This window comes from Castanea sativa, chromosome 4 (genome assembly GCF_040712315.1).
Source record: "Castanea sativa cultivar Marrone di Chiusa Pesio chromosome 4, ASM4071231v1".
Taxonomy (NCBI): domain Eukaryota; kingdom Viridiplantae; phylum Streptophyta; class Magnoliopsida; order Fagales; family Fagaceae; genus Castanea; species Castanea sativa.
Genome location: NC_134016.1, coordinates 31,010,824 through 31,082,912, shown reverse-complemented (window position 1 = coordinate 31,082,912; position 72,089 = coordinate 31,010,824). Strand labels below are relative to the sequence as shown.

Below are 72,089 nucleotides of genomic sequence, written 5' to 3'. Positions count from 1 at the left end.
GCTAGATGAAATGCTGAATTTCCAAAAGGTTGCGCCTGATAAAACTGGCCTCGGGTATGATCACTCTCTCTTCTCTTGTACTAATTCCTCTAATGCATTGAATAATGCTGTGTTTGTCTCTCCTACTTCTAATGTTAAAACTGAGATAACTAAACCCAAAACTACAAATGTAAGCAAGGTTAAAAATGATAAGGGAAAATCCATTCTGGGAGTACCACCTAAGGTTGTTAAAGAGACTAAGCAGAATACTCATCACTCCACTAATAAGAAATCTCAACCATAGAAACCACATTTTTTTCATCACTATGGAGCATCAAGACACACTTCTCCAAATTGCTATAAGTGGCTTGTCACTCAACAAAGCAATAGTGTGTTATCTTTTAGAGACCAAAATCAATTTCAAAATTCTTTGGCTCCTCTTAGGGAACTCTTAAAGGCTGTAATGTTCTTGACAAACTTCAATGGGTTTAATATTTCTTCTTATTCTCCTCATCAAAGGTCTCAAAACATGAAAGGTTCATCTCCTCCAAGTCTTCTATTTGGAACAAAAAAGACTCCTTTAAGTAATTTTGTCTCTGTTCTTGCATCTCTTGTGTGTTTGGTTCTTTGTTTTTGAGTCAATCTAGTTTTTTTTTTTTTTTTTTAAATTGTTTGTTTGAGAGTTTTTTTTAAGGGGGGGGGGGGAATATGAAAAATACAAAAATAGTGTGTGTCTGTGTGATAGGCCAAGAATGTATTGACCACTTGTGTTAAATTAACCAATTAATTAGCCTAATTAATTAATTAATCCAATTAACATGCAAAATGCGTGGTAGCACAAAAAAATCACCAAAAAAGTTAATATGCACAGAAAATAAAGTTGACACGGTGATTTTTTTACGAATGGAGAAAACCTCCAAGGCAAAAACCCCACCGGGTGATTTTAAGGTCACCACTCCCGAGAATCCACTATTATCACAACAAGCGGTTACAAGTAAAGGAATCTCAATACCTTATACCTTGTTTTGTAGTGACAATCTCTTATTTTCAATGCACAGCTCCCAGTACGTGACTAACCAATCGATGCGCAGATCCCAGTATGCGGCTTACTCCTTTGCATGAATTCAAGTACGTGACTAACTCACAAACTTGAGAAGGATGTTGGCTGCAAAGTTCTTCAATTCATCAACACGATGAAGATCACGAATCTCCTTGGTTACAAAACCTTACGGCATACAAACATAGCAGTTTCTTCAAGAGAAAGATGAACTAGGGCAAATTCTGCCTCCAGTCATAATTTGCATGAACAAAACTTTGCCTCAAACTTGCGCAACATTTGATGGCCCTTAAAACAATCCTTATATATGTTTAGGGTTGTGAGAAAAGAAAGCCTAAACACATACACATGGATATTGTTAGGACATATGTGTTTCACCTGTTTAGAACATATGTCATTCTTTTATGTAATTGGCTAATCTTTTGAAAAAACGCACTTTACTTGTAATTGTGTATAATTAGGATGTGTTTAATGCTTCAAGAAACTGAGTTTCAAGATTAAGTGTTGAAGTCATCAAGTCTGTCCAAGAATCAAGCTGAATAGTGCAAGTTCATTAAAGCTCGACAGCTAGCTCGACAGCTGGCATGTGTCGAGGTTTAAAGAGCTGTTCCAGTCCCGTGGCTCGACAGCATCTCGATACCTCTATCTGTCGAGGTTTAAGAAAAATAGATTCTGAGTTATATTTTGATTCCAATCAGTGGATGTGTCTTTGGGCCTTCTTTTCTCTTAACCCTAGACATATAAAAGGATTATTTTAAGGGCCATCAAAGTGTGGCAAGTTGAACAAGTATTGAGAAATCCTTGTTCATGCAAATTGTGACTTGAGACAAAGTTCTTGCCCTAGTTCATATCTCTTGTGAAGAAGTTGCTGTGTCTTTGCACCGTAGGGTTTTGTAACCAAGCATCTTCTTGATCTTCATCGTATGGATGAATTGAAGAACTTTACAGCCAACAATCTTCTCTAGTTGGTGATTGAAGTCATGTACTGGGATCCGCACAATTAGTTAGTCACGTACTTGGGAGCTATGCATTGAAAGGAGAAATTGTCACTATAGAACAAGTCCAATTGGGTATCGGGGTAAGGGTTCAACTGTAGGTTGGTAAGGTACTTGGGATTCCTTTACTTGTAATCGTTTGTTGTGATAATAGTAGAATTTCGGGAGTGGTGACCTTAAAATCACTCGGTGAGGTTTTTGTCATGTAGGTTTTTCCCATTCGTAAACAAATCACCGTGTCATTTAATTTCCGCTGCATACTTTAGTTTATTGGTGATTTGTTTGTGCTACCACGCGTTTGCATGCTAATTTAATTAATTAATAAACTTGGCTAATTAATCAACTTAATCCATCACAAGGGGTCAATACGTTTTTGGCCTATCAAATGGTATCAGAGCAGGCACACTCTAATTAGGGTTTAATCTTTGTGTGTGATCCATTGACCCCTGTTTGTCATGGATAGAGGTCAGTCTCTTATTATACCTCCATTATTTGATGGTATTAACTATGCATACTGGAAAGTACGCATGAGAGCTTTCTTACAGTCTCTAGATGAGAAGGTGTGGCAAGCTATGGAGATAGGTTGGACCAAGCCTAAAGAAGCGCCGGCCGATTGGGATGAAGCTAAGTTCAAGGCGGCAAACTTCAACAGCAGAGCATTGAATGCCTTATTTAGTGCGGTCACTAATGAGAAGTTCAAGAAGATATCCTCCACTGAAACTGCTAAGGAAGCATGGACCATCCTCCAGACAACCTATAAAGCAACAAAGGCTATCAAAGATTCGAAGCTACAGAGGCTCACTACAAGCTTTGAAGAAATTAAGATGGAGGAGGATGAGTCATTTGATGAGTTCTATGCCAAGCTCAAGGACATAGTGAACTCAGCTTTCAATCTTGGGGAAACCATTCTTGAACCCAAGATTGTGAGAAAAGTGCTCAGATCTCTACCCGAGAGATTCCATGCCAAGATCACGGCAATAGAGGAATCAAAGGATATTGACAAGATTCCTTTGACTGAGCTGGTTGGCAATCTGCAAACCTATGAACTAGGGTTGACAAGAATTGGCAAGTCGGGCAAAGGCAAGAGCATGGCACTGAAGGCCAAGAGCAGTGAAATAGATGAGTCATCAGACGATGAAGACTATAAGATGAAGTCCTACATCACCAGGAAATTCAAGAAATTCATGAAAAATTCCAATGGAAAAGGCTTCGACAAGGACCGTAGGCAATCTAGCTCTTCTCAATTCAAGAGCCAAGATAAAGGGAAGAAGGATGCTAGGGATGGCGGTCAGTACACTATTCTAGCAGGACCTAAGTGTTTCGGGTGTCAAGGCTTCGACCACATGAAACAAGAGTGTCTCACATATCTCAAGAGCATTGGGAAGAGCAAGGCACTAGCTGCTACTTTGAGCGACACTGAGCCTAAGGATGATTCCGACAATGAGGATGAAGGAATTTTGAATGTCTTCACTGCCACTGTCAATCCTATTGAAGGGATTGTTGAAGATGTGGATGAAGAAGAGGAATTTGTGGAATCCAAGTTTGAAAAGATGGATGATTAAGATGACATCCATACAGCCTATGAGAAATTGTACAAGCTTTTTGAGAAGCACGAGAAACTTCATAGGCTAGCCACCAAGAAGCTCAGTGATATGGAACTTGACCGTGAAGAGCTTTCCACTAAGTTTGATGAAGCTAATCAAACTATTGGGGCACTGAGATTCGAGAACAATTTCTTGGCTGAGAAGACCAAGAACTTTAAGCAGAGTTGTTTCAAGTTAGAGCTCAATTGGAGAGGACATCAAGTGCAAAGCTGGATGAGATGCTCAGTATTCAGAAATCTGCTTCTGATCGTACCAGTTTGGGGTATGAATTCTCTTCCTCTAATATTGCTTCTACTAGTACTACTGTTTTTGTTCCTCTTACCAAAAACATTAAAATTGAGAACAATGATGTTAAAACTGAATTAGCAAATGAGAACCTAGACAAGGGTAAATCCATCTTAGGAGCACCACCTAAGCCTGAGAAGAAGGAAACTAAAAACCCTAGGGCCAAGAAGGCTAACTCTCAAAAGCCTAAACAGAAGAAGCATTATCTTTGTCATCATTGTGGTATTGCCGGTCATACTCAACCAAATTTCTATAAGTGGTTAGCCACTCAACAGAGCAATGGCATGATAGCATCTGGGAACCAGAATCAGCTTCAAACCTCTCTTGCTCCTCTTGGAGATCTTCTTAAAGCCCTCATGTTCCTTTCGAACTTGAATGGTTTCAATCCTTCCCCCTCTTCACCGGTTCAAGGGTTTGCAAAAAGGAAAGGTTCTTCTAAGGTGTGGAAGGAAAAGGGTTCCAAGTGATTTATTCATTTTTTTTCTCTCTCTCCCCTTCTTGTTTTTGTGTTTTACATTACTTGTGTATTTTGCTTTACTGTTTTTGAGTCAATCTAGTTTTATGCATTGTTTTGCTTTGATTAACATGTTTTTGTTTGCTTACTTTCAGTTTTTGATTTATTTTGCTTTTCAGATACAAATAAAAAATATATATTGAAAAATCAGAAAAATACAAAAACAGTGTGTGCATGTGTACATCGGTTCTTGTGAACCTTAAAATGGCCATTGAAACAGAGTTTTCTAAACTTTGTATCTCTTGTAACTTAGATGAGCATCTCTATGCACAACTAAGCAAGTGAGCTTTGTGGCTTTTAGTTTGTGATGAGTAAGGTTAAGTGATCTCTTGTACTTAACACACGTATCACTCTTTTTGACGGGTAGGACTAGAAAATCTTAAGAGAAAGGCATAAATAACTATCTCACCACTGTTACCTGCCAATCATGATATGACATCTGTATGTTTCGGCATAGCAAAATTGCAATGTCAAAAGCTTAACATAATTGGGTATTTCTTTTCTCTCTTTCATATACCCATGCATGGTTTGCTTAATAAAAAGAAAATATGCAAAGAAAATAAAAGCAAAAAGATCAAAAATGCTTTAAATATGATTGCAAGCGTATTTTCTAGGAGATGTGGGAGTTATAGGATGTACCTCAAAGGTGATAGTCCCCATCAAACAACTATGATTGTGTGTGAGTTAAAGTGATTTTCTCATATCTCAAATCGTCATATCTCAAAGACACTTATGCAATCTTACGATGTTTTCACACACAATACGTAATATTCTTTGCTATTGATACATGTGCAGGTACAATGTGATTTGGCCATCACAAGGTTTACATGTGTCGATGTATGCTCACTAAACTGTCTTGACTTGTTTTTGAAATATAAAATCGGTTAGACTTGTTTAGTGTGTGAGTGTGTATTTTGAGATCCCTGTGCTTAAAATTGTTGTTGAGAGATGATTTTGAGAGTCTAATATGTTGATTGGATCATTGGTTGAGTTGCATGCGTGATTACATTCATGTTTGTGTTTTTCCCTTCTCGAAAAACTGTTTTGAAAAGTTGGCTCGACACCTCCTCGACACCTGGCTGTCTTTCGAGCTTCTAAGCTTTTTCTTATCGCAATCTCGATAACTTCTCGACACCTCTGGATCGATTGAGAAACCTCATGTCCTCTCGATAGCTTCTTGACACCAGGTGGATCGATCGAGCATCTGTTTTCGTGTCCAGTCTTGTTCCTCGACACCTTCTCGATAGTTGTATCTATCGGCATTGTATTTCTCGACACCTACCTCGACAGATGTCTCGACACCTCTCAATACCTGTATCTATCGGGATTTACTGAACCTCTATTTAAAGGTTCTATGCGATCCGTTTCTCATTTCTCTCGATCTTTCTCTCGATAGATTTGTCTTTTCATCTTCCAAACCTCTCTCTCTCTCACTCAAAATCCTTTTCTCAAGGTTTCTTCAAGCTTCTTCAAGTTTTTCTTCACTTGGTAAACTTATTTTCCCTCATTCTCATGCATTTCATGTTTTGAAACCTAGGTTTTGGGGTTTTTGAAAAATTTTGGGGTTTTTCAAAATTGATGAGTTTTTGTTGAAATTTTTGGGATGGGTTTTGTAGATTTGATCTTAAAAACTCCATGCATTGCATCATATTAGCATTCTATTTTTCTTCTCATGCATTTAGATGTGTGCAATTTGTTTGTGTGCTAATAGGATTGGATTGGGCAGAGCCCATGATGTTTTTCATATTGCATATCCCATGTTCATGCACTCCCCATGCATACGTTCTCTTTTCAATATACTTGTTATATTTGAATTGTTTTTGGGACTTTTTTGAGTGTTTCTTTCTCCCCCCTCTCTATCTGTTTATGTTAGTAGTGTCTATGGCACCAAAACGTAAGTCTATTCCGACCCAGAACCCTCTTCGTTCTAGGGCCTCCTCATCTTCAGATCCTACTCTTCTTTCTGTTCGGTTCCGTGATGAGAAAGCCCATCAGGACTTCTCAGAGAACTTCTTTAAACGAGGTGTTCATTTGGAACGCCAAGTTGTTCTGGCGGACTTCGCCGACACCAACCTTCTCGATGTCTTTCACAAACGAGAATAGGAGTCAGTGTGTGACGTCCCAGTCACTTGTCCTTCCGTGCTGATCCAAGAGTTCTACTCCAACATGCATGGATTTGATTCTTCAGTACCTCTCTTTCACACTCGCGTTCGAGGTACACGCATTGTTGTCACACTGGAGTTGGTATCCGATGTGCTCTAGGCACCGAGGGTTGCGCATCCTGACTACCCCGGTTATGAGCGTCTACAGATTGTGTCCAAAGAAGAGATGATTTTTGCTTTTTGTGAGCGCCCTTCTAATTGGGGTGAGCACCAGTTTACGTCATGTCGACCTTTTGCTAAAGGTCCTCGTTTCTTAAACATGGTGATGACTTTTGTGTTGTATCCTCTCTCTCACTACAACTCTATCACAGAGCCTCGTGCTCGTTTTCTGTTGTCTCTTCTTGAGGATCTCACTATTGACTTTCCTTCACATTTTATCTTTTCTATCATAGATGTGTATAAGGATACGGCTACCCGTGATAAGCTCATCTTTCCTTCCGTTATCACGAGGATTTTACGCCATTTTTCCATTCCTTTTCCTGTCTCCAACCCTTTTCATGTCATGGTTGTCATAGATGCCACTACCGTAAAACGTAGTGAGGCGCAGTTTAGGTCGCGACACACAGGTTCAGCAGCTCCTTCCTCCCGTTTCGCTCCATCTAGATTGCTCGTGTCTCATCCGCTCCCTCCTCTTCGACGAGCGATGTGTCACTAGGAGACATCATGGCGCAGCTTTAGCACATGGATGCTCGCCTGGATACACTCTTTACAGAGTTGTATCAGGTGAATGTTCGTGTTGGTTGCATTGCTCGGCGATAGGCGATCATGGGTGGTTTTCCTCCTGAGGTTTCTCCTCCACCACCTCCTCCACCACCTCCTGTGGCTTCTGTGTCTGAGGATGATGATGGTGATGACGATGATGCTTCGGATGATGATGATGGAGATGCTAGCTCTACCGATGAGATGTCTACTTGACACTCTACCCTTTGTCACTCGTGACAAAAAGGGGGAGTAGTTTTGGGTTATGAGAGTAGTCATACTTAGGGGGAGAGCTTGTATAGGGACATTTTTGATAGGGGGAGTGTTGAGTGTTGAGGGATGTAGCAAAGATTACTTGTATCTTTTTCTTTTCTCCACTTTAGATACATTTTCTTCTTGTACCTAGGTTTTGTGACCATTATTACATACATTGTGCTTATCTTTGTTATATATGTGATGATGTATGTTTCTTTCACCTATCTCTACATGTGTTGTTTCTTTTCTCTCTTTATACACATGATTCTCTATTTGGATGCAATCTATTATTTCTGTTTCACACTAAGATGCCTTGATGAGTTTTGTTTAAAGTGTTTCAGAAATACAGGTTGTCAAAGTCTACTTGTCATAAACTCTCTTCGTACAAAGTTTTTCAAGAGTTTGTGTTAGGATAGATTTTATTATATTCAACAAGTGAGTATGAGTTGACTGATTTATGACTTCTCTCATATGTTCATTTGTTTGTTGTGGTTTTGTCACGGATTGCCAAAGGGGGAGATTGTTAGGACATATGTGTTTCACCTGTTTAGAACATATGTCATTCTTTTATGTAATTGGCTAATCCTTTGACAAAACGCACTTTACTTGTAATTGGGTAGAATTAGGATGCGTATAATGCTTCAAGAAACTGAGTTTCAAGATTAAGTGTTGAAGTCATCAAGTCTGTCCAAGAATCAAACTGAATAGTGCAAGTTCATTAAAGCTCGATAGCTAGCTCGACAGCTAGCATGTGTTAAGGTTTAAAAGAGTTGTTCCAGCCCCGTGGCTCGACAGCTACTCGACAGCATCTCGATACCTCTATCTGTCGAGGTTTAAGAAAAACAGATTCTGAGTTATGTTTTGATTCCAATCCGTGGATGTGTCTTTGGGCCTTCTTTTCTCCTAACCCTAGACATATAAAAAGATTATTTTAAGGACCTTCAAATTGTGGCAAGTTGCACAAGCATTGAGAAATCATTGTTCATGCAAATTGTGACTTGAGACAAAGTTCTTGCCCTAGTTCATATCTCTTGTGAAGAAGTTGTTGTGTCTTTGCACCGTAGGGTTTTATAACCAAGCATCTTCTTGATCTTCATCGTGTGGATGAATTGAAGAACTTTGCAGCCCATAATCTTCTCTAGTTGGTGGTTGAAGTTGCGTACTGGGATCCGCGCAATTAGTTAGTCACGTACTTGGGAGCCGTGCATTGAAAGGAGAAATTGTCACTACAGAACAAGTCCAATTGAGTATTGGGGTAAGGGTTCAACTGTAGGTTGGTAAGGTACTTAGGATTCTTTTACTTGTAACCGCTTGTTGTGATAATAGTGAAATTTCGGGAGTGGTGACTTTAAAATCACCCGGTGAAATTTTTGCTGTGTAGGTTTTTCCCATTCGTAAACAAATCACCGTGTCATTTAATTTTCGCTGCATACTTTAGTTTATTGGTGATTTGTTTGTACTACCATGCGTTTGCATGCTAATTTGATTAATTAATAAACTTGGCTAATTAATCAACTTAATCCATCATAAGGGGTCAATACGTTTTTAGCCTATCAGATATGCATGAAATCAAATTTGAAAAACTGATTTTCGTAAATCTCGATAGATAGGTTATCTATTGAGTAGCTGTCGAGCATCAGGCTGAAGATCTCTTTTCAACCTCGATAGATACTATCTGTCGAGCTAGCTATCGAGCTTTAAAATCCAACACTTCTTCACTTGTTATTTTCTTGGACAGATTTGCATGGTTTCAATACTTGGACTTGAATCTTATTCCTTAAAGTATTAAACACATCTTAGATCTACCCAATTACAAGTAAAGTGCATTTTGTCATAGGATTAGCCAATTATAATGACATATGTTCTTAACATGATTCACATATGTGTGTATACTGGTACTTGTGTACCTTGGATGGCCTTTGAAACAGAGTTTCTTAACTTTGTATCTCTTGTAGCTTAGATGAGCATCTTCATGCACAACTAAGCAATGTGAGCTTTGTGGCTTGTTTATGTGATTTGTATGATTTGGTTAATCTTTTATCATTCATATCTTTATCGCTCTTTTTGATGGGAAAGACTAAAAAATCCTAAGAGAAAGACATAAATAACCATCTCAACACTAAAACTCCTCAATCATAAAACATCTGTGTACAATTTATAAAAGCCGTGCTCGATAAGGTGTAGCACTTGCACAGCAAAAACAAGATGTTTGACTTACATAATTGGATAATTCTTTTCTCTCATATATACCCATGCATGTTATGTCAATTTATACTGTTTTTAAATTAAAAAAATATGCAAAAAACATGAAAAGCAAAAAGAATCAAAAAGCTTTTAAATATGGTTGCAAGCGAGTTTCTAGGAGATGTGGGGGTTATATGATGTACCTTAAAGGTGACGGTCCCCATCAAACATTTATGTTGTGTGTGGATGTATTTGATTCTCTTATAGCATTACTCTTTATATAATAAGGCACTTATGCTTTCTTAGAAAAGTTTCACACAACATGCATACTTTTTGCTACTCTTGATACTATTGTATAGGTATAATGTGATTTGTTTAGCACAAGGAATACATGTGGTAATATAAACTTACTAAATTGTCTTAACTTGTTTTTGAAAATAAAATTGGTTAGACTTGTTTAGTGTGTGTTTTGATCTAGGAATGCTTTGCATCTAGAGTTGTTGATGTGTTTGAGTGCTTAACATGCTTCTTTGTTGCTTAGTTTGGTGTCTATCTTGGTTGCATTCATCTCATGTGGTTTTTCCTCCTTGAAAAACCTTGTTTCTAAATGCTCGATAGCAACTCGATAGAAGCTCGATTGTAGCTCAATACAAGCCTCTTCTATCTAGGTTTTCTGGATTTTTCTCAATACCTCTCGATAGATAGCTCAATCCATCGAGCTTTTTCTCTTGAAGTTTTTTTCTAGCCGATAAAAGCTCGACACCTCCTCGATCTATCAAAGCAGTTATGCCGTCGATACCTCTCGATCTATCAAGATTTTGTTCTCAACACCTCCTCGATACCTTCTCGATCTATCGAGGTGCCTGTTTCTAGATATAGTCAAGGGTCAACCCGGTTTTGTTCTGAAAGCTCAATTAATGTGAAAACACTAATGCTTGTTTAGACCCCCAATTTTAAATTATGACTTAATTGCTTTTACTCTAACTTATCTAAGTACAAAATAAGAGTAAATGAAGCGAAATAAACCAGAACACTACTCTAAGCCATAAGCAAGTACAATAAGCAATAAATGAAAAGCTTAAAGAGTAGGAAAAAGAGATGCAAACACAAGATAACATCGAGATGTGTTATCAAAGAGGAAACAGAAGTACTCAGTGAAAAACCTCACCGCGACCCTCCAAGTCAAAATCGATCTACTAGTGAATAAGTTGGAATACACAATTATCAAAAAGACCCTTCAAGCCTAATCTACCTAATGTACTTGAGCCCTCCTTACTACAGCTATCAATGAACTTCTCAGAGTCTTGTCGTCACTAGTTATCCAGATCCCACAATACCGCCTGATTGCATCCGCCAAGCCTCACCGGATTCTTTTGGCGAATCTTAAATGCTTCCTAAGCTCCAAAATACTCTCTACATTCTGAATAGGTGTAAGTTGTGTTTGAGTACAAATATCCTCTCAATGTATGACAATGGGAGAGGGGAAAGAGAAGAGACTACTAAGGAATTCTTAATCAAGAATGAGTAGCTCTCTCTATAGAAGGTGGATGTGTTGTAGAAACCTCTCTAAGGTTTTCTTCAGAATAGTCTCTTTACAATTTTGTGGGTAATGAAGGTATATATAGTATGGATGAAAGGTATAATACACTTAAAATCCTCCAGGTAGAGAGTTTTGCGAGTCACTTTGTGACTTGGCCTAAGTCATGAAATGACTCGTGAAGTACAGCCTAGCACTTGACTCTTCAGCTTCCAGCATGTGCTTCTCATGTGACTTTCACAATTTGCGCCACTCATGAGCCACAAACTTCTTGAGAAAACTTCACTAACTTAATACTAAACCCAATACAATAAAATCCCACAAAATACAAGAAAATAAATTAATGCAATTACAACACTTTTTGTTATGGAATAAGACAACATAAATGTTATGTGAAAAACCATAACTTAACATGTTCAAACTCAAACATCTCAATACTTCTCTCTTCTCTCTCGATCCAAACCCTTCTTTTTCATCAAAAATCCTTCTCTCTTCAAGATTTTGGCCTAATCCAAGCCCCTATTCTTTGGTAAGAGGTCTAAATCCCTTTTTTTCTTCATTCTTCATGCATTTCATACATTTTAGACCTTGGTTTTTTATTTTGTTGGGAAATTTGGGGTTTGTGGTTTTGCTAAAAATTTTGGGTTAGGTTTCGTGATTTTGTTCTCATATGCTAATGCATTGCATTCTCTAGTATTATAATTATATTTTTATGCATTCTAGGATTGTGTGCTTGATTAATCAATGTGAGTGTTGTAGCTTGGATTAGGTTTTTGCCCATGATGCAATTTGTTTTGCTCATCATATGCACATGCATTCCCATGCATTGCACTTCCCTTTCCTTCTTTCCTGAGAATCTTCTCTGTTGTGTTATCTTTTTTTCTTTTTATTCTCCTTGGTTTCTGACTATGGCACCAAAAAAGTCTGTCCCTTCCAAGAACTCGATCACTCATCACGATTCTTCTTCTTCTTCTTCTTCTTCTTCTTCTTCTTCTTCTTCTTCTTCAAGGGTTTCTTAATAAAGTTAGGTTCTATGATGCGGACTACCAAAAGGATTTCATTGAGAGCTTCTATGACCGGGTGATTCATTCGAAACACCAAGTCATTTTGTCTGATTTTGTAAACACTCCTATTCCCAATGTGTTTAGCTCTTGGGGTTAGGAATCTCTTTGTGGGAAACCCTTGAGGTGCCCCAGCATATTTATATAGGAGTTCTACTCCAACATACATGCCATGGATACCTCTGTTCCTCAGTTTACTATGGTATTCAGAGACACACGTATCGTAGTTCTCCGGAGTTCCTTTTCGGTGTACTATGTGTCCCTAGGGTAGTTCATCCAGACTATCCTAGTCACCCTCGTCTACGTACTATCTCTCGTGACGAGCTGACCTCACTATTCTTTGAGAAAGCCATGGTGTAGGGAGATACTTTTAATTTCTCCACAACCGAGTTTGCTAAGGGTTCAAGGATCCTTAATATGGTGATGACCTTTGTTCTTACACCACAGTCACACTATAACACTATCACTAAGCCTAGTGCTTGTTTTCTTCTTTCTCTCTGGGAGAATCTTTCTATAGATTTTCCTTCACATATGATAGTATTTATGATAGATATCTATCGAGACACTGCCACACGTGATAAGCTAATTTTTCCTTCAGCTATCACACGCATTCTCACACACTTGCATGTCCCCATTCCTTCTTCCCCTCTCTTTTACTCCATGGGTGCTATTAGTAAGGAATCTATACATAGGAGTGGTGCACAGCTGGCTGCTAAGTAGCCTTATGTAGAGCCTACTCCAACTCGACAAGAGGATGCCACTTTTCGTGCTAGAGGATCTTGCCTATGCCTCTCTACCCTCTTCATCTTCTACTCCATCTTCCTTTTCTAGAGTAGAGGAATCTCTTGCTGCCATTTTGGATCAGCTTCAAAACATGTGTGCTAATTTTGGTATTCATCTTGACCATCTTTCTGATAAAAAAAACACCAAAATCGGTTGCATAGCTCACCGACAGTCTCATCTTGGCGGTTTTGCTCATTCTCCCTCTCCCGAGCATGCTGAGGAGTCTTTTGATAGTGGAGATGATAAGAGTAATGATGCTTCTAGATATCCTAGCAATGATGAGGTGACTGATTCTCAATGACTCACCCTTTGTCACTCGTGACAAAAAGGGGGGAGTAATTTTGGTTATGAGAGAGTAGTCATTTTGTTAGGGGTAAAGCTAGTGTAGAGATAGACTAGTTAGGGGAAGAGTGCTTTGTGAGATGTAGTGAGGTTTTGATGTATCTTTCTCATTACATATACCATGGTCTTGTGACCTTTACTTACATTATTGTACTTCTTCTCTCTATTTATATTGTTTGTTTGTTTAGACCCCTTAAAGCAGATTGTTTAACCTAATATATAAGCCAAGTGATTACTTAGGTTAATTATTCAGATCTAAGTTAAATAATAATAAATCATATCATGTACAACAATGGAAAAGTAAATAACACCACGATATGATGACCAAGGAAAATTGATGGAATGAACCGTTACAAGGTAAAAACCTGGGGAGGATTTGACCTAGCAATCCTCAAGGTAAAGCAAATCCACTATAAGAGAATCATATTTTTAACAATCAAATTTAACCTTAAATCTATAGCTACCTCAAGTAATAACTTACTGACATGACCATGTACAAGCTCCGAATCCACGAACTTCTTCTCTTCTTGGATTTATTGCAACACAAGCACCCATGCTTGTGACTTTGAGATCCCACTCAAAGGTTTTAGATCATCAGTAGATGTTGATCTTGTATGCAGCAACTTCTACAACACCAGAACTTGAGATTCTTCAAAGAATATTGTCAGTAGAAGACTTTAGAGAGATTTGGGTACAAGAACCCTAGATCTACAATTGGAGGAACAATATGCACTCTTTTCTCTCTAAAAACCACATTTAAGGTTAGTTTATAATGTCCTTTAAATACTGCAAAAAACGAATCATAATTTGGGCTTCAAACAAACAAGTTATAGTCTTTTTACGTTAGCAAATTTTTGCAAATTTGCAACTTTCAATCGATCAAAAAATTCTCTTAATCGATCAAACCAGTCAAATTTTGACTTTCTGAACTTGCAGCTTGTATGTCCTTTGAATTTTGACTTGCAGCACTTTGAGCATTATCTAATATGACAACATAAACTCTAAGATCTATATCTAGACAAGTTTATGCTCACGGTTTGCCAATTTTTCTAAACTTTTAGAACCTAACAATCTCCCCCTTTGACAATCCGTCACAAAACTTACATACACAATGAAATGCTCAAATACAAGAACAACCCTATTACAATAAAATGATAAAATGCCCAAATACATCACAAATCTCAATCTAAGACTCCTAACCTAGAAGTTACAAGAAGAGACAGAAGGTCATAATTAGAATGTATCTATCTTTCCTGAAACACTCAAAGAAGCACATCACTGCATATGTGGAAATAACGACAGATAAACAATAGATAACTAATATGCAATAACAGCAAATAAAAAACATGTAAACTAACTCTCCCCCTAAGTTAGATACATTAAAAATAATAATAAATATATTATTTTCTTCCCTTTTCAAAAAAATTTCATCTCCCGCTAAATAAAAACAATTAAAAACCTTTTTCCAAATTTCATCTACTTCTCCCCCTTTTTGTCACGATTGACAAAGACAACCCAATCAGAAGGTAGACGGTAAACATACACAACAAAGGATAAGAGAAAATAGAGAATCAAGGGAAAACAAAACAATTCAACTCTATAGAAAATAGAAGCAACTCCCCCTATAAAGAGCAACTACTCCCCCTATGAACATCATAGATTAAAAACAATTTGGGGGAAATTTAGGAGGTGGGGAAAACTAAAAAGACACAAAACCTAACAAAAAAAGTAAGTTGAGGATACACATAAAGAAAAATATTCTCTCTTTCAATATATGCAAACTTAACACTATGTGACCCATAAACAAATCTCAATAGTAGAGAATATTTGCACATTTATTATCCACCAAATCTCAAAAAAAATTCCAATTTTAACAGTTCACACATCAAGAAAAATAGCATATACTAACATGTATAGAACTCAAAAATTAATCAATCAATTTTTAGATCAAGTTGAGTACCCAATTTAGCAAATTGTATGCATATTGTGTGAGAAAACAATGAGAGGCATGACTGCAAACATCAGTCAAACATTGATCATCAATCGAGAGAGGCAGAGAATTTTGAACACAAAAGCTCACATTTTCGATCGGTCAAGGGAGATCTTCGATCAATCAAAACTATTAAAAATTTTAAAACTTTAAAATCTGGAAATTTTATGCAGAAAAACTACTTAAAAAGCAATTTTTAATACTCAATGTATATGAACATGATCCAGTAAAGTTTTAAAAACATGATGCCTCTTAAATGCAAAAATTAAAACCAATCAAGAAGTTAAAATCACAAGAATTTAAACTTCTAAACACATTTTTCTTCAAATTCAACTCAAACCAAAGAAAATGTATCAAATATCACTTTATGAGTAATCAAAGATGGCCATATTAGTTAACACACAATCATATGTACTAAGTTTAGCATAGATTTGCGTGTAGGGTGTGCAACTAGTATGTGTATGAGATACATAAAATGTGATATGTAGATAGAAATTAAACACAATTTCTACATTATCAATTACATAAGTGTGAAAGTGACTATCACCTAAAGAATTACATCATATAACTCCCACATCTCCTATAAAACACACTTGCAACCATGCATTTTTTTTTTATATCTTTTGCTTTTTCTTTTCCTTTTTCTTTTGAAGCATATTCTTCTTTGTTTTTCTTTTTGCTTTTTGATTCTTTTATTTATTTTGAAAGCAACACCTTAAATATCTTGTTGTGCAAGTGCTACACCTTACTGAGCACGGCTTTTATGATTTGCATACAGGTGTTCATGATTGGCGAGTAATAGTGGTGAGATGGTTATTTATGTCTTTCTCCTAGGATATTTTACTCCATACAATCAAAAGAATGTGACTTCAAAATCAAGAGCATGTGTTTAAAAAACCATAAACAACTCACACAATATAAACACTACATAGCACAAATTAGCAAAGTGCAGAAAAATAAAACTTATCAAAGCTAAATAAGGTACACAGTCATGAAATGCAATTTTCATAGGCCAACCTCAATTACACATTTAGTGATGTGTAATACAAAAAAATAAAAATCTTTTTGGATTTTCAAAATTTTTATGACCAAAAAAAAAAAAAACCACACATTATGCTAAATGCAAACAACAATACATGAACAATGCTCAACTAAGCTATAGGGGACACTCAAACAAGAAATATCAATTTCTTAATTAACCCATGAGTACATGTATAATCTAGTATATACTCATTCAAAATCAGAAATAGCTTATGCACTCAATTATGCAACACAACGTTCTATGTTTCTCCATAATATCAAGCTTGTCCTACAGTCAAGAGAGAGATATTATAATTCATGTAATCTTTAAGAAAAATAAAACTAGACACAAAATAAAATATTTTTTTCTTTTGAAATTTTTCAATATTTTTGGATTTTTTTTTGACAAAACAACCCAAGGAAATAAAACAACCAAAAACAGAAATAAAACATGTTCTCAAATAATTGAAAGGATTAAATCAGGGACAAGTAAGCAACACTTACCTTAGAGAATCTTTTCTCACCCACATAGCACACATCTTTGGCTTTGTAGGTGAAAAACCATGAGAAACAAAGTGTAATTGAGGGATTACACAATTCTTCTGAGAAAGACCGAAATCCTAAAATTTCCTTTTACAAGCCAACAATCTTAAATTTTTCAAAAACATATGAAACAATTTATCAAGACTTATGATAGGAGAAATATCATCACAAATATGAGTAGGTAGACACTTAACATTATCCACGATAACAGGGATCTAGGATCAAATATAGGTAAAAAAAATAAAAAAAATAAAAATAAAAATAAAAAAAAAACCTAAAAACAAGAGCTAACCCGCTTTGATACCACTTGTTTGTTTGTTTATTTAGACCCCTTAAAGCAGATTTTTTAACCTAATATATTAGCCAAGTGATTACTTAGGTTAATTATTCAAAACTAGGTTAAACAATAATAAATCATATCATGCATAACAGTGGAAAAGTAAATAACACCACAATATAATGACCTAGGAAAACTAATGAAATGAACCATGTTAGGACATATGTGTTTCATGTTAGAAACATATGTCATCATGTATTGGCTAATCCTTTTGACAAAACATACTTTACTTGTAATTCGGTAGATCTAGGATGTGTTTAATACTTCAAGGAATAAGGTTTCAAGTTCTAGTGTTAAGAATAGACCAAGAAAAAAGTGAAGAAGGGTTGTTCATTAAAGCTGGACATATTCCCGATAGCTCTCAACAAATAGCTATCTATCGAGATTTAATGAGTCTCTACAGCTCTCGACAGATTCCATCTATCGAGGTCTCGACAGCTGCTCGACAATTGTATCTATCGAGAATTACGAAAATCATTTTTTCAGATCTGATATTTGGCCCATGCTTATGTATTTGTGTAAGGTTTCTTTTCTCACAACCCTAGACATATATAAGGCTTATTTTAAAGGCTGTCACATATGAGAATACAAGGAGAATACATGCAAAAGGTGACCGATGCCTTATTCTCTCTGAAAGAAGCTACTACGTCTTTACGCCATAAGGTTTTGTAACCAAGTGCTTCTTGATCTTCATTGTTGATGAAGTGAAGAACTTTGCAACCAAAAATCATCTTCAAGTTGGTGAGTTAGTCACGTACTGGGAGCCGTGCATTATTGGTTAGTCACGTACGGGGATTCGTGCATCAAAAGGGTGGCGTTCATATATTGAAGAGTTCAGAGGTTCCGAAGTGGTAAAAGGTTTATGTTGTAAGTTCATCTACGAGGATTGTAAAGTCTAGGGACAAAGGTTTTGTACTAGATTTGAAACTTCTCTTTATTATAGTGAATTGCTTTTCGAGAAGATTTCTCTCTAGGTTTTTTACTGTGAAACTAGTTTGTTTCATTGGTTTTTCTAGGTCATCATATCTTGTCTTATTTAATTTTCCGTTGTGCATGATATTGACAAGATATTGATGTTTGTTTGTTTTAACAAGTTTTATACATAATAAATCTAATTAACAACTTGAGTTTAAAAACTTGTTAATTCTATCAATCAGGGTCTAAATTTCCTATTAAGTGGTATCAAGGCAGGTACACTCTGATTGGATTATTTTCCTGAGTGTAATCCTTAAACCCCGTTGTCATGGAAACTCTTAATTATTTTAATTTGCATGATCTTATGTTGAATGATGATGATAATGATATTCAAGATGCCTATTGCAAGCTTTATAATTTTTGTATGAAATCTCTTGAATGTTCTACAAAATTAAAAGCTAATTTTAAAAAGGTTAAACTTGAAAGAGATGATTTGATTGCGAAATTGGATGAAGATAAAAATTTGAATGAGAATTTTAAAAATCAAATTTCATCTCAAGTGGACAAAATTAAGAGTTTGAAAGAGCAATTAGTTGAATTTAAATCTGAAGTTGAAAAATTAACTAGTGCCAAACTTGTTGAGCCTAACTCAAAAGAAAAATATTTTTGTATTCCTCCATTTAAAAGGAATAATGAAGAGTTAAAGGCTAATATTGCTAGGATAAACAAATGTAAACAATCTAATGTTAACGCTGAAGTTTCTAAACTTATGTCTAAAACTCCTCTTAGGTTGAATAATAATTTTGAATTTGTCCCCACTTGTCATCATTATCATATTGTTGGTCATATTAGGCCAAATTGTCCTAAGTTGAAGTCTCTATCTACCTCTAAGGTTAGACCTCCTTCTAAGAAGCTGAGTAGTCCTAAGACTGCTCATGTTTGTCACCATTGTGGTGTTTTTGGACATATTCGTCTTAATTGCTTTAAATTTGTTAGGACATATGTGTTTCACTTGTTTAAAACATATGTCATTCATTATTTATGTAATTGGCTAATCCTTTATCAAAACGCACTTTACTTGTAATTGGGTAGATTTAGGATGAGGTTAATGCTTCAAGAAACGAGGTTTCAATATCAAGTGTTAAAGTCATGCAAGTCTTTCCAAGAAACAAGTTTAGAAGTGCTCTTCATTAAAGCTCGACAGCTGCATCTATCGAGCTTTAAGAAGTTGGTCTAGCCCCGAGGCTCGACAGCTACTCGACAGCACCTTGACACCTGTAGCTGTCGAGATTTAAGAAAAACAGATTCCTAGTTCTATTTTGATTCTAATCTGTGGATGTGTCTTTGGGCCTTCTTTTCTCCTAACCCTAGATATATAAAAGGATTATTTTAAGGGCCATCAAAGTGTGTCAAGTTGCACAAGCATTGAGAAATCCATGTTCATGCAAATTGTAACTTGAGACAAAGTTCTTGCCCTAGTTCATCTTTCTTGTGAAGAAGTTGCTGTGTCTTTGCACCGTTGGGTTTTCTAACCAAGCATCTTCTTGATCTTCATCGTGTGGATGAACTGAAGAATTTTGCAGCCAACAAATCTTCTCTAGTTGGTGATTGAAGTCACGTACTGGGATCCGCACAATTGGTTAGTCACGTACTTGGGAGCCGTGCATTGAAAGGAGAAATTGTCATTACAGAACAAGTCCAATTGGGTATTGGGGTAAGGGTTCAACTGTAGGCTGGTAAGGTACTTGAGATTCCTTCACTTGTAACCGCTTGTTGTGATAATAGTGGAGTTTCAGGAGTGGTGACCTTAAAATCACCCGGTGGGGTTTTTGTCGAGTAGGTTTTCCCCATTCGTAAACAAATCACCTTGTCATTTATTTTCCGATGCATACTTAGTTTAATTGGTGATTTGTTTGTGCTATCATGCGTTGGCATATTAATTTGATTAATTAATAAACTTGGCTAATTAATCAATTAATCCATCACAAGGGGTCAATACGTTTTTGGCCTATCAAGTGGTATCAGAGCAGGCACACTCTGATTAGGGTTTATCTTTGTTTGTGATCCATTGACCCCTGTTTGTCATGGATAGAGGTCAGTCTCTTATTATACCTCCATTGTTTGATGGTACTAACTATGCGTACTGGAACGTACGCATGAGAGCTTTCTTGCAATCTCTAGATGAGAAGGTGTGGCAAACTGTGGAGATAGGCTGGACCAAGCCTAAAGAAGCGCCGGCCGATTGGGATGAAGCCAAGATTATGGTGGAAAACTTCAACAGCAGAGCATTGAATGCCTTATTCAGTGCGGTCACTAATGAGGAGTTCAAGAAGATATCCTCCACTGAAACTACTAAGGAAGCATGGACCATCCTTTAGACAACCTATGAAGGAACAAAGGCTGTCAAAGATTCAAAGCTACAAAGGCTCACTACAAGCTTCGAAGAAATTAAGATGGAGGAGGATGAGTCATTTGATGAGTTCTATGCCAAGCTCAAGGACATAGTGAACTCAGCCTTCAATCTTGGGAAAACCATTCCTAAACCCAAGATTGTGAGGAAGGTGCTCAAATCTCTACTCGAGAGATTCCATGCCAAGATCACGGTGATAGAGGAATCAAAGGATATTGACAAGATTCCTCTGACTGAGCTGGTCGGTAATCTGCAAACCTATGAGCTAGGGTTAACAAGAATTGGCAAGACAGGTAAAGGCAAGAGCATGGCACTGAAGACCAAGAGCAGTGAGACAGATGAGTCATCAGATGATGAAGACTCTAAGATGAAGTCCTATATCACAAGGCAATTCAAGAAATTCATGAAAAATGCAAATGGAAAAGGCTTCGACAAGGACCGTAGGCAATCTAGTTCTTCTCAGTTCAAGAGCCAAGATAAAGGGAAGAAGGATGCTAGGGAAGGGGGTCAGTACACTGTTCCCGCAGGACCCAAGTGCTTCGGATGTCAAGGCTTCGGTCACATGAAACAGGAGTGTCCCACATATCTCAAAAGCATTGGGAAGAGCAAGGCACTAGCTGCTACTTTGAGCGACACTGAGCCTGAGGATGATTCCAACAATGAAGATGACGGAATTTTGAGTGCCTTCACTACCACTGTCAATCCTCCTGAAGGGATTGTTGAAGATGTGGATGAAGAAGAGGAATTGGTGGAATCCAAATTTGAAAAGATGGATGATCAAGATGATATCCATACAGCCTATGAGAAACTGTACAAGCTTTCTGAGAAATATGAGAAACTCTATAGGCTAGCCACCAAGAAGTTAAGTGATGTGGAACTTAACCGTGAGGAACTTGCTACAAAGTTTGATGATGCTAATCAAACTATTGGGGCACTGAGATTCGAGAACAATTTCTTGATTGAGAAGATCAAGAAGTTTGAAGCGGAACTGTTTCAAGTTAGAGCTCAATTGGAGAGGACATTAAGTGCGAAGCTGGATGAGATGCTAAGCATTCAGAAATCTGCTTCTGATCGAATAGAATTGGGGTATGAATTCTCTTTTTCTAATATTGCTTCTTCTAGTACTACTGTTTTTGTTCTGCCTGCTAATAATATTAAAATTGATAATAATGATGTTAAAACTGATTTAGCAAGTGAGAACCTAGACAAGGGCAAATCTATCTTAGGAGCACCCCCTAAGCTTGAGAAGAAGGTTACTAAAAACCCTAGGACTAAGAAGGCTAACTCTCAAAAGCCTAAACAGAAGGAGCAGCATCTTTTTCATCATTGTGGTATTGCCAGTCATACTCGACCAAATTGCTATAAGCGGTTAGCCACTCAACAGAGCAATGGCATGATAGCATCTGTGAACCAGAATTAGCTTCAAACCTCTCTTGCTCCTCTTGGAAATCTTCTCAATGCTCTCATGTTCCTTTCGAACTTGAACGGTTTCAATCCTTCCCCCTCATCATCAGTTCAAGGGTTTGCTAAGAGGAAAGGATCTTCCAAGGTATGGAAGGAAAAGGGTTCCAAGTGATTTATTCACTTTTTCTCTTTCTCCCCTTTTTGTTTTTGTTCTTGTTTTTGTTTTTGTTTTTGCATTACTTGTGTGTTTTGCTTTAATATTTTTGAGTCAGTCTAGTTTTATGCATTACTTTGCTTTGTTTAACATGTTTTTGTGTGTGTGTTTTCAATTTTTTTTTTCAAATAAAAAAAAATTGAAAAATTGAAAAATACAAAAACAGTGTGTGTTTGTGTACATCAGTTCTTGTGAACCTTAAAATGGCCTTTGAAACAAAGTTTTCTAAACTTTGTATCTCTTGTAACTTAGATGAGCATTCTTATGCACAACTAAGCAAGTGAGCTTTGTGGCTCTTTGTTTGTGATGAGTAAGGTTAAGTGATTTCTTAAACTTAACCCTCGCATCACTCTTTTTGACGGGTAGGACTGGAAAATCCTAAGAGAAAGGCATAAATAACCATCTCACCACTGTTACTCGCCAATCATGATATGACATCTGTATACTTCGGCATAGCAAAAGTGCAATGTCAATGACATCTGTATGCTTCGACATAGCAAAAGTGCAATGTCAAAAGCTCAACATAATTGGGTATCTCTTCTCTCTCTTTTATATACCCATGCATGATTTGCTTAATAAAAAGAAAATATGCAAAGAAAATAAAGGCAAAAAGATCAAAAATGCTTTAAATATGATTGCAAGTGTGTTTTCTAAGAGATGTGGGAGTTATAGGATGTACCTCAAAGGTGATAGTCCCCATCAAACAGTTATGATTGTGTTTCACTTGTTTAGAACATATGTTATTCATTATTTATGTAATTGGCTAATCCTTTGTCAAAACGCACTTTACTTGTAATTGGGTAGATTAAGGATGAGGTTAATGCTTCAAGAAATAAGGTTTCAAGATCAAGTGTTAAAGCCATGCAAGTCTGTCCAAGAAACAAGTTTAGAAGTGCTCTTCATTAAAGCTTAACAGCTGCATCTATCGAGCTTTAAGAAGTTGGTCTAGCCCCGAGGCTCAATAGCTGCTCGACAGCACCTCGACACCTGTAGTTGTCAAGATTTAAGAAAAACAAATTCCTAATTCTGTTTTGATTCTAATCCGTGGATATGTCTTTGGGCCTTCTTTTCTCCTAACCCTAGACATATAAAAGGATTATTTTAAGGGCCGTCAAAGTGTGGCAAGTTGCACAAGCATTGAGAAATCCTTGTTCATGCAAATTGTGACTTGAGACAAAGTTCTTGCCCTAGTTCATCTCTCTTGTGAAGAAGTTGCTATGTCTTTGCACCGTTGGGTTTTCTAACCAAGCATCTTCTTGATCTTCATCGTGTGGATAAATTGAAGAACTTTGCAGCCAACAAATCTTCTCTAGTTGGTGATTAAAGTCGCGTACTGGGATCCGCACAATTGGTTAGTTACGTACTTGGGAGCCGTGCATTGAAAGGAGAAACTGTCATTATAGAACCAGTCCAATTGGGTATTGGGGTAAGGGTTCAACTATAGGTTGGTAAGGTATTGGGATTCCTTTACTTGTAACCGCTTGTTGTGATAATAGTGGAGTTTCGAGAGTGGTGACCTTAAAATCACCTGGTAGGATTTTTGCCGTGTAAGTTTTCCCCATTCGTAAACAAATCACCGTGTCATTTATTTTCCGTTGCATACTTAGTTTAATTGGTGATTTGTTTGTGCTACCACGCGTTTGCATGTTAATTTGATTAATTAATAAACTTGGCTAATAAATCAATTAATCCATCATAATGAGTCAATACGTTTTTGGCCTATCAAAATTGTATTCTCAAAAGCAAGTGTCCAAATGGTCACAGGTTTCCTCTCAAGGACTTACACCTTTGTTTGGAGAGTTATTAAAAACTTTAAGCTTTTTAATTCAATTTTAGGAGAATTCTAATTCTTCTATGTCCTTTAATAGACATACTAAGACACGTGTCTTTTCATCGTCACAGCCAAAGACTCGTGCTTTGTGGGTGAGAAAGGAGCCTAAGACTTAATTGTCTTTTCTGTTGTCCTCTGCTTTAATTCTTTCTATCTAAAGTATGACTTTCTTGCTTGATTTCTTATCTGCTTTTAGAATCATGCTTTCATGTAGGGGTGCCCATCAGAACCCGAAGACCGACCCACCCACCCAAACTGTCTGGGCCAACCCAAAAACCAGCTGACCTGACGCCGATGACGGTCGAAGACGAGTCTTCTCCACCAAAACCGATTTAGGCAGATCGAATGGTGGGTTTTCTTCTTCAAAACCTGATATACCCGATCCGACCGACGAAACGAAGAAAGAACTCCGGTTTTATCTAGATCCATTCAGATTCATCGATATTCCGGTGAGAAGTTTGAAGTTTTTGGTTAGATTCGGTGAAGATCTTGGTTTTCTTGCTTAGATCCGGTGAAGATCTTGGTTTTCTTGCTTAGATCTGGTAGTGAAATGAAGATTTTGCTCGATTTTTACTTAGATCTGGTTTGATGTGATGCTTTTGCTTCGATTTTGCTCTGATCTGGGCTTGATTTTTGCTTCGAGTCTTGCTTGATGTGGTGCTTTTGCTCAAATCTGGGCTTGATATAGTACTTTTTACTTCAATTTTTGCTTAAATCTTGTGGTTTTCTCTTAAATCTGGGCTTGTGTGGTGGGTTTGAGCTTAAATCCTACGAAGATTCAGTGGTTTACCTAAGTACCAAGGCCGTCCGACCCGACCGTCGTCCACCAGAGATCGATCCAACTTAACCTGAGGTCATCTGTGGTCAGCGGCGGGTCGTCCAATCCTCCACCCGATTTAAGCGGGTCGGTTGCGGGTTGGGCATAAACCCAACCTGGACCGACCCATGGACACCCCTACTTTCATGCATCTGCATATTTCTTTCATTCTTTCATATTGTTCGTCTATTTTTGTTCGATTGTTTAGTTTTTGTTTTGTTTTGTTTTCAAAATAAAAAGAGAAAAATCACAAAAATACAAAAACAGTGTGTGTTTTGTGTACATTGGTACTTGTGTACCTTGGATGGCCATTGAAACAAATTTTTCTAAATTTATATCTCTTGTAACTTAGATGAGCATCTCTATGCACAACTAAGCAAGTGAGCTTTGTGCCTCGTGTTTGTGATGAGTAAAATTAAGTAATCTCTTGTACTTAACACTCGTATCACTCTTTTTTAGGGGAAGGATAGATAGCTATCTATCGAGGTTTAATGTGTCTCGACAACTCTTGACAGATTCTATCTATCAAGGTTTCGACAACAGCTCGACAGCTATATCTATCGAGAATTACGAAAATCAATTTTTCAGATCTAATTTTTGGCCCATGCTTATGTATTTGTGTAGGGTTTCTTTTCTCATAACCCTAGACATATATAAGGCTTATTTTAAAGGCTACCACATATGAGAATACAAGGAGAACACATGCAAAAGGTGACCAATGCCCTATTCTCTCTGAAAGAAGCTACTTCGTCTATGTGCCTTAGGGTTTTGTAACTAAGTACTTCTTGATCTTTATTGTTGATGAAGTGAAGAACTTTGCAGCCAACAATCTTCTTCAAGTTGGTGAGTTAGTCATGTACTGGAAGTCGTGCATCATTGGTTAGTCATGTACTGGGATTTGTGCATCAAAAGGGTGGTGTTCATATATTGAAGAGTTCAGAGATTCTGAAGTGGTAGAAGGTTTCTGCTGTAAGTTCATCTAAGGGGATTGTAGAATCTAGGGATAAGGGTTTTGTACTAGATCTAAAACTTCTCTTTATTATAGTGAATTGCTTTTCGAGAAGGTTTCCCCCTACGTTTTTTACAATGAAACTAGTTTGTTTCATTGATTTTCTTGAGTCATCATATCTTATCTTATTTAATTTTCCATTGTGCATGATATTGACATGATATTGATATTTGTTTGTTTTAACAAGTTTTATACATAATAAATCTAATTAACAACTTAGGTTTAAAAACTTGTTAATTCTATTAACTGGGGTCTAAATTTCCTATCAAACTGTTTCAAGGTAAAAACCTGGAGAGGATTTGACCTAACAATCCTCAAGGTAAAGCAAATCCACTATAAGAGAATCAAAATTTTTACAATCAAATTTAACCCTAAACTATTGCTACCTTAAGTAGTAACTTATTGACACGACCACGTGCAAACTCCAAATCCATAGACTCCTTCTCTTCTTGGATTTGCTGCAACACAAGCACCCAGGCTTGTGACTTTGAGGTCCCACTCAAAATTTTTAAATCATCAGTAGATGTTGATCTTGTATGCAGCAACTTCTACAACACTGGATCTTGAGATTCTTCAAGGAATATTGCCGATAGAAGACTTTAGAGAGCTTTAGGTCCAAAAACCCTAGATCTACAATTGGAGGCACAAGATGCACTCTTTCTCTCTAAAAACTCAATCTAGGGTTAGCTTATAATGTCCTTTAAATACTGCAAAAAACGGATCGCAATTTGTGTTTCAAACGGACAAGTTATGGGCTTTTTACGTTTGCTAATTTTTGTTGATTTGCGAATTTCGATCAATCAAAAAATTCTCCTAATCGATCAAACCAGTCAAATTTCAACTTTCTGAACCTACAGCTTGTATGTTCTTTAAATTTTGACTCGCAGCACTTTGAGCATTGTCTGATATGACATCATAAACTCTAAGATCTATATCTAGACAAGTTTATGCTCACGATTTGCCAATTGTTCTAAACTTTTAGAACCTAACATATGTGATGATGTATGTTGTTTCACCTTTATCTCATATGTGTTGTTTCTTTTCTCTCTTTATACACATGTCTATTCCTTTATATAACTTGCCTATATTTCACACTTAATGCCTTGATGGATCTTGTTTAAGTGTTTCAGCTAAGACAGGTTGCAAGTTTTACATGTCACGATCTCTTTTCTTCAAAATTTTTCAAGAGCTCATTGTATTAGTTAGGCTTATGTAGTTCTTTGTGTAATATTTATGGAGATTGTTGTTTTATGCTTCTCTCATAATTATGCTTGTGGGTTTCTCCCGGATTGCCAAATGGGGAGATTGTTAAGGTCATATTTTCTATGTAATTGGCTAATTCTTTGACAAAACGCACTTTACTTGTAAATTTGGTAGATCTAAGTTGGGTTTGATACATATCAAGTGGTTGTATTAATGATCTGAAGATTGATCCAAGAAACAAGTGAAGAAAAGTTATTTTACTAAAGTTCGACAAATAGCTCGACAAAGAGATGTTATCAAGATTTAATTGGCAACTTAACACGAGCTGTAATACCCAGCCCACTAAGCCCACATCTCTAATGTGTTAAATATAAGGTAGATGAAGAGATAAATTATGGTTTTTCATAGAAAGGGATTCATCATTAAAAAGGTTAGGAGGTGTATTTTTCCCTTGGAGTTTAGAACACATACGATTGAAGAGGCAACTAAATTGTTCAAGGTATGATTGCTCACTATTAGAAACAAAGAATTAAAAGAGTTCGAATTTTATCTTAGGAACATTAGTGATGTTTAGATTTTTCAAAAGGGATATTTCCTAGAATTGTTGTTTACACTTTTAGGTTGGTGTTTACAGACTTCATTCTAGAATAAAACCATGGAATTACAAGTTCTAATCTATGTATATGGCTCACGTTTTTCTATATATATATATATATATATATATATATATATATATATATGAAGTCAATGATATTGCCCTGTCCACCTATTTTCTTTGAGGTTTCAATTGGAGAGCTGGTCGGTTGCTTTGTGATCAGACATATTAAACGCAATGGGAGACACATTTGTGTGTGTGTGTGTATATATATATATATATATATATATATATATATATATATATATATATATATATATATTCTTCTGATTGGCCTCTGTGTATGGCTTGCACATTGCCCGCTATGCATCCCTAGAACAAGTGATTTTTGCCATCAAGTTTTCTTTTGGATATGTATATATTAATAAGTCCTATTAGATTTGTCACGTTTTCTTTGATTATATATTAGGTTGGATTAACATTTTCTTTGGTTATACATATTAGGATGGTTTAACGTTTTCTTTGGAGTTTTATATTAAATCCTAGGTCAATGATATTTTGGCTACTGCCATCCTCATGACAATATGAGTTTCGATTAATGTAAGGGAATATTATTGGTTAGAATATCATTAATTAGAGAAACTTTAATTTAGTGTTTAAAGTGTTATTAGTTCAGTAAAGTATAATCTTAATGAGTTAGTTTGTATAATTCAATAACATTTATATTTTGTGGAGGATATTAAGTAATTTCCATGATTGATTATAGGTCATATTTAGGAGTGCTTTGAGACTACTTGAAGGGTGTTTCAGCGGTGATTCAAGTGTTGTAAGTAATTATGCATAATATGCACAATTTTGTTCATTAGGTTCCTAGAAGTCAAAGTTTTTTTCAAAAGTTATGTTTTTTTTTAAGCATACATTTTCTAAAGTTTATCAAAAGCATTTTTACATCATTGAAAGAGAAACTTCAACTTTTAAATAATGTTTTAAAGAGAAACTTCAAATTATAAATAACATTTTAAAATTTCCGAATCTCATTTAAAAGATGATTTCTAAACTAAACTATTTTCATAAAATAATTGAGTTTCAAAGTAAGTTTTCTAAAAAGGTTCTTGTTCATTAAATTTTATTTAAAACTAGGTGATTTCAAAGTCATATTCCTATTTATCCAAATGGTATTTGAAAACATTTCTTTTAGCAAATTGAGCTTTCAAACTTACTCAAAAATTGTAAAATATTTATATAAACTCCTTAGTTCTTATTCATTCTCTAAGAGAGTCGAGCATCCTTTGATTTATATTCAATTCAATATTGTGATCTTCGATAGGACTCTGTATTTGGAATAATTGTTAATATCAAGTAAATTATTCTATTTGGTATAAACTTTGCTTTTGTGATATGTGACTAAAAATAAGTGTTTTTAGAATTAATCAGATATATGTGTAAGCCCGCTCACAAGGTTGTATGTGAGAATAAGTGTTAATCCCTCACTAGCAGGGATTAGATGTTGGTATCTACTCGCACGATTGTATGTAAAAATATGTGATATGTGTATATATGACACTATGCTTGATCAATTATTTGTATGTGTTTTTGAATGATTTTAAGATTTGATTATTTATGTATTAAGTGGTTCATTATATGTTTGGAAAACTATATTTGATATCATCGAGTGAATTTGTGAAATCAAAATATTCATGTTCTGCTTAACTCTATTCTGTTGTAAATTGTTTATAGTTGCTTACTAGATGTATGGCTCACCCCATAAATTACAATTTTCAGATTAAACTTTAATTGGGAAACATAAACTTTGGATCTCTTCGTAAGGTTTTGTACGCCATAGGGTTTTGTAACCAAAAGATTTCTAATCTTCATCATTTGTGAAGTGAAGAACTTTGCAGCCAACAATAATCATTCAAGTTGCTAGAGTTAGTCATGTACTGAGATCCGTGCAAAGGAGTTAATCACAAATTGGAGATTTGTGCATCAAATGAAAAAAGGCTACTACAAGATCAAATCCAATTGGATATTGGAGCGAAGGTTCAACTGTAAGTTGGTATTTTGGGATAGGCCAGGGTAGTAGTAAGATTCCTTATACTTGTAACCGCTTGATTATTAATTGGTGGATTCTTGGGAGTGATGACTTTAAATTTACCCGGTGGAGTTTTAGCCTTGCAAAAAGTTTTCCCCATTTGTCAACAAATCAGCATGTTAATTTATTTTCCACTATATATTACTTGTTATTTGGTGATTTGTTGGTGTCTCCATGATTTGCATGTAATTTAACCTAATTAATCAACTTAGGTAATTGAATAAATTAACCATGGTCAAACTATCTTAACCCAACAACATTCATACCTCCATACATACATACATATATATGTTGTCAGTAACAAATTTATCAAGAGGTCCCTTTTGAGATTCTATTGATTTTTATATTATTCTTTTTTGAAGTTTTTTTTTATATCCAAATTGATATTTCTAGCAAGTGATGCAAGATGACTAAAAAATGAAATTTAATTTCCAAATTAGATCTTTGTGTTGAGAAAGATATTGTTGGGTATTGGCTATGTGGTGATTGGATGGGCAATATTAACTATTTAAATTCACGAGATACACAAATTGAATCATCTAGCTATTAGGAAAAATTGCTTCTAAATGATAATTTGGCACTCACATCATTTTTTTTTTTTTAAGATAGCTTTTCGATTGGGTTGGATTTGTATTGACTAATCATTTTGAAAACTTTGTGAACAGGTAAGAGTGTAACTCATCTTTTAAAAAATAAATAAATCAACAAATAGGCTATTGACCAAAAATTTGGGCCTTTGCTTATTAGGAAGCCTTGGGCGAAGACCTAAGTAACCTAGGAGTCGAGGTGTCCTTGCCTACTCAACAAAAAAGTCCTAAACTGATTTTTTTTTTTTTTTTAGATTCTAAATTGATTTATATTATTAACCTTTGCGTTGTTCACTTCACTCATCATAGACTAACCTAAATTACAAAATACAGTTTAACAGTATGTGGATGGTTAGGATAGAAATTACCTGTACAATTTGGATTAAAATAATATATTGGATTTGACCCCTAATAAGATAATACATTGTGCCTTGATAATATCTCTAATACCAATTATTCATAGATTGTTTGATTTTTGTTTATAACCCTACTGGAAAGTTATATGTGGCGTACTTTAGCCAAAACTAGAAATGGAGAACTGGCCACGTCTTATAGTTTTAGAGATAGAAAGAAACAGACCAAAACAAAAACATTGCCTGCAAAACTAATACAACACCAAAACCTCTTTACATGTTCCCCCTTACAGCGCGTTACAGCCACTCCCAAGAGCCAATCTAAGGAGAGACCACCCATTCAGAAACAAGAAAATGGAGGGCAATTGCAGGAGTCGGATTAGGCATACCTTTAGAGAAACTAACCTATGTGTTGATGCATTGATTAAATTTGAAATTTCTCTTTTTGCTTCTATTGTATTTTTTTATTACCCACCAACTGTGATGGAGGACTTGATGTCCCTTGATAGGGCAGCTAATATGTGTAATAGACTTGTTTCTATTTCAGCTTAATCTATTTCTATCTCTTTTCCCAAAAAAAAAAAGGGGGAAATATATATATATATACTTTTTTTCCAAACTTAAATCGAACACGTTATTTAGCTTCAAATAAAAACATTACTTGTGGTTAATCAAAGTAACTAATGGAATATATATATATATATTATAACTATTGTGTCATAGTTAACCAAAGTGTACTAGGACTCAATATGTGTAAGTCTTTAAAAATATAAATCTCTTTAATATGTATTAAAAATCTTCTTTCTCTTACAAAAATTTTTATGCATTTAGAGAATTAGAGATTGAGATCCTGTGTTTTCAATTTTTAGCTTTAGAAAAAATGACAGTTATAAATTTTGTGGCTAGGAGTTAAAGATTTGTACTAATAAATTTTTAAGATAATGTTTTCCTTTGTTTTATTACCACTATATTTTTCTTATAGGAATTTTTTGGAATTGTAAAGTTATGTTTTTTTTTCTTTTCCTTTTTTAAAGAAACAAACACATATAGAGAAGAGGGAACTTAGTTCTAACATAAAGATATACCACAAATTATATTCTAAAAGTTATGATGACTTTTAAGGAAAGAGAGATATGTTATGCTACGTAGTACGTACACAACATACTCTTTTATGCGATGAAAAATAATTCCTCCTTTTTATTTAGAAAACAAAAAAAGACATGCATACGAGATAGAGTTGATGGGTAAAGGTAAGTTTATTTCTTTTTTCTTTTTTTGAAAGCAAAGGTAAGTTTATTCTTAAAAATAAATAAATTAACATTATATATGTGTCATAATTGTTAAAATTATATTATACTCTAATTGTGTAATCTTTAATTTATTTAACAAAAAGCTTGATCTAATACATTGGAAGAATATTTATTATTTAACTTTATATATGAAAGATAGTTCACATTTGATGGAAAAAAAAAAGGTCATTTTGAGTTGCATAAAGACTAACTTGATGCAATTTTTTATGTTATATATGAGAAAATAATATATATCAAATCAAGTCAGATTATTTTATGGACTTAAAATTTCCTGATACATTTAACTTAGCCCCTTAAAAAAGGTGTATGGCTTCACCACTAGTTGGACGTTGTAGGGACTATTATTATTAATGCGTAATTTGCAAATTGAGAATTACCTACTTTCTAGGCTAGACACCCACCAATGGGGAATGATTAAAACTTAAAAGCACTCTAACAAAGTAACAATCAAGTCAATAGATAAAATCATGGAATGAACCCATGAACAACGATATGTTAGAGACTAAGAGTGGTGGGATAATGGATTACATACTTCTTTCTTCAGTTGAGAGAGGTTTATAAATGGGAAAGGTTAACCAATGCCTAAGGATATTGGTTTAAGAACTATTTTTAGAGCATGCAGTTTTGGTGTTGGCGTATAAGTGTATTCCCTTATCTCATCCTCATTCCCCTATATATGTGTGTGTAGGGGTGGCAAAATTTGACACGACCCGCGAACCCGACACGACACGACATGAAATTAGCAGGTTATGGGTTGAGGCTTAACGGGTTCGTGTCATATTCAGGTTGACACGACTAACCCGTTTAATAAATGGGTTGGGTTAGTGTTGAACACATAGAACCCGTTTGACCCGTCTGACCCATTTAATTAAATGATATTTTACCAATATACCCTTCAAACTCTAGGTATATAAACTTATTAGTTGTTGTGATTTATTTTCTTTGACAAATTGTGATTGATTATTTGTGATATTGGGATATGCTTTAATTTTGAATGATTATTTGTGATGCAGTTACTCGTTGGTTCTGAATTTTATATTAAAAATATTTATTTGTTTGTTTTTTCATTAATTTTTATTTTTCATTTTGATAAAATCTGATAAACAGGTCAACACGACTGACCCGTTTAATAAACGGGTCGTGTTAGGGTTGAGGAAGCTTGACCCGTTTAATAAACATGTCGGGTTAGTGTTGACCTATGTAGTCGAATACTCATGACTTGACACGACATGAACCCGACACGCGAACACGAATTGCCACCCCTATGTGTGTGCGTGTGTGTTTCTCAAAAAAAAAAAAAAAAAAAAAAAACTATTTTTAGAAACATTTTTTTGAAAGAATAATAAAACAATAAATATTGTTGACAGTTATTTATACTTCTCATAAAAGTTATGTTAAAACTTTCTTATCATGGTTTATTAATAATTATACTAAGGGCATCTATTAATAGGACCCACATAGTATTTCCCTATTGATGGTTGATTGAGATCTTTCCCAAATGGTCAAGAAATGAACCTGACATCATGCCATCTCATGCTATCTCCTTGTGATTCTTTGCCGGACTTTTGCTTGAGGACATCTTTCCCATGGTTGTGTGAGAATGTCGTATTGTATGGCAATTAATGTAAATTGTAGTGTAAATCGTAAGATATGAATTTTAAATGTCTTCATTAGAAATACTAAAAAATGTCAACCAGTTGGACTACAAAACTCATGGCTACTATTCTTTAATTATAGTACTTAAACAACAATTGAATATAGTACTTAAACAACAATTGAATTAATTATAGTACTTAAACAACAATTGAATTGTTTTAAACTGGTGACATAATTCAAATTGAGGGTTAAAATCTTTCCTATCTGATATAACTATCAAATTATATAAAAGATATACACAATTATGATCCGAAAGACTTCAATCGTGTCTTTGTTACAATGATTAGGAATTCATGATGGAATTTCACAAGCGCGTAAGTCAAAATCGGATTGTAAAGGAGCGTGGTTGTGACCACATGTGATGATGGTAATTTGAAAGATTCTTTGGGCCTCCTCTCTCCAATTTACATACTCCATGATTGCAAATGTCTCACTAGCAAGTGAAAAAAGATATTAGTCACAAGAATTTTCTTTTTCTTTTTTCTTTTTTCTTTTTTCTTTTTTTTAAAGAAGGAAATGAATGAACATGACAAAGAACCCATCCATTTTGATTCCAAAGGTGGTCCTCTAAAAATTGATTGTTATGACAACCACCTCACTCCTTATCCTACACACATATTCTGTCGCACTCCCCCCCTATCCTACGCACCTCCCTTTCTATTCCATTTTCTTTTCTCTCTTTTTTTTTTTCCCAATATAACTAATAAATGAATTGAACCCATTAACAATTTCAACATTTTTCATACTCAACTTGTCCAATTGCATACCTACACCATGTCAAGTGGAATAATTTGGAGCAAAGAAGAAGAGAAAACTTTTGAAAATGCCATTGCTACGCATTGGGTGGATGAGGACTGTAAAGAGCAATGGGAGAAGATTGCTTCAATGGTCCCTAGCAAAACTATGGATGAGTTAAAGCAACACTACCAGTTGCTAGTGGAGGATGTAAGTGCAATAGAGGCTGGACATATACCACTTCCTAACTATGTGGGAGAGGAAGCATCATCTTCAAACAAAGACTGTCATGGCTTTTCTGGTGCCATGGCTTCGGATAAGAGATCAAATTGTGGTTTTGGAGGTGGGTTTTCAGGGTTGGGACATGACTCAACCGGGCATGGTGGGAAAGGAGGGTCCAGGTCAGAGCAAGAACGAAGAAAAGGGATTCCATGGACAGAAGATGAACATAGGTATTTGTTCCATGACTTTGAATTTATGTTTATTTAAAGCCAGATTTTAGTGACAAGCTTCATCACTACTCTTTAGTTATGAAGTTAATGGTATCGAGTGACGTAACACTTTGTACATTACTAGATTTAGAAAATAAATCTAGACTGTGAAATAGATTTTCTCTATTTCAAATGAAATGGATAGCATCATATTATGTAAAGTGGGGCTTAGTGCATTTACTCTAATTATATTAATTAGATTTGAGAGTATAAACAAAGTTTAAATACCATTGCTTTCATAGGGTATTTTATTAATTTATATATAATACCATCAACAAACTTATGTATTGTGAGGGCTAGTGAATACTTTAATCTGATTATTATCATTGAGTTCTTAATAATTGGAAATGATATTATTGTTCTTCGGGGAATTATATGTGAATTATAAAGAAGCTATGATTATATTAGTATATAGTAGTCTTTGACACTAGCCTGCTATTGGTTTTTTAGGTTGTTTCTACTTGGACTTGACAAGTTTGGGAAGGGGGATTGGAGAAGCATTTCAAGAAACTTTGTCATTTCCAGGACTCCCACACAAGTGGCTAGCCATGCCCAAAAGTACTTCATTCGCTTGAACTCAATGAATAGAGATAGGAGGAGATCAAGTATCCATGACATTACTAGTGTGAATAATGGAGATGTTGCTTCTCATCAAGCACCAATTACTGGCCAACAAACCAACATGAACCCATCAAGTGTAGCCACTATAGGACCACCAGTGAAGCACAGGACTCAGCCACATATGCCTGGTTTAGGCATGTATGGAACGTCTGTTGGACACCCGATTGCTGCTCCTCCGGTGCATATGGCATCAGCTGTTGGGACTCCTGTCATGCTTCCTCCAGGACATCATCCCCATTCACATCCTCCCTATGTTATGCCAGTTGCTTACCCAATGGCACCTCCGCCAATGCACCAATAACATTCCCTCTAAGCAAAATTTTAGGTTATCCTTCAAAGGAAGTGGGTTGTGAAAGGGGAAAACACATTTGCATAGGAATTTTTTTTTTTTTTTTTAATAATAAGCAGGGAGGAGAGATTTGAACCTAAGTTCTTCTTCATGAGAGAATTAAGTAATACTATTAAACTACAAGACTTTTGACGCATAGGAGACTAGTTCACTAAGAACACAAAACTACTTTGTTGTACTAAATTCTAATCAAATTAAGTTTGATAGAGTATTCCTACTTTGTTGCATTGTATATATACCATAGAGATTTTTGCTACTTACGGCCTTCAACAACTTTTTGGACTTGGATGTAAATCATGTACGAACATCTTTATTAGCATTCAAATTACTTGTGTTGATTATTCTTTTAATAAAATTAAAAATAAAACCAAAACAAAACAAGAACAAACAAATCACCTTTTGAGGAACCTACATAAATGAAAAATCTCTACATGCAAGCATGCCAAATCTCAACATGCAAGCATGTGCAAATTAGAGAGTACCGATGTGTGAATCCAAGATACCTAAACAAGATCTTCCACAACTCATGCACTATAATGTAGAACACCGCATGTGATTCTATGATACAAAGGTAGTACTAAAGTACTATAAGTCTAGAAGCCTTTTTTTTTTTTATGCATACTGATAGTGGAATACATGCCATCAGCCATCTTCATAAGAAACTATACAAAACAATGCAACCAAGAATAACATTTCTTCCTCAAAATACTTCTGACACAGCAACGCAATTTCACAATTAGTATCTAAATGGAGTGCTAGAGACTTTCTTTTTTCTTTTATTGTTGCCTGTCGATGTAGTATTCTATACTATTCAATAGAATTTTTTTCAAAAAATCTAGTTCATGCGGATTCTTTCCCCAACTAAAGAAGAGATCATGCCACATATAAAATTTGGTACAATTTTGGAAAGAAGTAACCTACTTGTTTCTCAAATAAAGATAAGAATCATACTCATATCATTTGATTGAATAGTTTACACAACTACTTGTTTGAAAAAACCCTCCACTTCGATTGGTATTTTCTCACGAAATTAAAGATGAAATAACCATCCAATCTTTCACTAAGATTTCGACAACTAAAAATATATATATTAGATAATTTCATTATAAAATTTATTAATTTTTATAGTATACTATTATTTATAAATATTATAACTTTAATATATTATTTTGATAATAATTTTTTTTTAAATCGGAAAAGACATGGACTGTTTTTATGTCCAAGACAAAGTGAACCGAGTCTAAGAGCAATTGCGTTTCTTTCCCACGCTTTATCCAATCTTCATTTGTAGTTTTGTATCAGGCCCAGGGTTTATTTCTTTTTTTTGGTGCGCCGACCAACTCCCCTCTATAAGCATGGAGCATGGTCGTCTCATTCAATGCAGTAGACAACAGACAATACTGGAATTATTTTTCTCCTTTATTCAGAACAATTTAGCACTATTGATGAGTCTAGCAAAATAGCAGGTTGCTAAAACTCAAGAAAGAGAAGAAAGGTATCCCCAGACAACGGATATCCCTCTCACGGTATGTAGATTCCACATAGCTGTGGAGTCCACACACAATTTGAGAGAGGATGCATATATTCAATGAAATACTTACTGGAGAGAGAAAGAGAGAGATTGAATCTAAATTGCGCTAGAGGCTGTAAATACACTGCAATAAAATCAAATGGACAGAGTACAGGTGAAATCTGTTCTGAAATTAACGCCGCAAAAGCACCATACATACCTTGACAAAGGTCATGAGCATGCAAAAAATGAAACTATCCTGAAACTAGATGGTTTACAGAGGTGCACAAAATTACAAGGTATGCATATGATCTACAAAATCAATCTCCACCCCTTTGATTTACATGGATATGACCATTTAGAAGATGATACAACAAACTTTTCCGTCCCCATTTCCACCATAATGGTGCCACAGCCAGCCGTCTCTTTTTAATATGTTTCTCTGCAGATAAAAATAAGAACAAACTAATGAGAAACTTTAAATGATCCATTCCAAATCTTACACAGGTTCTGCAAGATGAGGAAAGAGAAACCAGGACAGGAGTGGAGGGGTGTTAAATATAAGAATAAGGTACAAGGGGGAAGAGTTGTCTAGCAATAAGAGGGCAGAGAGATCCTCACTTTTGTTTTTCAAACAGTACGTTCCCCATTGTGACTGCAAATCCGAAAATCTGGGACCCAGAGTAGGCCAGAAGTTCATTTGAATTTGAAGGACTTCCAGAACAGTTTGGACACCAGCTTTGGAAGGTAAAATATCCAAACCGCATTCAGGACTTTCACCCAGCAATACCTTTCCCATGGAAAGCCACATTAGAAATGTATCATATGTATAACAGCAATCTTGACATTTCAGTAGTGAAGTTGACACAGAACAAACTGCCTCAAATGTTTGCAATAATATGACATCCCAAACACCTCACACTAACATCAAAAGAAATTATTGCTAATTATAAATCCATATCAGATGAAACCCAAGCAGATTGATTACCATCAGTGAAGTCAAAATTTGAATTTCCCAAGTGAAGAATTTTTCCCACCCTACTACTAAAAAGTTGCATCAACTCTTTATACCCAAACTTTATAGAAAGATTCTATTTCTTTCTCTCTTTTTTGGGGGGAGGGGTGGTTAAGTAAGTTTCTATCCAATCCCTCATCATCTTAAGTTTGCAATATCACCCCAAGCTTTTCAGATTGTCAACTTGCAACATTAACCATCCAAAAGTCTCTGTTAGTATAAGTAGGTGTAAATGCGCATGAGACATCACGTCTCCACAAAACTAGATGCGTGACTCTCATGTACTTCGCACCCAAAGCGTCCCAAGTCCTGCACATGACAAGCAGATCCATCCTGCTTGTAGACAGGAATGGAAGTTGGGTTGGTAGGACATATGTGAGGCTCACATGTATGTTACAGTGGCACAAATGATGTCACGTGTGCATTTTCTGTCTACTCAAATTAAAGGATGATGAACACTGTAACAATCTACAAAGTTAGCAGTTAGCATTACACTATAACAAGAACATCAAGGGCCAAATAGAAACTTGCCCTAGAGCTAGAAAGTGTAAAATGTAATTAGGTCTAACAATATATAATGCATTCCAGATACTATGAAAAATATTCACCTTAATGACTGCAGTAGCAGAAGACGATATAGAACGTAGATTATAGCTGCACATAATAAATTATCCAAGTTAGCATAGACGATGGGAAAGGGGCATTAATAGTGAAACCAAGTTCAAGTAGTAGCCACAAACCCCCCCTCAAGAATAACAAGCAACTTTCCACCAGAAAGGGCAGTCAACATTTGAGTCATCTGTGCATAGCCTGCAGGAGTAACCTATATAAACAAAATTACTTTATGATGTTACTATGGAATATTAACATCCAATTAAAACAATAAAATGACACCACACATCGCTGAAGTTTTATGTGTTAGTAACTTTAAGCAGTGAATTTTAAGTTCTACAATAACGAAAAGGTCACAGATTGATAGCAAAGGACTAGTGCCATATTTGCTTAGGCTCTTTACACAGCCTTTTAATACAGCTAATTGCACACTTTCACTAGAAACACCAGAGAGAAAACCAAATGCATCTGGCCATAGTGCTTAGCTAATTGAATAATCTTTTTGATAAGATCTAATTGAATAATCTTTAAATGAAATGACTACAGATCTAAAGATTCAGTCTACCAATAAGAGACTTACATCACAGCATCCTAAGGGATCACCCCTTGCAGCATCAAACCCTGCTGATATGATGGTGAGATCAGGAGCAAACTCAGAGGCTGCAATAATTTCCCATTGGAAACCGTTAATGAATTTCAGCTAATGATCAAGTGCAGACAATTGTATTCATTATACATTACAAAATGACTAATATACTGAACAACAAAATGAAATTATGGGAAATCCAGTAGAACTGTATCAAGTGAAAGCTCCACCCACCATGGGAAAAATAAAACTTGCAGAAATAGCACAAACGTATATAATAAGTCCTGGATAATTTCACTTTTAATACAAAAGGAAATTATTTCAACGTAATTTCATTATTACATCAGACATTCTGCTTCTTAGCTTAAGCAAATTAATTACAAACATAAATACAAGTGATTGAGATCAAATATTAATCTATTACATTCAGCTTTGGAAACACAAACTGGATTAAATGGTAAATCTAAGAATCCAGTGCACTTTCAGACTTTGGCACTGGATTCTTTAGATCTACCATTAATCTATTAAACCTCTAATTTTGAACTGTTTCAAGAGAAGAACTTTGGCACCTGACACTTTCATCAACTCTAGAAGCATTTTTGGCTGCACTGAAAACAAAATAGATTTTTGTTCCACCATATTAAATTTGTTTGGAATGAGAAAATCAATGTGTGGAATAAATGATACGGCCTAATCTTGATCTATAGAAATCACCATTGTCTCAAGCCTTTCCACTTCATGAACCAAGTGGCAGCATTATTCCAAGAATTTCATTGACAGCCATCCAAGCCTTCATTGAATTCCTCAGGATCAAATCATATGCTTCATGAATCACAATGGAATCTCATGATCAAAGTGTAGGGCAAATCAGCTACCACATTATCTAACCTACACCATAACAAATAAGTAAGACGACAAAAGGTCTCCCTGTCTCAACGCTCTCTCACTTGGAAAGAAACCATTCAATGACCAGAACATCCCAATAGAGCGAATAGGCGTCCTCAGCGCAAAATCCTAACATAAATACAAGAACTTTTTGGATATTTCAGAGGACCGGATGGAAGCCAAGCCATTATTTTGACTATTCAGGCAGTATTCCATAGCAATTACTTGGGATAGGTCATTGGTAGTCAAGCAGTGGTGCTCAAGTGGGTTTGCAATTTGGGTCAACCGAGTCAAAGTAACATCAGCAGTTTAATTTTGTGGTTGCTGGGTTGCTTCATTTGCAACAAGGGGATTCAGTTGACTTGCGATGGTGACTGGGGACTTCTGGTGATTAAAGGGTCACGGCAGCAAAGCGTCAACAGCTGAAGTAGTGATTGGCCAATATCTGATGGCAATATATTTTTTTTATGGCAAACTGGATTATTTGATGGCAATATCTGATAGCAATATTTATTATTTTCTTTTGGTTCAACTATGTTGATTGTGGCTATCGGCTGGGTTACTTACCTATGACAATGGGTTTTGTGTTTATTTTTTGGTGGTTTGGTGAGTGCCATCAATATCTGATAGCAATATTTATTATTTTCTTTTGGTTCAACTATGTTGATTGTGGCTATCGGCTGGGTTACTTACCTATGACAATGGGTTTTGTGTTTATTTTTTGGGGGTTTGGTGAGTGGGTTCAAAATCTTGTTCAAGGAACGGTTACAGGCTTCATGGTGGTGGTAATGGGTTTAACAGTTTGTTTGGAGGTAACAGTGGCGACAGAAGGGGATCGGAGTATGTCTGATAGACTGATACTAAGTTGATGCAAAACAATTCAACAAAATAGTAAATAAGAGGGAAAACAAGGAAATAACAAGACAAATTCTAGGCTTCACCGCCTAAGAGTTCTTGGAGTCATCATCATGCGTAGAGAACCATTCTCTAATCAGAAAAATTATTAATTCTTATTCAAATTGCACTGTGCTTCAAACTATTCTGTGGTCATCCATTTAATAAGCTTCAGGGATTGCATTACGGCACAATTACATCATATAAAATCTTTTTTTTCTTATAGGTAATGACATCCCATAAATCCTAAGCATCAAAGCCCAAATTCATAGTTCAAAAGAAATCTAGAAAAATAATAAATTATGAAATAATATTGACTGTGCTCCCTCCATCAAACAGTAGATAAATGGAGAAAAAAGGATATGAAGAAAGAATATACGATTAACCTATAGGAAGCACAACATGCTGAAAGGCAAAAACATAATCATTGTCACCAACTCCACCACAACTCCACGGAATATTCACACAGTATCCTTCTGCCCCCATGGTACCAACCTAAAGAAATGAAAATATCATTTATGAGCACTAGTTATAGTTCAAATACCTATCAAATGGCATAACGAATATAATCCATGAAAAGATTGTAGATTTTGGATTGTAGATTGTAAACATAAACAGATAAATATAGAAATGCAAAGCTAGACAGAACAAAGGGACCCAAAAATTTGAGAACAAGAAAGCTTAAAATACAAAATCCTGATGCCTGCCCAATTGCAGAAAAGAATACAGCACATTTATGCTTCAAATCATATCTGCAACTATCTTACAAAGACAACCAAAAATAATGTGTCCAAACACAGGCATACTGCTTAGTACTAACTGTTTAATATGAATATGTATTAAGGGTTACTCCAGTTTACATATATCATTGTCATTCCGGGCATCCAAATAGAGTCAAGATTTATTAGCTCAAAAAAAGTCATTCAAGGATATGTGCTACAAGTCACATGATTGCATAAATATATTCAAGAATACATGAAAGACCAGAGAATTTAGAGGAAAAATAAAAAAGGCCCCATAAATTTATTGCCAAAGTGGTCATAATCTATCTAATTTGACTGCCAATACAGGCACATAATGTATCTAAATTTTATAAGAACCCATCAGTTTTTCAGGCTTCTGTAGGTTGGCAGTTTCTTGTTGCCACACCAAAAATAACCAAGGCATTCATTGAAATCAGAATAGAACTAGATACCAAGTAAAAGATTAATTTATAGCAGTTTTACAGAGTTTGTAAAAGAGATAGGAAAAAACTGACCATGTAATGAAAAAGATAGGATGGATGTATATTGTAAGGTTTTTTATTTTTTTAACTTCTCCAAATGACATCACATTCCCAAACAAAAATTGTGATAAAAAGTCACACGGCTGAGTTGGCCAGCACAAGAAGTCTATTTAGTTCTGAAAGAAAATGTAGGCAATCAAGTACTTCATATATAAAATAAAAAATAAAAAAAGCAATCAAGTACCTCATGTGCAGCTCCAGTACCAGGATAAAACTTTCCCCCCTCATGCCTATGCAATGATATATACAAGACCTACAAAGTCAGTCCAACTTATAAGCATTAACAAGTAAATCAATAAGTAACCAAAATAAACACATTTGGGGGCTTCTTTTATTGGTAAGTTATGGTGTGGACTGTGCACACTAGATATTGATACTGATGGATAGTGATTGATACCGTTGGACTAGATTGCTGCAGATTAATTGAGCTATCAGAGGAATTTGATTGCTAATTGATTTTTATTTCCATATTTGTTGAAATTTAATTATGAGTTTATTTTCCTTCCATTTGATGCAATTTGGAAACCCTAATTGAAGGCCCCAGGAAACACTGTTGGAGACACTTGACCACAGATTTATAAAATTTTATTGAAAATTTCTTCCAAACAAATGGTTGGTACCGACTCCAATGAACCCTTGGTCCTGAAGCCAAGGTGTAAATTTCTGTTTCTCAACTTGGTGCTGACTCCAGGGTTATATCCCTTATTTGTTACTGCTTGGTGTGGACTCCAGGCAAACCTAGGTGATGATGCCGAGGTTCTATCTCTCTTTTTTTCACAGCTTGTGGCTGACTTTAAATAGCCCTAGGTGTGGACGACTCCTACTATCTTTCTTTTTTTTTTCTTTTTGTTCTTCTTGTTTCCCCAAACACAAGTCCCCATTTAAGAGTACATAGTCCTGTATCAAGCTACAAAAGCACCTGATAGATTTTAAACCTGCAACCTCACCCACCCTCCAATTTGCTCATACAAGGGTTCATGGATCACATTTGAGGTATTCCAAAAAGTAAAAAACAATAAAAGAATTTAAATGAAAACAGAAGGGGTCAATTAGTTTAGTGCATCCCTCCACTGTTTACGATACAATTTTTTATCACATTGACCCATCACTGGGACAAACTTTCTAGTTAAAATATTCATGAACTTTGTAATATCAATGGCTCCTATTACCGATGTAAAAGCTTCCTAAGAGCTATAATGTAGAAGAATGAATTGGCTTACTCTTCTTTCAAACTACATAAGTGACATCACCAACGCCTTACTACCTCCAGAAAAATATTTCATTGAAAATGGAATAGTGCATTTATAAGTTGACGTGCCTAGTGAGATCCAATTCAATTATTATGAAGCTCACCGATTTGTTCTGGTCAAATATCTCCTGTGTACCATTCCCATGGTGAACATCCTGTGGGAAGAGGAAAAGAGACAAAAGAAAGAAATTAGCTTGCAGTTTAATAGTTCAATGCTAATAAAAATATTTATAAAAAAAAAAAAAACAAAATAATTATGGAGATGATCACAGTACATGTAATTATTATTATTTATCTATAAAAAAAAATTAAAGTAATAATTTTTTGTTAAGTATATTATGTAAAAAAAAAACTTCAAAAGCACCAAGATAGGTTAAGAGTATACATTACCCAATCAACAATTAGCACTTTCTTAGCTCCTGCAACCTGTGCTGCTAATGCTGCAACTGCTGCATTATTGTGGAGGCAAAACCCCATTGCCTGTCTTACACCAGCGTGATGGCCAGGAGGCCGAACCTTACCCATAAAATAATAATCGACTTCAGATTGAATAGTGTTTGCAAGAGTTCCCCATCACTTCAATAACACTTAAAACAACCTATATTTAAGTTGCAGATTTGTCATACCAGAGCAAAACCATTTTTGGCACGCCCAGAAAAGATTTCTGTAGCAAGATCAGCACATAAGCCTGCTGCAAGCCGGGCAGCACATGCTGAATGCTCATTGGCATATGTGTCAGGAGTGAAATAACTGCAATCACATATAATTAATCAACCACAAACCCAATTTCAAGTCAAGATCCATCAGCATCCAAATATAAGGTTGGATGTATTTTATTCTGGATAATTTCTATAAAAAAAAGGGTGGGGGAAGGAAGATCGCTATTTGTAAGGGGTTTTGAATCTTTTGAGTGTTGGTATCGACAAGGAGTTCAACCCTAGGGTTTCTTTGCTTTCATGCTTCCTCAGATTCATTATTCCTTTTCCATGGAACATATGTTTAGTTAATAATATTTAACTACTCCATCAGCTTTCTTTTCTCTTATTTCCACCCTTGTTCTAAATATTAATAGCCCTTCTTATCAAATGCAGGAAGGTCCTCCACAATGCCTCAAAAGAGATCTTATATTTATGCTTAAAAAGTAAGGAATATATCATATTTCTTCTTATTCATAAACTTAGCATGCTTACACCATCATGGAGCATGTGAACTAGGCCAGTCAAGATCAACTTGAATCCAGACAACCTTATAGTGCAAGCATGTCAATGTGTGTACACACACAAAAATAAAAATAATAAAAATTGAAAAACAACAGAAACAACAAACAAACAAACAAATGAACAAAAAAGAAGAAAAAAGGTTTGATAGAGAAATGAAAGCCTGCATAATTAACATACCTAGACAGAAGATGACTTGTAATTTCAACAGCTTCAATATGCTCCAAGGAATGGACCTTTAATTCCAAAATGTAAAACCATTTATTAAAAGGAACTAAAATTTACATAAAAATAAATAAATAAACTAAGATATAATTTTTATGTTTTGTTCCAAAACAACAGAAAACAAATTAGCTAGAAAAATCTGCTTATTATATTTATTATTATCATGGCAGCACAAAAGAAGTCTTCCATAGAAGTCAATGAGCTCTAGCTCAAATGGGACTTCCTCCACCATGCAAAGGGGTAAGGTTCTTGGGTTCAAAACCTAATTTTTTGTGTGTGTTTGTGAGACTTACCAATAATAAAGTGTAGCCAATGAACTCCAGCTCAAATGGTACCTCGTCCACTGAGCGAAGGGTAAGGTTTTTGGGTTCAAAACTGAATTTTTTGTGTGTGAATGTGTGACTTACCAATAATATATGTAGCCAAAGAGCTCCAGCTCAAATGGCACCTTCTCCCCTTGTAAGAGCAAGTTCCTAAGGTTGACGGTTCAAAACCCACTAGGTGTGTATAATAATAACTAACCAATCAATAAGTAATACATCTTCCATAGAGTCATTTCAAAGCATAAGACCTTAGACATTCCATGATTTCAAATATCAACTAAGATACCTTTTTGTTGGTCACACACATTTCCAACCAATTTCAGATAAACACCCCTGTTATCATCCACAGAAATGATATTGGCAGGCAGATAATAACTTCATCTTCAAATGGCTCCAAAATAATGGTTGGTCACTTCTTCTTTTTTTTTATATAAGAAAGAAATAATTTATTAAACAAGGCTCTGGTTCATGCAAGGATGTGTACTAATTAATAAACTTCAATGATAGAAAAAACAGATGCAAAAAGACTGAAGCACACAGGACGTGTACTAGGGAAAGCAAGAGAACAAGCAAAACTAAGAAGTATAAAGACTACATCTATCAAGCAAATCAGACAAAGAAGGAAAAAAGAAAACACCCGACGCATTTGAAGTCTTCTTGTGTGTAATGGGTGGTCACTTACCCTTTCAAGTTCTTCTTGTGTAATTTCTCTTGCAGAAATGGGATAGCATCTTCCTGGAAATATACCTGCACAGGTCAACATTTGCCAATAGTTTATCAATCTAATGATGGAGAGGTAGAAAACTTACTGCACTGGAGTCAAGGTATAATGAAAACTTGATGATTTTCAAATATCAACTCAAATTAAATCCCTGATTCAAAGATAAAATTTAGAGCAGAGTTGAATACCAGCTGTAGCAAGGCTAGCAGAAATAGCTCGCAGACGATCTGGTCTTTCTGGATGTGGATGTGACTTCATTTCAACCTACTCTAGCATAGCAAACACCCAAAAGAAATAGTAATATAGAGTTTCACATAGACAGCAACAAGCAGTGTTGCAAATTGTAATGCCAATATCACAAAGTGAAGTATCACATGAAGAACATAGTGCATCAAAGTTATTCTGATTGATTGTGCAGACAAGGAATTAAAAAATTCCTTTCTGTAACTGCAACACTTTATTTGTACTTGTCTTTATGGAACATAGAATTTCTTCCTAATTTTTTTTTTTTTTTTTTAAGTCTTCCCAGCCAGAGATTATGACTAACGTAGATCTAAGATAACCCTTTGCTACAAAATCATTTCAACCTGATATTTCAATACAGAACTCTTCCTGGAATCTGAAGGTCCATGCCCAAATCTGTAACACTGCTACCTCTATGACAAATTTTGACAATTTTTTTTTTTTTTGATAAGTAAGAATTATATATATACGAATGGCTACTCTATGCCTGAAAAACACAGAGCAACCCAGAAAATACAAGAAGAAAAAACAAAGAGAAACAAGAGAGAAAACCAAAAAACAAAGAAATTACAAAAGGAAAACGGAGTAGAGAAAAGAAGGGAGGGAATCACTAGACGTGAGTCCCCACGCCCGAGACCAATCAAAAAGAGATCCACTAAAAGAAGCAAGCAACTGATCACTAGAGCAATCCAAATCCTCAAAAGTCCTCCGATTCCGCTCCTTCCAAATACACCAAAGGATGCACAACAGGACTAAATTCCAGATCTGGGACAAAAGGGTTTTGGATAAGGTGGAGATTATGGTTGGTATATTCTCAGTGTCGGTAAAGTGGAAAGGGGTGGGGGATGGGTTTATTTGGGCTTGCTCAGGCGTTTATGGCCCAAATGAGAATGTTGAGAGGGGTCTCATGTGGGACGAGTTAGTGGGAGTTCAGCAGTGTTGGAGGATTCCGTGGTGTTGCTTTGGGGACTTTAATATAGTTCGCTTTCCTAGCGAGCGCAGGGGCAAGACTCATTTGACCACGGCTATGGAAATATTTTCTGAATTTGTTGAGGACCTTAACTTGGTTGATTTGCCTTTGGAAGGAGGTAGCTTTACTTGGTCCAGTGGTTCTGATCAACCTATGATGTCTAGGATTGACAGAGCTTTGGTTACCCCAGATTGGGAGGATCATTTCCCAGATGTTAATCAAAGGATTTTACCCCGTACTGTCTCAGATCACAGTCCAATTCTCTTGGAGGCAGGGGGAATGGCAAGGGGAAAAAGTCCATTCAAATTTGAAAATATGTGGTTGAAGTCAGAGGGATTTGTGGATAGAGTTCAAACCTGGTGGAATCGACATTCCTTTGTAGGTACTCCTAGTTTTGTGCTTGCGAAAAAATTAAAGGCTCTGAAACAGGATATTCTGCAATGTAATCGTCGAGAGTTTGGTAATGTAGCGCGTCATAAGAAGCAACTACTGGAGGAGTTGATAACATTAGACGCCTAGACTTAAGCTTCCAACTGGCTTTTGGGCTTGCTAGCTTATTAGGGCCCAAAACCAGTTTGCGTTTGCTCAAAGCCTTCCCAGCCCGTGGTACCCATTTAAACTTCTGAACTCCCCTTTTCCTTCTATCCCAGGAAACCCGCCTCCTCCCTCTCACGTCAACCTCCACGATTAGACCACTCCCTGTCCAGCATGGTCTCCTCACATCACTCAATTCCCCATGCTCATTTGCTTTTGAAAAAGATGGGAAACGTAGCCTAAAACCTGCCGGGTTTTGCTCACCCAACTCTGAATCCTCATTAATGCACTGCTCTCTCCTTTCCCCTTCTCCCAATACCATCTTCTCAAGCTTGCCCACCGGAAAATCCCCCCCCCTTGGCACCTGTAGAACTTGGATTCACCACCCTCTTCTCCTCTCCTAACTGTGTCCTCTTCCCCTTATCTGTGATACTTAACTGCTGCAGCTGCTGTCTATCCTTTGCTTTTCCATTGTAGCCTTGCACAGCATCAGCATAAGTTCTAGAGTTTTGAGCCTCCAATGAATGCCTATACACCTGAGGAATAAAAGTTGGATGACTGTTTCCAACCGCATATTGAGAAGGGAACAACATCCTTCTTAGTTCAAGGCCAAACACCCTCCAACCACTTTTCTCTTTGCCTTCAGGGACAAAAATCGACCTCCTAGACCCGCCAACTTTGAGTTCAGTCAATAGAAAGAACTGACCAAAAGAATTGGTACTTCGTTGGAGAGTATAGGCACTGTCACCATCTCTGAGAGTGGAAAACTGTTTGGAGTTAGCCCCAACCACAATGTTTTCTATATTATTCATCAGCCATTGTGCTGCATTCTTGCCCATGAAGACTGATCTCATGAAGTATTTGCCCCTCTCAAAAATCCGTAACGAGAAATAGCGTCCCCCTTCCTCTACAACTAGTTGAAAAAATTTGGATTCAATGAAAAAACTGCGAGATCCCCCCATGACTGATCGGAAAAGATGAGTAGATCTTAAACTCATAAACCTACCCTCAACCCTTCATTACTTATCAATAAAAAATAAAAATAAAAGAGAGAGAGAGAGAGAGAGAGAGAGAGAGAAGAAAATAACTCAAGAATAGCAAAAGAGTTAGAAAAAGGTAATAGGCAGTCATTCTATTTTTTCTCACAAATTTTGACAATTACACCATACCATGTGCTATTATTGAACTCACATATGCATCCAACCCAACACACCCTTACAACAACCGGAGAACATCCTTGCCAGAAACAATCAATTATGCACAACATAACACCAAATGTAAAGTTATGCACAACATACCCAAATCAACTATTCTTAGTCCTACCTTCATCCATTATACTCCTTCATTACAAGTACATATTGCATCACTTACATTTCCTTAAATTTCTTAGAAAAACTTCCTAATAATTTCCATCATATAAGTGATAGAAAAAGTACCTAATTTAGACCTTGAGATTTCTCTTAATCTAGATGGTAGATTAGATGTAAACCATATCATAAAATAATGATCAAACAAATGTATTAAAATTGAAGTGATAATATGATATCAGTCACTTTAGAAAGTAATATAATGCAGGAGTCCTGCATCAAAATATGAGAGATAGAAATTCAAATTTAATTTTCATATTCAAGACACTTATATATATAAGGACATATTAAAAGCAAAGCACAGCAAAGCAATAAACACAGATGAAAAATAAAAGCTTTATACATGAGAAAACTTAAGTAACATAAAGGGGTTGAGGGAGAGATGTAGAAAAGCAGCGCCATACTTCTGAGTGTAGCAACATTCTCTCATCAAAACCTACTGCCGTGGAACTATTCGAGGTTGAAATTGAGCAGCCCAAGTCTACATAGACACAAAAAAAAAACTGAATTACTAAGAAGAGTTTCCAAAACAGCACAAATATATTTGTACATATGACAATATCTAACATAAAACCCATCAACAGTTTCATCTTAATTGTAGAAAGAATTATATAAAGGTCACTCCAAGTGATTCAACAAAAAAAAAATGTGAGATAGTAAAACATTATGAAACTAAGAATCAAGACAGAGAGAGAACTCATCTAACTGCAATTTTAATTGAGACTTGAAGTCTTTAAGGAATTCTACCCAACTTTTATTAATCAATTTGCTTGATAAGGTTGCATTACAGAATAAAAGAGGCTTGAACAAGTACCAAATCTGCAAGTTCGTACTAACAGAATCTTCTCGATTGGGTTGACATCACTTGTACTATTAACTTAATGACATGAAGATCAGGTAGGTTCAAAAGGATTGCAAATGGATGGGAAAATTTTATAATATATATATATATATGCGCGCACACACAAAAACACTAGACTTATCTCAGTTTCTACACGTGGAGAGACAAAGAGTCATTAGTAGACCTTGATATAGATTGGTGAAAACTGAATGCCTAAACATGAGTAGCAGATCAGATAGCACAGAAGTTTGGATTTCAGGTATAGAGTATATCAGCCATAGGATATTCATGAGCATTGTGAAATCTGAACATCATTGCCACATCATCTCACATTTATTTAATATTATATAATATTGAGATTACAAAAATTAGGCATGCTCAATATTGCAACACATACAGTGTTGGTATATGCATGAAGCTCACTTAAGAGTTTAGGCCTTTTGGAGCCTAGGCGCAGCATATGCGTGCGCCTAATTGAAGTAAGTTAAAGCGCACACTTTTGAAATTAATGTAAATAACCTTCAATAAAAAGATTCATAACATATAAAGAAAAAAGGTAATAAACTCAAAATGGTAATATATTTTGCCTATTAGCTCAAATGGATAGCACAATAGAACAAAGTTTGTGAGTTTAACCTTTGCACAAGTTATTTCTAACTTCTTAAAAATTTTCATATGGTAAATTTGAAAAACAATTGTCAAGGTACAATACTGGAGGCAGTAAAATAGTTTCTTTTATATATATAAAACCATCTTCAAATCTCTGTTGCATTATTAAGGTTACAAAGCTGCTGCTTACAAGTAAGAGATGTGCCCTGAGGACCTATTTTGAAAGAGGCTATGTTGAGTGCTGACTTTACATCAAGTTTCTTGCTTGGTGATTTTTAGAGTTTTAGAGTTTCTGGTAGGGTTTCAAAGTTTTTTCAATGGGTGGTATTCGTAGTTTTTTCAGTGAATTTAAGTTTTTTCAATTGGTGGTTGAGGAAGGAGGAAATTTTTTCTCCTTACGTATTTTCGAACAAGGCAAACACTTCATGAAGTCAGTATTCATGGGCAAGAATGCAGCGTTATGGCTGATGAAGAATATAGAACACACGGTGGTAAAAATCAATCCCAAACAGTTTTTTACGCTTAGGGAAGGAGATACCGCATACACTTTGCAGCAGGGATCAAACTCCTTTGGTCAATTCCTTTTAGTGTCTAAACTCAAAGTTTGCGGGCATAGAAGATCTGTCATAATTCCTGGAGGCAAAGCACAAAATGGTTGGAAGGTATTTGGGCTTGAACTGAGGAAGATTTTGGTACCTGACCAATACGCTTTAGGTCAGATGCAGCCAAGGGATGTGACTCAGTCACAATATATTTCAACCAAGGATAAGGAGAAAAATATGATTCAGGGGGAGTTTGTGGAGAGGCAGAATCAGTCAAGGGGGTTGTTGGCAAAGAATCCGAAATCTACAGGTGCTACAATGGGGGATATTCCGGTGGGCAAGCCTGATACAATGGTGGTGGGAGGAAGGGATTGGAGGGAGCAGTGCATTAATGTCAATACAAAATTAGGTGAGCAAATTCTGGCAGAAAATAGGAAACGTATCCCAGTAAGATTCAGTTTGAATTCAAAATCAGATGCAAATGGGAAGAGGATTGATATAAGGAGATCATGCTGGACAGGGAGTGGTTTAATTGTGGAAGTTGATGTGAAAGGAAGGAGACGGGTTTCCTGGGATACCAATAAAGGGGGAGTAAGAAATTTTAAATGGGTAACACGGGCTCAAATAAAGGATGTGGTGGGCCTAGACACCAACTGTGACCAACAGGTGGGCTTCCCTAACTTAGAGCTCACAGGCCCATTTAGGATGGAAGTGGGTGAGAGCTCCTCGTTAGCAGACCCAAGCCCACCAAAGCCAGAAGCCCACATGTCGGCGATGGTGGTGATGCCCACTGCCCTTCACAAAGCTTCGTTGAGTCAGTATGAGGAGTTGGGTCAACTTGGTGAGCTTCCGAGGGTGGTCAACGTCACAGTAGATGGTGGATTTCTCGCCGAGAAGTCACCGGTGCCAGTGATTCAGGTGCGAAATCATTCATCAGCGACGGCGACGGGTGTGGATGACTATCAAATCGTGGTTGGTCAAATCAAGACGATGGGTAGTCTCGCGAAGCCCTCGGTGGTAGCTAAGTGTACTGTTTCTGATGGTTTTAGTGTCGAGGAGTCATTGACGATGTTGGACAATCCTGATGCTGATTTAACCCACTCCATGAGGACGTGGATGAACCCTAATGGTGATTATGAGAAGTCTGCTCCTCAATCCAAGACAGTGGGTTGCCTTGTGGAGTCATCGATGGAGAAGGTGGGTATCGGTTTGGGCCCGAAACAGTTAGAAGCCCATTGCGTTTATAACTTAAGCTCGATGACCACAAGCCCACGTATCTCAGAGGCTGGGGATTGCTCCAACACTTATTCAGGCCCATTCTCTTCTACATCTACTCCCGATGGGTCTAGTGAGAAGCCCACGGTATTTCCAAATTGTTTAGTGATGCCAATAGAGATGTCGAGGAGTGATTTTGAAGGGAGCTTCTCGATCTCTCAGTCACAAGTGGCTTCGCAGGTAGGGGATCTCCAGACCAATGCAGATGGAGGTTTGGTTAATCATCCATGGAGTGCTTCATCAGTAGGAGTGTTGGGCTACACCGAGTATCTTCAAAACATGGTTTTCAGGTTCAGTTCTGACCAGAAAAGTATTTTGGGCTCAAATATGGTGTCGGATGGGTTGGTTTCTGAAGATACGAGGTCGGTCACTCTCAAATTTGTGCCGAGATTGATTGGACCAACTTTTCCTGAGCATTTCTTGGAGATTCTGAGAGCTGGGTCAGTGGGTTTTGGAGCATTGGGTAAGGAGGTAAACTCCTTTTCTAGTAAGGAACTCTTGAGCCTTTCTGGGGAGGTCATGCTTGTGGAGGATGTAGCTGATTTTTCTGTGGGTTTTGGTGAAACAGAACTGACAGATTGTTTACCTCTTGAGGATTATTGCTCCAAGTGCATCAACAACTTTAGCAGAGTTGAAGGAGGTCATTGAGGTATTAAGTATTGAGGCTAAGTTGGATATTTCTGGGTGGGTGAAACACAAAATTCCTGGTTTCAGTAAATTGGTTGGGTTGTCAATGACTTGGCATGAGAAGTTGTGCATTGCTCTCTTACAAAGGCTAGAAACTGAGATGGAGGCAGCCAATGTGCTACACCGGAAAGTAACGGGTAGCCAAAAAGTGGCTAAGTCCAAAAACAAGGGACGTAGAGAGTTGCGAAACTTGATCTCTTCGGTGAATTATGATAGGAGATAGAGGATTGGTTTTGTGCTGGTGTCAGTAGGTGGGCATATTTTTGTGGTAATGAAGATAAAAATGATTTCGTGGAATGTTAGAGGTTTAAATGATCCTCGAAAACGACTTGTAGTGAAGAATTTGTTGCGGGAATGGAAGTGTGATGTTGTTTGTTTACAAGAGACGAAAATTGCTAGCATGAATAGACAACTGGTTTGTAGTTTGTGGAGTTGTCCATACGTGGATTGGGCTGTTTAGGAGGCTGATCGAACTACTGGTGGTATTTTGATTATGTGGGATTAAAGGGTTTTGGATAAGGTGGAGGTTATGATTGGTACATTCTCAGTTTTGGTAAAGTGGCAAGGGGTGGGAGACGGTTTTACATGGGCACGTTCAGGGGTTTATGGCCCTAAACCCCTAATGAGAATAACGAGAGGGATCACATGTGGGATGAGTTGGTGGGTATTTAGCAATATTGAAGGATACCGTGGTGCTGCCTTGGGGATTTTAATATTGTTCGCTTTCCTAGTGAGCGTAGGGGTGAGACTCGTTTGACCCTAGCTGTGGAAAAATTCTCTAAATTTATTGAGGATCTCAACTTGATTGATTTGCCTTTGAAAGGAGGTAGCTATACATGGTCAAGTGGTACTGATCAACCAGCGATGTCTAGGATTGATAGAGCTTTGTTCACTCCAGATTGGGAGGATCACTTCCCAGATGTTATTCAAAGGATTTTACCCCGTCCTATCTCAGATCACAGTCCAATTCTTTTGGAGGCAGGGGGAATGGCAAGGGGGAAAAGTCCATTCAGATTTGAAATTATGTGGTTGAAGTTGGAGGGGTTTGTGGATAAAGTTCAATCCTGGTGGAATCGGCATTCTTTTGTAGGTACACCTAGTTTCGTGCTTGCCAAAAAATTAAAGGCTCTGAAAGAGGACATTGTACAATGGAATCACCGAGAGTTTGGTAATATAGAGCGTCAAAAGAAACAGTTACAGGAGGACTTGAAAAAATTAGACGCGAAGGAAAGGGATTTAGGTCTCACTGATGGAGAGAAATGTCATAGGGAAAATTTGAGGTCCCAGGTGGAGCATCTACTTTCCTTGGAAGAAATTTCCTAGAGACAAAAAACTAGGATGTTATGTACCATGGAAGGGGATAATAACACCAAGTTCTTCCACAAAATGGCGAACTCCCATAGAAGGTATAATCATTTTAGGACCTTGGAGGTGGATGGGGTGGTTTTTGAGGAAAATTTCAAGGTAACTAACCAGGTAGTCCAATTTTATAAAAATTTGTACAACGAGTCTGAGGGGTGGAGGCCTTTTGTGGAGGGTTTGGAGTTTGATCATATTGGGGATATGGAGAGGGTTTGCTTGAACGGAAGTTTGAGAGAGAGGAGATACTTCAAGTCGTAAGTGACTTGGAGGGGAACAAAGCTCCAAGTCCAGATGGGTTTACTATGGCGTTTTATCATCATAGTTGGAGAGTAGTGGAGAAAGACGTCTTAGCGGTCTTTGAAGAGTTTTTTCAACATCGTAAGTTTGAAAAATCACTTAATGCTACCTTCATTGCTTTAATTCCTAAAAAGAATGGCGCCTCTAATATTAGAGACTTTCGGCCTGTTAGCTTGGTGAGGAGTGTGTATAAAATCTTGGCTAAGGTTTTGGCATATCGTTTGAGAATGGTTTTAGATCAATTGATCTCTAAGACTCAGAATAGCTTTGTGGGTGGGAGACAAATCCTTGACTCGGTTCTTATTGCGAATGAGTGTGTGGATAGCCGAGGGAAGAGTAGGGTTCCTGGAGTCATTTGTAAACTTGATATTGAGAAGGCATACGATCATGTGAATTGGGAGGCTTTGCTGGATTTGTTGAATAGAATGGGTTTTGGAGTGAAGTGGTGTAAGTGGATCCATACTTTTTTTTTTGATAAATAACGTAAGAATATTATTAATAATAATAATAAAATTGCCAAGCCGAGTACATTGGGGATCTACTATGGGGGCACAAATCAAGAAACAAAAGAACAACGGTCAAGAAAAATAAAAAAGGAAGAACAAGAAAAATGAGAAAAAACCACACTCCATTCAAAGAGAGTGTGTAAGAAAAAAGACTTAATCTCCAGCAAAGAGTGTTCGCAACCCTCAAAGCTTCTAGCATTTCTTTCTCGCCAAATGCATCAAATCAAGCAGTGAGGCACTAATACCCTTGGAGGAGCCTTCGATTGCCATATCATTTTCCATGGAAAGGAAACAAGATTATGAGGGTAGAAGGAACTCTAAAAACCTCTAACCTCAAAACCTCTATTCCTTGCAGGCTTCCAACAAACCTTATCTGGGCCAAACCCCCGCACTGACGAGGAATAGACCAGCCCCATAAAACGGTCAAAGGCTTCTTCTTCCCAATCTTGAGGTGGAAGACGAAATTGTACATTCCAGTGAAACCTCCCAGTAGACCAACCCATAACTTCAGCCACCGAGAAGTCCTTTGACCTACAAAGACAATAAAGCTCCGAAAATGCCTCTTGGAGAGTACAATCCCCACACCACACATGCTTCCAAAATTTCACTCTAGTACCATCCCCCACATCATAAACACGGAGTTTAGAGAAGTTCAACCAGCCACTTCTAATATATCTCCACAAGCTGACCCCATAAGGACTTGTCACCTTCTTCGTACACCAACCACCCCAAATGTTCCCATATTTTGCCTCTATAATCCTCCTCCATAAAGCATCAATCTCCATGCCATACCTCCACAACCATTTACCTAGTAAGGCAGAATTAAAATTACCCAACTGTCTTATACCCAACCCCCCATCCTGCAAAGGCCTACAAACCTTGGCCCAATTAACTAAATGAATTTTAGGTTCACCACCAATCCCATTCCACAAGAAATCTCTCTGTAATTTCTTCATACGCTTAGCCACCTTACCCGGTAAGGTAGAAGAGAAAGAAAGTATGTAGGTAAAGACGATAGTGAGCTTTTAATGAGTGTCACCTTATCCCCTTTAGATAAATACATTATCTTCCAACCTGCTAATCTCCTCCCCATTCTCTCTAGAATAGGATTCCAAATAGATAAGTCCTTAAATTTTGCACCTAAAGGAAGGCCCAAATATTTCAAGGGCAGAGAAGACTGCCCACACCCCAACAGACCCACCAAAGCCTCCAAATTGGGTACCCCAACAACAGGTACCAACTCAGATATCCCCAAATTAATACGAAGCCCTGACACCTCCTCAAATCTAGCAAGAATCGCCCTCAAATTAGCAATCTGAGAAGGTTCAGCATCACAAAACATCAAAGTGTCATCTGCAAATAAAAGATGAGACACCATCACTAATAGACCAGCCGTACTGCCCACAGGAAAGCCTGAGAATTGTCCAGCAGATGCAGCCACATCCAACATACAACTTAATGCCTCCATCACAATATCAAACAACAATGGAGATAAAAGATCCCCTTGCCGAAGCCCCCTAAAACTTCCAAAGAAATCAGTTGGGCTACCATTGATCAAAATGGAAAACTTTACAGTTAAAATGCAATACCTAATCCATTTTTTCCATTTTCTGAGAAACCACAACGCTGCAGCATATACATTAAAAAATCCCAACTCACATGATCATACGCCTTCTCCACATCCAACTTACACAGCACATCCGAAACTCCTGACTTCAATCTACTATCAATACATTCAGAAGCAATCAAGATGGAATCCAAAATCTGTCTACCCTTCACAAAAGCATTTTGTGAATCTGAAATAAGCCCATGCGCCACCCTACGAAGCCAATTAGCCAACACCTTAAAAATAATCTTATAAATCCTACCAACTAAGCCAATAGGCCGATAATCCTTTACCTCCACCGAATCCACTTTCTTAGGAATAAGGGCAAGGAACAAAGCATTAAGACTCTTCTCAAACATTGCCTGAGTGTGAAAATTGTGGAAGACAGCCATAATTTTAGTTTTCAAAACACCCCAACAAGACTGGAAGAATGGCATGGAAAAGCCATCCGGGCCAGGTGCCTTATCACCATTACAATCATGGATCACCTCAAACACCTCTTCTTCCTCAAAAGGCCTATCTAGCCAACTTGCATCTTCCACTGAGATGCTAGAAAAATCCTCATCATCTAAGACCGGTCTGTGAGCCACCTCCTCAAGATAAAGCTGCCTATAAAATTGAGAGATACAGTTTGCTATAACAGCCAGGTCAGAAGACAACACCCCATCCACCATAAGCCTATCAATAGAATTTAACCCTCCTATGAGAATTAACTATACGGTGGAAAAACTTAGTATTCCTGTCTCCTTCCCTAACACAAAGAACTCTAGATTTCTGCCTCCGACATATTTCTTCCAACAGAGTAGCTTTTTCTAACTCATCACGAATTCTTCCCATTTCCACCCTTTCCTCCGCTGATAATCCCTGACTCTCCTCCATATTCTCTAGAACACTAAGGTCCTTCCACAATTTTCTAATCCGAACATCAACGACCAAACACCCCCACATTCCATCTTTTCAAATCATTTTTATGGAGCTTTAATTTATTGGCCAGAATAAAACTCAGTGCACCGTGAACCTGGTAGGAATCCCACCACGACCGAACCCTATCCACAAAACCTTCATCCTTAAGCCACATATTCTCAAATCTAAATGGCATACTCCCTCTCTGAAAAGATCCACCCTCAAGGACAATTGGAAAATGATTTGAGCACAATTTAGACATTCGTCTTTGAGAAATTGTTGGAAACTTATCCTCTCAATCTGCAGAAAACAAAAATCTGTCCAGCCTAGCCTTCGAAACAACTTCTCTAGAATTTGACCAAGTAAAAGCACCCCCTTGCAATGGCAAATCAATGAGACCCTGTTCCGAAATAAAATTAGAAAACTCCCTCATAGCAGTAGTGAAAGAATTAGACCCCAATCGTTCGGAAGGGAACTTAACCACATTAAAGTCACCACCCACACACCATGGGACACTCCACCAGCTATTCAAGCCACAGAGTTCCTCCCATAATAACCTCCTATCTCAGTGTAAATTAGGACCATAAACATCAGTAAATGCCCATACAAACTGATCTGACACACTTGTAAACTTACAAGAAACCGAAAATCTCTCCACTGCTTCCTCTATTTTATTCACTACCCGAGTGTCCCACATCACTAACACCCCACCAGAAGCACCACAAGAACCTAAGTAAGACCAATCAACATGTTGGCCACCCCACAAGCTACGAATCACCGCTCTATTAATCAGCCCCATTTTGGTTTCTTGAAGACAAACCACATCTGGCCCCCATTTCCTAATCAAGTTTCTAACCCTGAGCCTTTTATCTTGCTCATTCAACCCTCTAACGTTCCAAGAAATAATCTTCACTTTCATTGATAAGACACAACCGCCCGCTCAGAACTTGCACCCCTTGCTTTATTTGTATCATACTCAACATTCAAAGATGACAACAAATTTTTTAGCTTCCGCTGACCTTTCTGTCCTAACTTGACCAACTTCGTCTGATCACCCACCACAAGTTTCTGTTTATCTTTCTTTCTGGCCTCTATGGCTAATAACAATCCTGTAATCTACTCCTCAAAACCTTCCAGCGAAGTGCCCACAGATTTCTTGAAAGCCTTTATCCTATTGGTTACCCATTGTGAAAGTTGACAATTATCTACGCTCTCCTTACACCCAATCTCCTTCATATGACTACACTCCAACTCCAACTCCAACGGACCTTCAATAGCCAAAGGTACCACAACTAATGGCTCATCACCTCCCTCACAAGACCTCAACCTTTCATCAGACTCCCACAGCTCACTCACTAACTCGGGAACCACAGTCAAGGAATCTACTAACCCCTCACTCTCATCAGCCCAAGTAACCCTCTGCCCTTCATTAGTACTAAAAACATTACCTGGTACACACTCTCCCTCCAAACTTGAGCAAACTGACATACAATCTGGAGAACGATACAGTGGCAATGGGAGCACTAATTGCCTGCCATCACGCAATTGTAATATCCAGTCTTTGGAATTACCCCAAGACTTATCCAAGTCTCCGACCAATTCCCTTATAGTTGGGCTAGGTAGTTGGACTCCCTCAAAATCAGAAGTAACCGATCCTTCCAAACCCACAAAATCCTCATCCCCATCCTCCGATGCCACTGAAGAAGACAAAGGCACCAGCTCCGACACTAGCGGGTCAGCAAGGGTCATCACCGGATCCGATATCATGGACGATGACACCACCGGCACCAACCTTGACCCACATGGAGCAATGATCGGCGATATCTGTTCGTGGGAGACTTGGGCTACCACCGCCGGACCTGTTGGCTCAGTGGGTGGCTGAGCTAGTCGATTCAAGCTAAGCTGACCACCCTTAAATTCAACTTCCGTCACTGCTAAGTCCAACGGTACCTTCGCGATGTCGCAGGTTTCTCCGATGTGGTGGGTGTGACCACCGATACCTTCGGCGATGTCGCAGGTTGCTCCGATGTGGTGGGTGTGACCACCGATACCTTCGGCGACGTCGCAGGTTGCTCTGATGTGGTGGGTTGGACCATTAAGCACATAAACTCCTTCGTGTCAATGAGTTCACTTCTACCTGAGCTTGGCAACGTGAACCCATTCTGGTATGAAGACTCCAGAGCCCTTAGTCCACTAAAGGAGCTCTCTCCAGCCTCAAAATTATGTGGGCTTAGCAAACCCAGAACCAAAATGGATTCTATATTTCCCACCGAGGCTTGGGCATTCTTCTTGGATGGGCCCAAACCCACTTCAGTATTAGAAGCAATCTTGCGTGTTACCCATTTGCCAGCTTGTTGACCTCCCTTAACAGCATCACAAAATACCCACCTCTTTCCATATTCATTCACAATCACAGTCAACCCTCTACCCAACCAATGTCCCTTCCTATTATCACGCAACTTTCCAAACTCACCCATTTTTGAATTCAAATTAGGCTTCAAAGGAATATTGCAATTATTTCCTTCCGGGATTTTCTCCTCAATTTTATTCCTACCATTAATATCACCTGCTCCACCCTCACCACCACCCACGGCTGCCTGATGAAAACTACCAATCTGAGTTTCAAAAGCTACTACCTATGTGTGAGACTTATCACTCGGAATCTCCACAGTATTCTTCACGATACCAGCCTTAACCTTATCTTTGTTGAGGGGCTGCTGAACATGCTTCAACATTGCCTGCACTGAAGCTTTGACAACTTCCACATAGGACCTGGTAGGATGATGTTTTGGGATCTGCTTAGACCTGTACGGTACAAACTTCAATCCAACCAATGCATATTGAGCAGGTTCCAATATCCTTCGTAATTCAATCCCAAAAGTTCTCCATCCTTGTTGTAATTTTCCGGCAGGAATAATGATAGTTCGCCGCCACCCACCAACCTTAAGCTTTGTCACTGATACGTACTGCCCAAATGAATTGGACCCCCGTTGCAAGGTGTATGCAGTAGCACCTTCCCTGAGCGTGTAAAATTGCTTAGGACTAACCCCAATCACAATGTGTTCCAGATTCCACATTATCCAAAGAGCTGCACTCTTGCCCAAAAACACCGATTGCATGTAGTATTTTCCCCGTTCAAAGATCTTAAGGGAGAAAAAAATCCCTCCTTCCTCAACCACCAACTGAAACAACTTAGATTCAATAAAGAAACTTCGGAATCCCCCCATACTGATCCTAGTACATGAAAATTAAAACAGGATTTCTGGCTAATTCGAGGTAAATGGATCCATACTTGTATATCCACAGTTCAATTCTCTGTTTTGATTAATGGGTCTCCAACTGATTTTTTTGGTAGTTCAAGGGGTTTAAGACAGGGGGATCCACTATCTCCTATGTTGTTGTTGATTTTGATGGAGGTGTTCAGTAGGATGTTGAGAAGAGTGGAGGGAGCTGGCTTGATCCGTGGTTTTAAAGTTGAGGGTAGGAGGGGTGGTGGGGAAAGTGTTTCACATCTATTGTTTGCAAACGATACTATCCTATTTTGTGATGCAGATGTGGAGCAAGTTCTTCATATTCGGTTATTGCTACTCAGTTTTCAAGTGATAACAGGTTTGAAGGTCAATGTGCACAAGAGTGAAATGGTTCCAATAGGGGAGGTTGATGATGTGCATGCCCTGGCTGATATTTTGGGCTGTAGAGTTAGAACTTTGCCTATGTCTTATCTTGGCATGCCGTTGGGGGCTTCACATAACTCCCCTTCAATTTAGAATCCCATTTTGGAAAAAATTGAGCAGAAATTAGCCAGATGGAAGAAGTTGTACTTGTCTAAAGGGGGTCGATTGATGTTACTCAAGAGTACGTTATCTAGTCTTCCTACCTATTTTCTTTCTCTATTCACCATTCCTACTTATGTTGCTAATAAAATTGAGAAGTTGCAAAGGAATTTTCTATGGTGTGATAGCAAGACTCATTTGGTAGGATGGGATAAAATTTTTGCACCTATAGCTAACGGTGGCTTGGGGATAAGAAAACTTACTACTCTCAATAAGACTTTATTGGGGAAATGGTTTTGGCAGTTTGGGAAGGAAGAGGATAGGTTATGGAGGAGGGTGGTAGTTTCAAAATATGGGGAAGAATGGGGGGAGGGGGGGGGATGGACCTCAAAGCTAGGTAGGAGAGTTCATGGGTGTGGTTTGTGGAGAGGTATTCGTATGGGATGAGAGGATTTTAGCAAAAATTGTTAGTTTATTGTTGGGTTGGGGAATAGAGTGAGATTTTGGCAGGATGGTATGGGGATCAACCTTTCCAATTGGCTTTCCCAAGGCTGCATGGTATTGTCATTGACAAGGAGGCATCTATAAAAGCTTCTTTGTCAAGGCAAGGGGCGGAGGATAGAAAAATTTGGGATGTTCATGTTAGTCGAGAACTTAATGATTGGGAGATGGATGAAAGGCTGCATGTTCTTCGAATATTGGGAGTTAATACTCCTCCACTGGATATTGGAGACCGGATGTTGGAGACCCGATGAGATGGAAGTTGAAACATAATGGGGAGTTTGACATCCGGTCGTATTATAACAAATTGCAGGATTCCCCCTCTTTTTTTTTGATAAATAATGTAAGAGTATTATTAATAAAAATAAAGAAATTGCCAAGCCGAGTACATTCCCCCTCAATTGTCTTTCCTTAGAAATGTATATGGAGAGTAAAGGCACCTAGATGGGTTTCTTTTTTTGTTTGGTGTGTAGCTTGGAATAAGATCCTAACACGTTATAACTTGAGATTGAGAAGATTGGATTTTATAGCCTGGTGAATTATGTGTCAACATTGTGAAGAGACGGTAGACCACTTACTTCTTCTTTGAGAGATGGCTCATCGGTTGTGGAGCTTTGCCTTAATAACTTTTGGTTTGTCTTGGGTTATACCTAGATCGATCCCAAATTTGCTTTTTGGCTGGTGAAATTGGTTGGAGAAGTATTCGCCTCAAATTTGGAACTTAGTTTTGTTGTGCATCCTATGGTGCATTTGGAAGGAATGGAATCGGCAGACTTTTGAGGATTTGGACAGTTCCAGTGATCAAATGCTTGCTTCTTTTAATGGGACTCTTTTTTATTGGTCTCAGGCATGGGGACTCACGACTAATGATTCTCTCCCTTCTTTTCTTAGTTCTCTTTCTCTTTTGTAAGTATTTTGTTGTCTGGTTTTCTTTTATGCTTTCTATCTATTTTTTCTTCTTGTACTTTTTGGGTCTGCTCTATGTTTTTCATGCATAGAATAGTCATTCGTATATATAACATTCTTACTTATCAAAAAAAAATAATCTAGTCACACAAAGTTTAAACACAACATACTATGTTATTCTCTAGTGCTTTATAAAAATACACAACTATGATAGTTATGTTCAAAATGAGATATATGGTGCAATAAAATATATCCAAAAGGCAAAGACCAAAAAGCACCAGAATGATAACTTATCCTCATTTCTGTCTTTTGATATATTTAAACTTTGCACAAGTTATTTCTATCTTCTTAAATATTTTCATATAATAAATTTGTAAACAACTGTCAAGGGACAAGATGATAATCTAGTCACACTAAGTTTAAACATAAAATATTATGTTATTCTCTAGTGCTTTATAAAAATACACAACTATAATAGTTATGTTCAAGATGAAATACATGGTGCAATAAAATATAACCGAAAGGCAAAGACCAAAAAGCACTAGAATGACGACTTATCCTTATTTCTGTCTTTTGATTTTTTTTTTTTTTAAATGTTTGTGTAGTACACCACCTTAAGAATAGTGTTTTTATAGCAAATCAAGGGTCCACTCGAGCATTTAATTTCATTAATTCTTAATGATTCGTATATTGTTTCGCAAAAAAATAAAAAAGCATGCATGTGCATGTTTTATGCTTCCTCAAAAAGCACTTGAGAAGCATACCTAAGGCGTGCTTAATAAAACAAGCTTCACTTCAGCCAAGCAAAGTGCTTAGACCTTAGACCTTTGGCTTTAAGCTAGCCTAAGCATGCTTTTACCAACTACAAAAACTTAAGATATGTTTTTTGTTGCATCTTTCATGAATTTATACTTATCAAATTAGGCACCTTCCATCTTGTTTGCATTGAGAATGTTGATTATGGAAGAAAATTAATTCCTACAGTGTAATGACATTTGTGTAGTCCTCATTATTTATATTAAACTATAGTGTCCATCTTGGAATGCGACTTTGTAAGCAAAATTTTAAACTGCTCCTGTGTGATTTTACAGCTTCTATTTTGCAACGCCATCACCAGGCTTTCACACATTTAGTATACTATATCAAGGGGCCTAAAACATCTGCACCTACCCAAAAAGGTACAGAACAACAAATCTAAATCTGCATTATTCTAATCATAGGTAAACAAATTTGAACGCATAATCACATTACTTCTAAGAAACCAATTGCCTTTGTGATAGGATAGCTGCAAGAAGATAAGAAGCACCATACACGACATTTAAGAGAAATTTTCTCAAATCAGTGATAACCATGCCATACAAACCAGATAGCCAATCATATGAACCTACCTCTGTGTCTTTCTTTAATTTCTGATTCAACCTCAGCAGACCCTACATCTTGTGAAAAGGGAGAAGCAAAAAACCCATGTCTAAGGATTCCAGATTCTTTATGTTCCCCACAAATCTGCATGGAAAAGATAGCACTAAAATTCATTCCTAGTCATAGACAACCAAACCTTAGAATTTTAAAACTTTCAATTATCAATTAAAAATCATCTCGGTTTTTTTTTTTTTTAGGTAAATATGACTGAAACTCACCCAAAAATATATTTCTGTATTGGACAAGAACCAAACAAAAGAAGGAAAAACATAATTTTTTTTACATGTAAAGAAGTTTGACACCTTTAATCTTCACCAAAATAATAATAATAATAATAATAAATAATAAAAAACTATATCTAAAAACAAGCATAAACATACATCACAATGGATGGTGTCATCAAGGTTAACCATTGTACAATTGGTGCAGAACCACTTCTTAATTTCTACACGCTCTTGCGTGGGCTCCCAATCACTATCATCATCCTCATCATCAAAGAGGTCTTGGTTGTTATACATATCTTGGAAAGTCATTTCTTTCTGCTGCCTCGCTTTTTTCTACAAGGAAATCCCAATGTCATTTGCAAATTCAGAAGTTTTAAAGAAAGAAATTACTATCAAAAGCAACTAAACTGATGGAGGAATTCGATGAAAGGGAGGGTTGTTACTAAGTCGCTTAGAGAAAAGAAAGAAAGAACTAGCTCTTCAAGAGACACACTCTTGGAATAATACCTCACAAGTAGAGATTTCTTGGATTCAAATTCAACTAGTTACAATGAGGGCAGCTTTGCTTATTTATAGTTACATAAGCAAGCTGCTGATTGGCTAGGAAGTTAGTTACAAGAACCTACCATGGCTGCCATGTAATTGGCCAAGGCCTAACAAACTTCTCTAACTAACTGATAGACTATTGCACTTATCACTAATAACCTATCAGCTAACTAACTTTCTGTTACAAGTGATAAAGGCCATTACTCACTAATAACCTATCAGCTAACTAACTTTCTGTTACAAGTGATAAAGGCTATTACAAGTAATAGGAACTACATATCATACACATCATAAAAACTAATGCTGACATAAGAAACTAATGAATGAACTTGCCGGACAGTAACAAGTGGTAAACAGCTTCCTCTAAATGAACCACATCATAAACCCTGGGGAAGGGGGAAAAAAAAGGTATCTAAATTTCTTACATTTGAGTACATTATCCTCATGTTCCACTTACATGAATAACATCAGGCTGCATGTTTGCATTAAGACTGTCTGAAGCATCTCTAGTGGATATTCCTGATCTATTGACTTCCCCAACATTTTCATCATAACAAGGTTGAGAACTGGTTCCATTGGACCCCAAGTTTCTACATCTTCCGTTACGGCCTTGACGTGGATTTTGGTCACTTTGTTTGTGAAGACTGTTCTCAGCCTCCCCATTTGTCAAACGACTCATTTGAACTGTTTCTCTTACCATGTTGGATGGAGAGTTCACATGGAGATTTTCTGCCAGAATCATTCCTTCATCAAGATCCCATTCATCAAAAATACTATTGAATGACATGGGGAACATACTTAACAGCAGGGATATAACATAAACAATACTGGACATAGAGAAGGAACTGATTAAGAAACATAAAATAATGTAAGATAAAAAAAATATTAAAAAAAAAAAAACTGTGATGCAAGAGAAAAAAAAAAAGGAAAAAATATTAATACTAACATAAATCAATCCAGGTGTATCATACATGGCACTAATAGTATTATAAGAGTTCTTTCTGAGGATTGAACTAACATAGATGGCCTGGCCACCCAAATTTAGATTTGGGATGCCCCCTTCATCTCAAAAATATTTTATTTTTTATAAACGGGCCCAATGACCTATACCTCAAATGACGCCTCTTCCTCTTGTAAGAGCAATGTCGAGGGTGAGATCCACTAGGTGCTTGTACAATTACCAATATTGAAATTTTTTTTTAAATAAATAAATAGGCAAACTTTTTTATAAAGGGAAAATAAATTTTAAGCAAAGTTGATTGTAAAGTAGCATTTTTCCAGCTCATAGGCAGGAAAACTTAACTAGAAGTATTGAAACTTAGCAGAAATGTAACACCAAAATAATTAAACAAGAAGTTTTTTTTATAAGGAGAAAAAGATTTTTTTTTTTTTTTACTTTAAAATCAGCTATGGAGTTGACCGATCAAACAAGGATCTACAAAATGAAGCTAGTAGTTGTTCACCCAATGCTCCAAATCCTCAAAAGTAAGACAATTTCGCTCTCTCTACAGTGTCAACATCAAACACAAGGGGTTGAGATCCCATATATCCAAAGATTGCTTACAACCCAATTTCTCCAACCAAATAGAAGTTCAATGACCTTCTCCAGTACTGCCCGCTTAATATCAAAAGAGCTAAAGACAAAAGTCCACAATTCACACGCAAGTACAATTTATAAACAAATGATCCACTGTCTCTCCACTACATCAGCACAAACAACACCAACCTACCAACGTGTAACCTTCTTAATGAGATTTTCAAAAGGATCTTCCCCCATGTTGTCCAAACAAAGAATGAGACCCTCTTAGGGACCTTAAGAAACCAGATACTCTTCCATGGAAAAGGCACTGCACAATTACCCCGTAGTGCTTTGTAGTATGAACAGATAGTAAAAACACCACTCCCCTTCAAACTACAGCTTAGTCTATCGCAACTCTCTTTCCTAGGGTTATTAGAATGAAGGAGAATGAGAAAAGCAATCACTGAGTCTAATTCCCAATAATTAAAATCTCTTCAAAAAACTGACATTCCAACAGCTCATTTCCCCTGCCATCTGGCCACTCAACATATCACATACCTGTGGAACAAAGTGGTAACACCTCCTTCAAAGAATGACCTCTACAACAGGTGTCATGCCAAAACTGTAGGTGATGACCATCTCCTACATCAAAAATGACATTTTGCAGAAACCCATCCCACCTCATCCAAATGCTTTTCCACAGGCTACATCCATGTCTCCCTCGAGCCAATTATGAAGTCCCCCCTCCCCTTTTCTCCCCATACTTCATAGCAATTACCCGTCCCCATAAATGGGTGTCTTCCAACCCAAAGCACCAAAGCCATTTTCCCCAGTAAATCTTGATTGAAAGTGCTTATCTTCCTTACACCCAACCCACCATTAGCAATTGGAGAACCTATTCCACTCCCACCAAAATGGTATTTAAACTCCTCACCAAAACCCCCCACAAGAAATTTCTTAACTATCTCTCCAACATGTTCACCACAGACCAATACACTAATTGGTTTAGGCAAGATTTGAACATAGGTCCTTTACTCGACCACAAGGAACTTTGCTAGTTAACTTAATTGGGACCCACGTAACTAGACAACAATTTTTTTTTTTAATTAAGTTTCTGAGCTTTCTACTGAGAATAAAAAACACAGTTATCTGGTTTAATGATATGCATATCCTCAATCTCCCTCAATGGCCAGAGCCATTAGCCAGTCCAGTTTTCCCAAATTTTCTTCTTCTTTTATACACTTAATCAGAAATTAATCCTATAGTGATTAATTTGTTGTTTCTTTTGTTATTTTTCGTTTCTTTTTACTCTTTTTTCACCATCGTGAACTCTTTTTGGCAGGGAATTAACCCAGATCTCTTATTCAATTATTAGAAACTTTACCAGTTGAGCTAACTAGAACCCAGTGTATTTTTCCTACTATTCCTTTTTCAATAATATTTTCTTTCTTACCTATCAAAAAAAAAAAAGTATTCACTCCAGCAAATATTAAGCACTATAATATCAATTTTCATTAGATTTCTTTGTAAAATTTTTTGGCTTTGTTTTCTGAGTTGAATTTTATACTCCATCCATTATAACATATTTTCCACCATTTTAAACAAAAACTATGGATTGTACTGTTCCAATTGTATACATCCTGTGTACTTGACATGGGTTCTCTTTTTCAATCAATAAACTTTGCTATTTATCAAAAAAAAAAGTACTCAAAAAAAAACTAATTTTTAACACTACCCAGTAAATAAAATAATTTTTTTTTTTTAAAAAACATGTTTTGACTTTGCATGTGCATGTGCTAAAAGCCTAAAACCCCACTCAAAAAACAAAACCCAGAAAATAAAAAAGAGCAAAGCAGAAGCAAAAGCAAGCCATAACTACATGATGTAAATATGGGCATTCTTAGAGATGAAAGAAAATAAATATGACAAATTAAAGAGCAATGGGAAATGAGAGAAGAAGTTCAGTAGTGAACGAACCGAGATCGGGCTAATGTCCTTTCTAAGGTCGTTCACTCGGAACGGATCCAGTGTTAGAAATCAGAGATTTTTGATAACTGATTCTAACTCCTAACACCGAGTCTGAGTCTTTTCAGAGTTTCCTCGTAGACCCGGCCCACTTCAGGGTCAGCAATGAAATTTCAATGGAAGAAGGTGGAGATGGGTATTGATAAAAAATAAAAATAAAAAAGTTACCTTTGGGGGTAGGGGAAAATCGGGAAGGGTTTTTGCTTCAGTCTGATGTACAGAGAAAGAAGAGGAGAAGACGGAGGTTGCGACTTGCGACTTGCGATTTGCTACCAACTAAACCCAACTACTAAACCAAAATAATAAAGTATCCTTAAAAAGAGCAGTGCAAACTTTTCTGTTTATTTTACGGATGAGAACTTCTTCTCTTCTTTTTTTTTTTTTTTCTTTTTTCTTTTTTTTTTAAGGTACTTATTATTCAAATATTATTTATTTTATAATATATTTTTTAAAAATATTAATTTAAAACTTATTTATTTTTCTTTATTTATAATAATCGTCATTTATTACTGCGCACCTTTAATGCAGTAATTACTCCACAGGTATAAGTACTTATAGAATATGGAGGCAAGGATCAAAGTTAAAGTCTCTAGGAGAAAACTTCACACACACACACACACACACATATATATATATATATATATATACTTTAGAATAGAAATTCTATCTTGTATCAAAAAAAAAATTATCATTTACTATTTTCTTTTCATTTTTAGAGTACGTAAATAAATAATAAAAAGTAAAATGAAAAAATGAATAGTATCAGTGTAAATTTTTATACAAATTTATAAATTTACACGATTATATCCTTATTGATGTGGGTCATTTTTAGATAAAAATATGTAAATTGTACTTTTTTCTATTATACATCAACTGATATGAGTGCTCTATTTAAGTGTTCTTCATAATTGTATATTGGTAACATTTAGGTTTTATACTTTAGACATAAAGCATTAACATAGGGTTTATTTGAAATCCGCTTATTTTGCTAAAACTAAAAACTTTTTGCTAAAAGTACTGTAGATAAAGATAAAAGTTAGTTGAAATAGTACAGTGGGACTCATGAATAGTATCAAAAAGTGCAGTGAAGCTCATGAATAGTATCAAAAATAAGCTGAATAGTAAAATAAGCTGACTTTTTAAGCTGAAAGCTGAAGTCAAACACACACTAGGTGTAAAAGAAATTTATATTTTAACACACCAAAAAGTTACTTTATGTTTTATCTCTTATTTTATCATATCAAACATTAAAATAAGGCAAAAATGCAAATTGCATCTTCTAAATTTGATTAAAATTCATTTCAATCATCTAACTTTACTTTCATTCAATTAAGTCTTCTAAATTTCAAATTTATTCAATTCAGCATTTTAGTCCAAATTTGTTCTAAAAAAATCTATCAACTATGTAATTAACTAAAAAATATTTTTTGAAAAAAAAAATCTTACATAAAAAATCTATAAAATAATTTTATTAATTTTAAAGATTCTTTTCATATGAGAAAAATACTTTTTTAATGGAAAATTTTTAACAAAATTGGACGAAAGACTTGATTTGAATAAATTTGAAATTTAAAGTAATAAGTTGAATGAAAGTAAAGTTAGCTTATATTTTGCAATTTGCATTTTAGCCTTAAAATAACTTTAAAAAACTTAAACCTTTTATTAGAAGGGAAACAACAAACAAACAAACCCTCACCAGTCACCACCCCTATAAGCAATAGCCAAATTAGCCACCATAAGAACCCACTACTACCACCATAATGATGGAATGAAAATTTCAGACCAAAACCAATGGAACCCACCCAAACTAGAGCAACTCAACCCAACCAAAAAAAACCTAGCAACTCAAAATTACCACCTCAACCCAATCACCACCACCAACAACCAACGTAACCACGATTGCCATCCACAACCATCGACACCACAACCCACATCAACAACCTTCAAACCAAATCCACTAAACCCATGATCAATAAACCTAAACCCTCTAAATCCATGATCAACAAACCCAAACAACCAAATTTACAATGGGCAAGATGGTGAGACAACGAGAAGGTGAGACAGCGAGGCAACGAGAAGACGAGAAGGCTAAATGGTGAGATGGCGAGCAAAAGCGTGCAATGGGTTGTGACAATGAGATGTTGAAGGTTGGTTGTTAAGAGAGAGAGAGAGAGAGAGAATAAGTAAATATTTTTTACTTTTAGCATTTGGGTTTGTACCGTTCTACTAGTAGAATGATACAGTCACAAATGCTAAAAAAATTTAAAATTTGAGACATCTTATATGGCTTTTTTTTGGTGTTCAGTGTGCTAAATTTAGCATACCCGATGCTAGTGCTCTTAGGAACAAATGTGCAACACTAGGTTTTCCAATGAAATTTAAATACTTGGATAGTTGGATTTATTGGATACTAAAGTCGATTAAATAAAATTGGAAGAAGTACAATCCTTTAAAATGTAGGAGAATTACTGTTAATGTCAATCCTAGTTGGTATAGGAGAACTATTGTCAATCTTACGATAATATTAGAGACCTACTGTTAGTTTCATGTGGTGTCGAAGAACTACTATTTATCCTATGTGATACGGGAGATCTACTATCAATCCCATGTACTGTAGAAGAACTACTGTAGGAACACTAATGTTGATCCTATGAATTGAAGAGATTTAAAGTCAATCCTTTGAGGGTAGAAGAACTAAGGTCAATCTGTATGGATTTAGAAGAATTATTACTTATTCTAAAAGGTATAGAAGACTTAAGGTCAATCGTATAAATTTGGTAGAACTAAAGTAGATCCCATGAAATTAGGAGAACTAAGGTCGATCATATGAATTTCAAAGAATTAATGTCGATCCTACGAAGAATCATGTATGTTTTCATGTGGCTATCTAAGAGAACATAATCAAGAAGGCTTTCTCTTAAGTTAGATGTCATGGATTATTAAGTGGATATGTCATTTTGATTTCTTTAAAAA

At 36.6% G+C, this 72,089-nt stretch overlaps 2 protein-coding genes across 6 annotated transcripts; one reads left to right on the top strand and one right to left on the bottom strand.

Annotated features, from left to right (window-relative positions):
* Positions 1 to 34,393: 34,393 nt before the first annotated feature.
* LOC142630755 (transcription factor MYBS1) lies at positions 34,394 to 36,210 on the top strand. Its single transcript, XM_075804796.1, has 2 exons — positions 34,394 to 34,930; positions 35,420 to 36,210. The coding sequence occupies exons 1-2, from the start codon at positions 34,518 to 34,520 to the stop codon at positions 35,889 to 35,891; spliced, it is 885 nt and encodes a 294-aa protein (XP_075660911.1). The 5' UTR covers positions 34,394 to 34,517; the 3' UTR covers positions 35,892 to 36,210.
* Positions 36,211 to 37,560: 1,350 nt separating this feature from the next.
* Positions 37,561 to 69,430, bottom strand: LOC142631005 (histone deacetylase 15). Of its 5 annotated transcripts, none has more exons than XM_075805062.1 (19): positions 69,285 to 69,406; positions 69,069 to 69,207; positions 66,030 to 66,316; positions 65,183 to 65,359; positions 64,772 to 64,886; positions 49,980 to 50,056; positions 46,650 to 46,725; positions 46,423 to 46,487; positions 45,373 to 45,428; positions 44,602 to 44,725; positions 44,366 to 44,491; positions 44,080 to 44,130; positions 42,911 to 42,979; positions 41,828 to 41,936; positions 39,657 to 39,736; positions 39,205 to 39,287; positions 39,073 to 39,118; positions 38,071 to 38,239; positions 37,561 to 37,891 (listed from the first exon to the last, which is right to left on the bottom strand). In XM_075805062.1, the coding sequence occupies exons 3-19, from the start codon at positions 66,312 to 66,314 to the stop codon at positions 37,770 to 37,772; spliced, it is 1,830 nt and encodes a 609-aa protein (XP_075661177.1). In that variant the 5' UTR covers positions 66,315 to 66,316; positions 69,069 to 69,207; positions 69,285 to 69,406; the 3' UTR covers positions 37,561 to 37,769. The 5 variants fall into 5 exon arrangements, with proteins under 5 accessions (XP_075661177.1, XP_075661179.1, XP_075661176.1 ...); XM_075805064.1 differs by having other exon boundaries at positions 66,030 to 66,301; XM_075805061.1 differs by lacking the exon at positions 69,069 to 69,207 and having other exon boundaries at positions 69,285 to 69,430.
* Positions 69,431 to 72,089: the final 2,659 nt, after the last annotated feature.

What these genes read in the sequence shown, in the direction of transcription:
- LOC142630755 (XM_075804796.1), top strand. Translation starts at nt 34,518, where the DNA reads ATGTCAAGTGGAATAATTTGGAGCAAAGAAGAAGAGAAAACTTTTGAA. An exon ending in TGGACAGAAGATGAACATAG is followed by an intron (nt 34,931 to 35,419) that starts GTATTTGTTCCA and finishes TTGGTTTTTTAG; the next exon opens with GTTGTTTCTACTTGGACTTG.
- LOC142631005 (XM_075805061.1), bottom strand. Translation starts at nt 66,314, where the DNA reads ATGATTCTGGCAGAAAATCTCCATGTGAACTCTCCATCCAACATGGTA. An exon ending in TGCAGCCTGATGTTATTCAT is followed by an intron (nt 65,360 to 66,029) that starts GTAAGTGGAACA and finishes ATTTCCTTGTAG; the next exon opens with AAAAAAGCGAGGCAGCAGAA. An exon ending in CTTGTTATTCTTGAGGGGGG is followed by an intron (nt 39,119 to 39,204) that starts GTTTGTGGCTAC and finishes TATTATGTGCAG; the next exon opens with CTATAATCTACGTTCTATAT.